This window comes from Glycine soja, chromosome 3 (genome assembly GCF_004193775.1).
Source record: "Glycine soja cultivar W05 chromosome 3, ASM419377v2, whole genome shotgun sequence".
NCBI classification, from domain to species: domain Eukaryota; kingdom Viridiplantae; phylum Streptophyta; class Magnoliopsida; order Fabales; family Fabaceae; genus Glycine; species Glycine soja.
In genome coordinates this window covers 34,298,887-34,370,975 of record NC_041004.1, presented here as the reverse complement: position 1 = coordinate 34,370,975, position 72,089 = coordinate 34,298,887, and the positions used below count along the sequence as shown (strand labels likewise).

General features: G+C 33.2%; 3 protein-coding genes, 2 long non-coding RNA genes and 2 pseudogenes across 6 annotated transcripts; 3 read left to right on the top strand and 4 right to left on the bottom strand.

The window, feature by feature from the left end:
• Positions 1-3,093: 3,093 nt before the first annotated feature.
• On the top strand, positions 3,094-4,956 carry LOC114406548 (hydroquinone glucosyltransferase-like). Its single transcript, XM_028369281.1, has one exon. It carries the CDS (start codon positions 3,150-3,152, stop codon positions 4,758-4,760), a length of 1,611 nt encoding a protein of 536 aa, XP_028225082.1. The 5' UTR covers positions 3,094-3,149; the 3' UTR covers positions 4,761-4,956.
• A 3,218-nt stretch (positions 4,957-8,174) lies between these two features.
• On the top strand, positions 8,175-9,210 carry LOC114405498. Its single transcript, XR_003665247.1, has 3 exons — positions 8,175-8,267; positions 8,359-8,426; positions 8,628-9,210. It is a non-coding gene; the product is annotated as an uncharacterized LOC114405498 (long non-coding RNA).
• Positions 9,211-11,784: 2,574 nt separating this feature from the next.
• On the bottom strand, positions 11,785-12,282 carry LOC114405193 (annotated as a pseudogene).
• A 23,579-nt stretch (positions 12,283-35,861) lies between these two features.
• On the bottom strand, positions 35,862-39,848 carry LOC114405497. The gene is made up of 2 exons (XR_003665246.1): positions 39,579-39,848; positions 35,862-36,166 (listed from the first exon to the last, which is right to left on the bottom strand). It is a non-coding gene; the product is annotated as an uncharacterized LOC114405497 (long non-coding RNA).
• Positions 39,849-44,696: 4,848 nt separating this feature from the next.
• Positions 44,697-47,302, bottom strand: LOC114406546 (hydroquinone glucosyltransferase-like). The gene is made up of 2 exons (XM_028369278.1): positions 46,720-47,302; positions 44,697-45,756 (listed from the first exon to the last, which is right to left on the bottom strand). The coding sequence occupies exons 1-2, from the start codon at positions 47,219-47,221 to the stop codon at positions 44,828-44,830; spliced, it is 1,431 nt and encodes a 476-aa protein (XP_028225079.1). The 5' UTR covers positions 47,222-47,302; the 3' UTR covers positions 44,697-44,827.
• Positions 47,303-65,700: 18,398 nt separating this feature from the next.
• LOC114406547 (F-box/kelch-repeat protein At3g06240-like) lies at positions 65,701-67,595 on the top strand. 2 transcript variants are annotated; one of them, XM_028369280.1, is made up of 2 exons: positions 65,701-66,719; positions 67,394-67,595. In XM_028369280.1, exons 1-2 carry the CDS (start codon positions 65,818-65,820, stop codon positions 67,440-67,442), a joined length of 951 nt encoding a protein of 316 aa, XP_028225081.1. In that variant the 5' UTR covers positions 65,701-65,817; the 3' UTR covers positions 67,443-67,595. The 2 variants fall into 2 exon arrangements, with proteins under 2 accessions (XP_028225081.1, XP_028225080.1); XM_028369279.1 differs by having other exon boundaries at positions 65,701-66,986.
• Positions 67,596-70,988: 3,393 nt separating this feature from the next.
• The window catches only part of LOC114405192, a 1,356-nt pseudogene continuing 255 nt past the window's right edge, over positions 70,989-72,089 (bottom strand).

The following is a 72,089-nucleotide window of genomic DNA, read 5'->3' as shown; positions in this document are numbered from 1 at the left end:
TGGCTTGGCAATGACACTAAATGTTAACTTTTACTAATTAAAGAAGTTCAATGTTTACTTACTCTTTATTTATCTTAGTTGTTAGAAACTGGGAAGCTACCAAGTCGTGGACAATTATATATTGAAACTCATAAAAGGAAAGATGGATCATTTGTAAATGAAGCAGCAAAGACTATAACGGTATGTTTTTCTTTAGTAACATTGTTTTCAAGGATTGTGCTTAATCTTAAAACTTTTATATTTTATTTTATTACATGTTTGCAAGAACAAATTGAAGTAGGATTGACTCAAAGCATATCTGAAGTTTCTCCTCTTGATGCCATTGGTAGAGTGTTAGGGTTAGAGCACTCTGGAGAGTGCGATGCATGGGATTAGGAGTTGTTCCTTCTAATACATTCAGGAACACAAGACTTCGAGCTTTTAGTCTGAGCTCTTCTTCATCTGGTGTTGCCTTTCCATCTTCAAACCAAGGGCAAGAGAAATACAAAAATTTAGAATCAGTTTTTAAGGCCTACATGATAATTAAGGAAGGAAGGATCCCTAAAGAATTAGCTAGTTATTTCACTCCTGATCAAACACATGTAAGTAATTAATATGCATACATCATTATGTATATGTGAGGTATCCTAAAACTTGTTACACAATGTACTCTTAAAACTGTTTTACATATGTCTATAGTTTATTAATTTATTCACGCATATTAATAAGAAAATATATTTTGTAATTGGTACGTGTGTTTATTAAATTAATTAATTTATAGTTTTGTAGGTAGATTTTATAGTTAATCAACAATATTAAGGTAGAATTTTATTCATTTTGGCTAGCTCTTAATACTCTTTATCTCAAGTTAGGTCTTTAAGTAAACATACATGACCAAGGTAATAACCATGCATAAGTTTAGAATATTAAAATAATTGTTTAAAATTAATTATTTTTATTGATGGTCATTATGATTTAGTATGTGTGATACACCCTTGTATATAGTATATATGACTAAGTGTTTTTTCTTTTCTTCGTATATAATTAATTATGCGATAATTTTTATTGACGAAACACTAATAATCTTGCTAATATAACACATGATGATGTCAACAATTTAACCAGATTTAATGACAAAGGATAAACAATATTTGAAACTTATAGGGAGTATTCCAAAAAAAAAGTTTACAAAAATAAAAAAATAAGAAAACACTTATTTGATATTTTTTAATTTATTTCTCTTCTTATCATATAACTTATTATATATTATTACTTATCTATTTTTTGTTTCTTTCTTTATCTCAAAGTGTAAACTAGCATTAATTAATTAGCATTATGTTTTTTTATACTATCTGAATTCCTCTCCAGTAAATTACTGATCCTAATGGGTTAAAAAATATTATTCTAAAATTAACTATCCAGTCTATATGGAGGGGACAAGAAAAAGAAAAACAGATAAATCATACACTTGCATAGTGCATGCAAGTGCGTGTAGCCGGCATGCACCTCCCTTATGCGCATACATTGCTGCCAAATTTGAAATACGTTGAAGATTTTTAATTCATCAACTGAAAAAAATCATACACTTTTTCTAGAAAGGTGATTAAAGTCGAGGTGTATTGTTCTGACCCTCGAATGCACATATACTTAAACATCATTTTTGAACTCTTTGGTCCCCACATTTGATTACTTTCATAATTTAATTGAGCAACAAACGTTCACTGAACGTACCCTCTTTACCTGAAATAAAAAGAAGAAAGAAAAAAGTAAAAGAAGAAAGTGAGATGCATAGTATTGAATTTGAAATAAAACAAATATCTAATAATTATTATTCAGTAAACTCACTCAAGGTTGCCAAGGTTATAATATATATATATATATATATATATATATATATATATATATATATTACACTTCACACTTTTCAATTTTTGTCCTTACAGAAGATTCTTTAATTTCTTAGGATCTGTTAGACAGTCGCCCCTGGTTATTAAAATGCTGGTAAGTGGGGGAGTGACATGTGAATAATACGTGACTTTTAAAGAATTTTTTTCGGCAAAAAGTCCTCTTCTTCGTTAAAACCAGGCAAATTGAGAGAGAAAAAATAAAAAATGAAAGAAATTGCAGTAAAATGAAAATTGACACTGTTAAGCTTGAGTTTGGTTGTAGCTAGCGGCATACTCCGGCGTCAGGGGCAGTGGCTGCACCGGAGAGGACAGTGTACTCCGCCGCAGGAGAGGATGTCGGCGAAGACATTTAGTTAATGATAACATATTTTATTTGATTCCATGAATTTAGGCTGAGCATTGAATAAGATTTTCTTCCACTGATTAAAAAATACACAATGATTTTTTGCTTGATTTGTTGTTATATAGTTAAGGCATGATTTGCATGATCCTTTTCTTAAAGGATTTGCATGATCCTTGTCATATAGATGTATATTAGTAAGATGAATATTAACAACACTCTTTCAAATACTTTTTAAGTAATAGATTAAAATTTATTAAAGATGAAAAGTAAAATTTATCAAAATTGATAAATCATTAAATTTGATAGTATTTATTTTTCAATTAATATTTATTTTTCTTTATTTATATTAAATGAGAAGTAAAGTTTATCAAAATTGATAAATTTTAGTAAATTTTAACTAATTACATAAAGAATATCCGAAAGAGAATATTAAAAAATGTGACTAACATTACTCGTGCTAGTAATTATTAATACAAAAATAACCGGGACGAAATTGAATACAAATCCATGTGCTCGTATTTTATTAGACAAATATTAATCAAATTAAAAGCATAGAAACTAGTAGAGACTAATTTAACGGAAGCCGATTAAAAAAAAAAGCATAGAAACTAGAGACTAATTTAAAGAAAATCAATATCATTTGCTTTGTATATCGTTTTTGTGTTTACCCAAATAAAAAAATCAATATTGCTTTGTTTACATTAAAAAAAATTAACATGTGATCACTAATTACTCTGCACGAGTTCCTACTTTAATTGACCCTTAATAAAAGAAAAAAAAAATCTTGTACGCAGTAAATTAAATAGTAAGACATGACACTTTAGTATCTATAAAAGCATCTTCACAGAATCTAAAACTTGCAAATTAGATTTCTTGTCTCTACAATATTCAGATCCAAGTTGTGTGCTTCAACACCAACCATGGAGAAGAAAACATGCATAGCCATGGTTCCATGCCCTGGCTTAAGCCACTTGATCCCACTAGTTGAATTTGCCAAGACATTAGTTCATCAACACCAACACTTCCATGTCAAATTCATCATTCCCACACTTGGTCCTCCCACACCTTCCACCAAAGCCATCTTAAACTCTCTCCCATCAAACATAAACTTCACCATTCTCCCCCAAGTCAACCTCCAAGACCTCCCTCCCAACATCCACATTGCAACACAAATGAAACTCACGGTCAAACATTCCCTCCCTTTTCTCCACCAAGCCTTAACCTCCCTAAATTCTTGCACACACCTTGTGGCTTTTGTTTGTGACCTTTTCTCAAGCGACGCACTCCAAATAGCCAAGGATTTCAACCTCATGACCTACTTCTTCTCTGCCTCGGGTGCCACTTCACTCTCGTTTTGTCTCACTTTGCCCCAACTTGACAAGAGTATCACCTCCGAGTTCATCATAGACGCCACAAAAAGGGTTAGTTTCCCAGGGTGTGGCGTGCCCTTCCATGTCAAAGATCTTCCTGACCCAGTTGTCCTTTGTGGAAGATCAAGTGAAACATACAAGGCATTTCTTCGCGTGTGTCAAAGACTCTCTTTGGTCGATGGTGTCATCATCAACACCTTCGCGGATTTGGAAGAAGATGCCCTAAGAGCTATGGAAGAGAATGGACGAGAATTGGATCTAACAGAAGAGATTAGTTTTTCACAACATATACATAATGGTTTACAGTCCGAATCTCTGTCAAAAGAAATGTCTATATTTAATACTCCACCGTCCATCAAACAAAATGATCATGAAAAAACGATAGATATTGAAGAAAGGGAGAAAGCACAAGCAAAAGCAAATAGCCCTTGTGTTTACTATTACCCCGTTGGACCAATAATTCAAAGCGAGTCAAGGAGTAAGCAAAATGAATCAAAGTGTATTGCGTGGCTAGAAAATCAGCCTCCAAAGGCGGTCTTGTTTGTCTCTTTCGGAAGTGGTGGGACCCTTTCACTTGACCAACTCAACGAGATAGCCTTTGGCTTGGAGCTAAGTGGCCACAAGTTTTTGTGGGTTGTGAGGGTTCCAAATGACGTTTCTTGCTCCGCTTATTTTGTGAGACAAAAAGATGACCCATTAGGGTACATGCCATGCGGTTTCTTAGAGAGGGTTAAAGCCAAAGGACAAGGGTTGGTGGTTCCTTCTTGGGCCCCACAAGTTGAAGTGCTTAGACACGAATCCACGGGGGGGTTTTTGACACATTGTGGTTGGAGTTCGGTTTTGGAGGGTGTGGTACATGGTGTGCCAATGATTGCGTGGCCTTTATATGCCGAGCAAAGGATGAACGCCACAACCATAAGTGATTTGCTCAAAGTGGCTGTCAGGCCTAAGGTTGATTGTGAAAGTGGCATAGTGAAAAGAGAAGAAGTTGCAAGAGTGATCAAGGTGGTGATGAAAGGGGATGATGAGAGCTTGCAAATGCGCAAAAGAATCGAAGGCTTTAGTGTTGCTGCTGCTAATGCGATTAGTGAACATGGTTCATCTACTATGGCACTCTCTAGTCTAGCATTCAAGTGGCAAAGTTGTAGTAGGAAATCCTAATTATTGTAATTACAAAGTCTTATATCAAGGATTATAAAATGAGAGTTTCTATTAAAATGTAGTATTTAATGCATATTTTAATGTATTTTAGTAATTTTTTAGAAAAAAAAACATTAGTTAGTTATTTTCTTTAGCGAGAGTGTGGTTAATAAGCTTTTGAGAGTTTAGCAAGATTTGACATTATATTTAAGATTTTGATTTTTGTGCATCTACTTTCTTTTCAAGTTTGACTGATAATTGTTTATGGCGTTTATTTTGGGCAGGCTTGAGTTTGACTGCTAAATAATGTGGTACTGCACCCCTTTTAGGCTTTAGCACTATAACTTATTTGTCGATGTTGCATTTTACTTTATCCCGAGAATGAATAGTGCAGCACTATACGTGTATCCAATATCTGCATATGTCATATGTGTATATATTATTATATACTATAACTAGAACAAGAAAATAAGAAGAAAATGAAATTAGATAACATTTATAAATTAATTAATAATTAATTAATGGAGAGTTAATTTTAGTCTGTCAAAAATCTCATTTTATTTTTATCTTATTTTTTTCCCTAAAAGTGTTTATACAGAAACTTACCTAAACAAATCCAAAACATTTTTGGAAGATGCCGAGTTCAAGGCTGTTGTTTCTTGTACTTCTTATTGCTTTCCAGAATGCAAATTGAATTGCATAATGGATTTTTGGAATGCATTGAGAAGTGTTGGAAACCTTAGATAAATTGCATGAAGTACGTGCCCGTGTTCAATCTTCTTTAGGTTTTTATTGCGGCCCAATTTCTATTAGCTAGTCCAAAATAAAAGTTATTAGTTTTTTATTAAAAAACTTAGCGTCATTTTTGTTCCATTATTTTTCATGATTATTTCACTTTGATATATTAAGTTTCAAAAGTTTTACTTTGATACTTTAAGTTTTTAAAATATCTCATTTTGGTCCTTTTGATGAGAAACGTTTAAAAATTAACAAGAGTTGTATGACATGTTCATTAGTTGCTGAATATGATGGTGTAGGCTTTCAAAATGACATCGTTTTGAACAATGCCTTTTTTGTTTCAATTTGGTCCATAATGTTTTAAAATTGTTCCAATTTGATCCATTAATTAAGTTTATTAAAACATGATGAATACTAAATAGTGCTTAGTGCTAGGAATTGGTAATCAAACCATCACAAAATTGTAAATCAAAACATTGCCAAACTATCACTACTACAAAATTTACTTTTCACATCGTTAGAATAACATTGATTTTATAGAAAATCGATGTAACATGGTGGCATAATTGTAAATAACATGATTTCATCAATATCGATTCTCCAAAAAATGGATGTTAACGTGAGTTTATTAACAACGGTTTTCTAGAAACTGATATTAACATGAGTTGGTTAACATCGGTTTTTGAAAAAAATCGACGTTATATTATCCTATTTATAATTTTTTTTTTCATGCTTGTGGCAGTTCACTCATCTCCCTCACGACTAGCTCATCTCCCTCACGAACCCTCATTTGTCAATCTCACTCTCGCGACAGTGAAACCATTATCGCTAACGGTGTCTCGCTCACGGTGTCACTTTCACTCTCACTCTCGTGGTGCTGAAACCACCCTTCGCTCAATGTGAAACCACTGTCGTGTCGCTCATGGTATCATCACTGTCGATCTCACTCTCGCTCACGGTTTCACTCCCACTGATGGTGTAGGTGTCACTCTCACTCTCACGATATGTTTTTCTCTCGAAGCTTTTCTCAACAATGAAATCATGGTTCTGGTTATTTTGATTGTTTTTTACAATGTTTTTGTTGGATTTGATAGTGTTTTCGACATTGTATTGGTTGTTCATGGTTCTGGTTATTTTGGTTGGATTCGACAATGTTTTTGACATTGTGTTGGTTGTTCATGGTTCTTGTTGTTTTGGATAATGTAGGCCTTTTTTGATAGTGAAATCAATGAAATTTTACTTAGGTTAGGTTCTGCTTTGGTTGCATATTAACTCAGATTCTGTTTTGCATGGTTCTAGTTCCTCCTTATTATATTAGTTGCATGGAATAAACTCCTAGATAAGCATGGTGCATAGTCAGTTTGTGCATGCACTACTAAAAAATATACATTTAACATCGAAAATGTAACATCGATTATAAGAAAAATCGATGTTAAATTATATGCGGTGATATTTCTGTAAATAACTAAAGTTTCTTAACATCAATTTTCGAAAAACCAATGTTGTTAGTAATTACTTAACATCGATTTTTTGAAAAATCGATGTTGTTAGTACAATGTTAGTATCGATTTTTAAAAAATCGATGTTATCAAATGAGACATAGGTTTTATTTTAAAAATCAATGTTAGTTCTTTTTTAAACACTTCAATAACCATAGCTCGTGATGGAGAGGACCTGGTAAGCATGCAGGAGAAGGAGAATAAATTACTCGTTCGCTGGGGAGGTGCTGGAGCATCTGTTCTCCTTCATCGAGTGCGACAAGGACCCAGGCTCGATCTCCCTTTTCTGCAAGTCTTGATACATGATCGAGCTCTGATGTCACCGAAGAGTCTTTGTCGAAAATTGCTATGTCGTCTCTTCGGCCACCATAGTCAACTGTTTCCACAAGGTTCTCTTCGGTCGGCAGTGTGTGTGGATATGATGACCTCCTTAATGGCGTTATGGCATGGCCATCGTAGCTCTTAGCGAGGCTCTCTTCGAGCGTGGCCAGATCTGCAACGCCTACTTCGAGCTCTAGTGCCATGAGGAGGACTCTAACTTCAACTGGCGGTGGTGCATCTCCGGTACAACAAGGGCCATCATCGCCACCAATTTTTGCACCCCGAACTGTGGCTTCGACGTGGAGAGCGTGGGTGGACATTGTAACCCTCCCAAGTAGCATTTCATGCTTCCAATTGAAGCATTTGGGAAAATCACAATCTGAAAAATTGCATTGGCAACATGCCCGTGGAGTATCACAGGTTCTCCTTCACGCACTTTATCATTTTCTCCATTTTCTAATTATTGCAATGTTCTTCGTCTTATCATATAGTAGTAGTACTTATTTTAATAATTAAAAGATGAAAACTAGTTTAATAATGTGACTAAAATTATATACTGCAAGTTCATATTCTATTTAAATAAATTGTTTTGAAAAATCTCAAAGAGGCTTTGTCCACGAACAAGAAAGTTAATAGTTTTTATATTGGAATATAGAGGGGGAAAAATCTCACAATGAGAGGATGTGGCTACGTGATAATTCTAGATTGTAATTTATTAACTAATTATTCCTTTAGATCAAATAGATTCTTGTCAAATGTGCTTCATTTTATATTATGCTGTTGCAGTTTGATCAACCATATTGATTTGGTATTTATATGGGATATTGCTTAATGGATTCTTATTGTGTTGAGGTTACTGTATCTTAACCAATTAGGTTTGTGGTAATTGATGAAACTCATACTTACAAGGGAGCATTTGGATGTCACACTACACTTATATAGAGGAGGCTAAAACGACTCTGTTCACATGGTTTGTGGAGCTTCAGGAAACATTTCCATATAAAGTTTTCTATTTAAATTTTAAATGGAAATATGAATCCACAATTTGCTTTTACGTGCAGTATATGGATCTGTTCCTTCTTTTGTTTTTTCTACTGCAACTTCTGCAAATCCTCGACAACATTCTATGGTAAATAATTTTTTGAAGTAGTCACATTTTTCATACACTTGGTATTACATTTTTTTTACCATGTTGTTAGTCACATATGTACCTGACTTTTAATGCAAGCATGCTTTATTTTGCCTTTTGTTAGAATTATAAGGTTATTTGGTATTCTTCTTAAAATCGCTATACTTCCATACTCAGATTAAGCAGTGAATTGTGTCCTAGGAACTTGCAAATTTATCTATTCTGGAGCTATTTCAGAATGATGGAAGTCCATCTACAAGGAAACTTTTTGTCCTTTGGAATCCGGTTGTGCATCCAAAAGCTCTCGGTTGAAATTTTATTGTATTTGTGAAGTTATATAGCTTTTATTTTCGTAACTAAAGATATTTTTACAAGCTAAATTCTCTTGCTACATAACCACAGATCATTGCAACTATTGGTTTTGATTCATGGATTCTTATGTTAAGTTACCTGCATGCTTTAATCACTGGAATGTAGTTTCAGCTTGAATAATGTGTGGTACTGATCAATTCCTCCAAAGGCTTAAGTTATTATATGGATACCCGAGAATGATTTTATTCCTTTTATATTCTACCTTATGCAAGAGCCATTTTGGCTTAAAGCATGGTCCATACATATGGTTCATTTGACCTTGGGCTGATATTCATTTCAATTACGAAAATTGAATAATGAGGCAGCATGGCTTTGTCTTCTAACCACTTTATCTTAAATTCCAGTACCATGTTAAACATCAATTTTCCTAAAAACTTAAGTTGTTATATGAAAGCATAGGAATTGTTTTATATCTAACTAGAAAAAGAAACATGGGCTAGGCATGGAAGAGATAGCAATTATTTGCTAGTAGAATTTGTTTTTTTTTTATGAACTCGACACTTGTCCATACCCTAAAGTTTAATATTTTCATACACATTGTAAAAAAGGAATCAATGTTTTTCTAACTATTAACTTTCATGTTAGTGGACAAAGCCTCTTTGATTTTTTCAAAACAATTTATTTAGATTTAAAGTGAACTAGAATATTATTTTGTACTACTGCAAGTTCATATTCTATTTGGTAATGAAACTTGTTGAATTAGTCATTTTCTTCACTCTTCTAAACACCTTGTACCATGTTGTGCTGTCGGGATTCGATTTCCCACGTGCCGTCGAAGAGCACTAGTTCGGCGACCTCCAGGGAATGCTTTTTATGTTCTTTGTAAGTCATTTTCTTCACTCTTTTAAACACTTTATATTATTATGCAGAAAGAATATTAAAGTATCAATAACCTAATGTTATATTCTGAATTACATAGAAGATATGATAATGCTTTTCTTATATTTAGCGAGAACTTTGCATAATTAGTGTAGGATTTACCAATTTATATCATGAAAGAGTTAATATTGTTACCTTCAGTGAATTAGGAACTCCAATTTTAGTTGATGTAGCTAGACATTTAATTTAATATTACTGTAGTATATTTTATGTTTTATTTTTTTTATAAAAATGTCTCCTTTAAATTAAAATAAGTAACTAAATATTTAATATTTTTACAGTTAATATACTCTAAAAAAAATTTGTTAGTAAATCTTTAAACTTGTCTTGCCATAACACGTGATTTCCGATTGAATCACAAATGCAATTATTTCTTAAGAGTGCCTTTACACCTGCCAACTATTGAACTGTTCGGCTAAAAGATTTGCCCAACATCCTATGTATTTGTCGATTAAAATTGGTATACTTAACCATTATGATGACTTTTTATGATTAGGCAAACGAGATACTATCATCCTTTAATGCTAGCCTACAACAATATGCAACAAAGCACTTTACAAAGGTAAACCTTTTGAGTTTTGATCATCACTACTAGAAAATAAACTTTTAATATTAGTTTTTTTTTTTACTTTCAACATTTGTTTTTAATCAGTGTTGAAATCACCGACGTTAACATTATCAATGTTAACGTCGGTTTTTTAAAAACCGATGTTAACATACATTACACAACATCAGTTATTTATGAAAATCGATGTTGTGAAATAAGAAATATACAAAAAAAGAAAAAACTACAAAAATAACATCGATTTTTGGTTAAAACCAATGTTGTAAGGTACACAACAACATTGGTTCTAAAAAAAACCGATGTTGAATTATGTATTCTAGAGTGTTTTCTACATCGGTTTTTTTGAGAGCAGATGTAGAAAGTGCCTTTAAAGCACACTTTCTACATCGGTTTTAGACCAACCGATGTTGTTTTTTACAAAAAGAAAATTAATATTTTATTTGTTTTTACAATAAACCAACCAGAACCTTCCATGATTTTCTCCAAAGTGAACCCTTTATATATGTATAACAGACTTAAACAAAAGAATAAAAACATAGTTTTTGGATGTGCTATCTTTTAATTGAACTTTTTAAAATTGCATCATTATATAATAGAAGGGAGAAAAGCAGCAAGAAAGATAACATTGAAATTCTAGCCAAAAACCATATTTTTAGGCAGTTAATCATTTACAAAAAAAAAAACTTATTTTAGTTGAGTACAAAGAAATGCCTAAAGTGAATCTCATTAGTACATTCAACTAATGGAGTAATATGTTACCTTAAACCTCTTACCAGAGACATGTTACTAATGTGCTAATGGAGTAATATATTTGTACATGTATAAAAGGCCACATTTATACAAGTATAAAAGGTCATCCTAGAAGACACCAGACCATATCTAAGTTAACATTAAGTGTACCAGATTTGATTGCACCACATATAAGGCTAGTGCTTAGTTCTATTTTATTGCCAGGTATGATATTTAAATATTTATTTTGATTGCACCACATATAATCAATGTTTATTTTAAGATAAGAGAAGAGAGTAAACAAAAAAAATCAAAATTCACATGTGGTTTATGGAAAGAGTACTTGAGGCTGTGGTTGTGGTTGAAGGAAGTGGTGTTGAACTGTGTGTGGCGTACACTTACTGAATCATCAAATCAAAGAAATGAAAAAAAAGAAGATGAATTAAAATATTATGAATTGTAAAATATAAGAAAGTAGATTGATTTGGAAAGATGTAGTTTCTTGACATGAAAATGAGGCATAATATTATGACTGATGTTGTCGAGAGGCAAATGAAAAGAATAAAAAATAACAAACCAACCTTGTTGAAGATTCGAAAAAGGTATGAGCGAAAGAGGAGGCACGCGGTTTTCCTTTGAGCCCTTCATCTGTACGTGCATAAATCAGAAAACTTGGGAAAAGAAAAGACCAAGATCTAACAAAAATCAAGATAGAAGAGAAGAGGACCCTTACGCTAATCTGAAGAAAAAGAAAGAAAAAATGAATTGAATCAATTTAAAACAAGTTTTCCAAATTTCATTTATATTATTATGTCAATAGAGCAATGAAATTAAAGCATTTACATTAGTTCTGGCTTGAAGAAGCTTCTCCACACAGGCGATGTTCTCATGCATTGCTGCCAACATAAGCAGAGTCTGAAGCATTCACAATAGAATGAAGGGTAAGCAAAATATACCATTTAAAAAAATGGGGAAAACTTAGGTAGAGTTAGTAACCTGTTTGTGGCGATTTAAAACATCTGGGTTCGAGATCCATCTAAGAGCCTAGACAAAATCTAGAAGAAAGAAAAAGAGAAATGTAAAAAGAAGAAGTGAATTTGCGTGAATAGAACGTGTGAGAGAAGAAAAAGAAGGGACCTCGATTTGGCCATTGGCTATAGCAATATGAAGAGGAGAGTGACGATCGTAGAGAGTTGTTAAGAGAGAAGGGTCAAAGTCTAAGAGAGTTGTGACAATTTAAAGGTCGTTGTGCAGCATGACGGTGAAGAGGCCGTGGCCATGGTTGCCACTGCAACTCAAGCTCTGACCCATTATTACTCAACGTGTGACTTTGGTTAACACCCGAGCAAAAGAGATGCTTTTAGAATTCCAACATCAACATCGGTTATTTAAAAAAATCAATGTTAATCAATTTTCGTGTTAATGTTAACATCGGTTTTTTAAAAAACCAATGTTAATCAATTTTTGTTAACATCGGTGTTTTAAAAATTAATATTATTATCGTAACGTTAACATTGGTTTTTAAATAACCGATGTTAACATTATCATGTTAACATCGGTTTTTGAAATCGGTTTTTGAAAAAACCGATGTTAACAAAATCAGCTTATTTACAAAAAATGTCACCGCTTTTTTGTTAACATCGGTTTTATAAAAAACCGATGTTGAAAGTATTTTTTCTAGTATTGCATATATTTTAATCTGTCTAGATTAGCAACAATGTTTAACCTTGCCACATGTGAGGTTGTAGGGATGAGGAAGACATTGGTGTTCTAGAGTAACAGGGCTCCAAATGCTATCAAAACAGGTTGGATCATGCATGAGTTTCGCTTGGAGACGCCATGTTTGCCCCCTAAGGTTGATTTTCACTTCTACTATATTGTTTGCCTCAATTTTAAAATGTGAAATGAATGTTAATTAATATTATCTTTCAATTTTCACGCATTTCCAATAGCGTAAATGATGACTGAATTAAAAATGAAAGTCTTTGCTTAATATAAGTGAATGAGATTAGAGCATAGTGGGGCAGGTGCAAGTTTCCCACGTAAGAAATACAAAGCTCATGATTGTAGTTTCATTTATCAGTTGAAACACTTAGATATTTTTTGAGTAAATTGGATATCTCCACTGTCTCCACCTAGAGTAAAGAACTATTTTTTTCTCAAAATTTAATACAATACGAGAGTTGATGATAATTTGGGGCACGAACCTGGTATGCTTCCATATGTGTGTTATATTAATTTATGATGGACGGGTTCTTCTTTTCAATTATCCAATTCACTCGTTGTTATACAATTATTAAATTTTATAAATGTAACTTATTTCTTATAACAAGTCATGTCTAATACTTTCTATTTTCTATTAATCATGTGGTAACTAATATACCTGTCATTGTTTGAGTTTTATGATTTCTTGAGATTTTTTTTATAATATATATGTATATATATATATATATATATATATATATATATATATATATATATATATATATTCTTTTTTAGATATGTGATCATCAACTATACTGAGCTAAGTATGCAAATTTCTTTTTTGGAAGTAATATAAGGTTAGGGCCAGAAGTTTTTTTTCTTAATTAAAGGGAATATGGTATTTCCCACCATTATGGGGTTGGGTTCATGACTTTTCCGGCCACTGAAGCCAACCAATTTACTTTTTACTAACTACCCTAATAAATGGCAGCCATAAAAGACAAAAGGAAGGGATTGTGGTGAAAGCCTTAACATGTTCAAGCAACTTTGTGCTTGCATCTTCACCTAGGATTCAGTCTCTTTGGTAGTATACAATGACTTTGCTTGATCCATGTAGCATTGTAGGAGAAAGGATTTTGTTGTTGATTTTTATAAAATAAAAGTAAAGTATATATGGAAAGATTTATAGAATTTGACATGACTTTGAATCTAGGACTTGTATATAATTACTATACTAAATCTAAATTACCAAAGCTGAAATCTAAATGATCTTAGAATGACTAAGAAAGTCAAATTGGTAGCCATGTTTGTGAGAATAATAATTTTTGGGATAAAATAAATAAATATCATCTAGAAGTTGGTGTTATTCTCATTTTTTTTGGCTTAATTCTTAGTGTTATGTACTCATTTTGGTACAGAAGCATTCTGTCAGCCATAGATGTCGTGGGTGACCATGCAGTGATTGGAGTAAGTATGCTTGTCCTGAACTATTTATTAATCCCACATGCTCTTTAATTGTCATTTGTCACACGATCCATGTGACCATTTCAAGCAAAACCTCATCCAATGAAAAATAATGAATAAGTATTTTATCTATAGGAAAGACGTTGAAATTAATATTTGGGATCTTGACAACTTCACTAAGATTTGGAATTCCAAATTTATAAGTCTTTATTTCAAAACCTCTTACATTTATTCCTTACAATTTGATACCATAAATTTGTTTTTATATTAATATTATGAAATTATAAGTAATGTGATATTATAATGAAAATAATATTTTTAAATATTTTAATTTAAAACTAAAATATTTTTACAAATTGATTCTAGTTGATTCATTGTAAAAACAAACAAAATATTAAATTTTTTTACAGAAAACATCGGTTGGTCTAAAATCGATGTAGAAAATGTCCTTATAGCATCGGTTTTGGTAAGACGAATGTTGTAAAGACACTTCCTATATCGGTTTTGACCAAAACCAATGTTGTAAAGATACTTTCTACATCGGTTTTTTCAAAACTGATGTAGAAAGTGTTTCAGAATACATAATTCAACATCAGTTTTTTTAGAACCAATGTAGTTATTCACCTTACAACATCGGTTTTAACCAAAACCGATGTTGTTTTTGTAGTTTTGTTATATATATATATATATATATATATATATATATATATATATATATATATTTCTTACTATAAAACATCGGTTCTCTTAAAAATCAATGTCGTATAGTGTATGTTAACATCAGTTTTCGGAAAATCGATGTTAACATCGGTGTTTTCAACATCGGTTAAAAACCGATATTGAAAGTCGAAAACAACCAATTTTAAAAGTTTATTTTCTAGTAGTGATGGATTAGTTAGTGGATTTATATGGTTTGACAAAATCTTCTTAATGTCATGTTTATATTGTAAATGGAGTTTAGAAACGATGGATGAACATCAACAAAATTGGAAGGAAATGACTAACATAATGATTAAGATTAACAAAAAAGCAGACGAAATGTTCAAGACTGTTCATGTTATTGATTAGGTTAGAAATTTCAAGACTATTCTAAAATAAACATGACTTGATATAACATATTTGCTTATATAACATTGCTTGTTAAATGTAACCTTACGGTGAAGTCAGTAGGTCATTTACTGTAAGATTGAAGGATGAACTAGAGCTTACTTGGCATTTGCTACACTCTAGTGACAACATGCACACTGTCATATATAACAAAGATCTGGTAAGCCCAACTCTACTTGCTGGATGGATAGAACTCAGAGTGTTCTATGGGCTCACTGAAAATTATTAAGTGACCTTGACCCACTATGGACATAGTGTTTTCTTCCTCACCATCTTCAAAAGCACATCTAAACCAAAAGTTTATCCTAAATGGCATTCCTTGTACCACTAAGTTCCTAACTCAATCACTTTTAAAGTCCTACTGACTGAGTACAAAGTGACTTGCAACAGTTTGGAGAGTAATTAAACACTCATTTATATGTCAAATTTTAAAATCATATATATATCTAATATGAATTTCATGATGTGCTGAGTACCATGTACTCATTTATGAAAGCTGTAAGATTGACGAATCTGAACTTGGAAGGGACTATGAAGTGTAGGATAGTTTATAATCATCATAGGAATACTGCAAAAATTGGAAATGGATGGAGGAATTTTACACAATCACAAAATTTGCTTACTATAATTCAAATTATATTTGAGTTTTCAAATTTAATTTCTAACTTTGTTTTATTTTGGTTTTGTTTGTAATTAAAGTTCATTACTACTCTACTATTATCAATTTGTAAATTTTTGTATATAAGTTATTTTGTAAGAAATATTTGAACATGTTAAACACATTTATGGTAGATGCAACTTCTAACTTTGTTTCATTTTGACTTTGTTTGTAATTAAAGTACATTACTACTCTACTATTATCAATTTGTAAATTTTTGTTTATAAGTTATTTTGTGAGAAATATTGGAACATGTTGAACACATTTATGGTATATTTTGTTTTATAAATGTTTATAACTATTCTTGATACATGATATATTGATATACTTTGTTTATAACTTTTAGTGCATGACTAATTTTATGTGTTTTTTTTATAACTATGAATGATAAGTTGTGATATGAATTAATTACAGATTGGTAATTAAAAAAACAAATAGGATATTAAAAAAAACAACAAAAATTGATGTTGCCTGTAAATAACATCGATTTTTGGAAAAATAGATGTTTTAGCAAAAAACAACATCGATTTTTAGGAAAACTGATGTTGTAATTTACTGACGACACCGGTTTTAAAAACCGATGTTGGTGAGAAGAAAACAACAAAAACCGAGGTTGGTTTTTGCTAAAACAACATCATTTTTTTTCCAAAAACTGATGTTGTTGTTTACTGACAATATTGATTAATAACTGATGTTAAAAGTCCTTAATAACTGATGTTAAAAACTTATTTTTTAGTGGTGTATAAATTATCTACCGTAACTTGAAGCTACAACACAAACTCGCAACATTTTCATAGAAGATTGTGTGATTCCATGACTGAAACTTGAAAACAACCTTGGATCCCTTAAAAAATTGAACCAATTTCACCCCAAATCCAAATGACCCTCGTTACAAAATCGTAAATCAAAGAATGTGGGCACAAGATCCAATTAGTTGCAACAACTTGAAGTTACAAGACAAACCCTAAATTCCAATTTCAGGCTAAAGAAATGACCCTTTAATTTGAAGAGGAAGAGGAAGAATTCATTGGAAGAAAAGAATAACCAAAAACCATTTGAAGAAGGAGATACCATTTGTAGAAGAAGACCCCAACTGTAAAAAAAACAACCATTCCAATCTTATTAAAAATTTAATTATATTTATTTTCACATTAGAAAAACAAGTGTACATGGTGCACAGACCAACGAGACAACTTAACGGACACGTAAGCATTTGCTAACATGCCTTAACATGAAACCATCAAAAGAACTAAAATGAGGCATTTTAGAAACTTAAATAGCTAGAGTAAAAAAAATTAAATTTAATGTACTAGAATGAAACACTTGTGAAATATAATAGACTAAAAGTGATATTAAGCCTCATTTAAAGTAGGAAACAATAACCTAAAAAAAAAAAAGAAACAATAATTGGAAATAGGTTCTAGAGTTAAGTTTGTTAAGATTCTACTTAATTAGGGTGCATGAAATGCACATTACAAAAATCAGTCGCAAGCTTGCATTATGCAGCTATATATATGCATGTATTGCTCTATGTAAAACATTTTAATTAGTGCCAACTTAAAAGCGTCATTGTGGAGACTCAAGACTAGTGGAAAGACCCATGCAGTAAATATTATATTTTAATTAGTGCCAGCTAAGCGTCTTTGTGGGTATCCTTAAATCCTCCATTAGACTCTTTAAGATTTGCATTTTCACTACCACAAATAAAGCTTTTTAATTCGGTTCTGTAGGCCACTTTACGACGGTTTTGAACCGTCATAGCACACAGTGTCGTAAAATGTACCAACCTCTACAACGACGGTTTTGGAACCGTCTTTAAAGACTGGTGTTTCTAAGACGGTTCTAGAAATAACGATCTTAAAATGTATTATTTATTCAAGCCGGTTATCAACTATTAATTGTTATAATAGACCAACTTTCTACGACGGTTATGGCTAAAACCGTCTTAGAAAGTGAGACATACTAAAACGGTTTTGCCTGTAACCGTCTTAGTATGTCTCACTTATTAAGACGATTTATGTTATAACAGTTTTGGTATGTCCTTTGTTTTGAAGGTTTTATAAGACGGTTTTTGCTAAAACCGTCTTAGAAAGTAAGACATACTAAGACAGTTTTCTAACAACCGTCTTAGTATGTCATTTGTTTGTGAGACTTTTTAAGGTTGTTGTTTCTAAAATCGTCTTAGAAAGTGAGACATACTAAGACGGTTTAGGTTGGAACAGCCTTAGTATGTCCTTTGTTTGTAACACTTTCTAAGGCGGTTATTCATAAAACTGTCTTAGAAAGTGAGACATACTAAGACGGTTTTCAAACAACCGTCTTAGAATAGTTTTTTTTTTTTAATTTTTTTGGTGCGGCTCTAGTTTTTTAGGTGGTGTTTTAATTATTCTATACATTGATTTGAAGCAAAAGAATTTATATAATTAATGAAAGAATTTACATCATTTTGAAGAATTGTAAAATTGTTTAATCACATAATAAAAGAATTTACATAATTAATGATAGTATACAATTTTGCAAGAATTTAAAATTATTATGGAATATCTAACATTGTTAACTTCAGTTGTAAGTTGTCCACAAATTACAACCTTTGACAGCACAACTTTCATAAAGAAGTGCTGAAACCTCCCTCACCATGTAATGAGTCCATAATTAAGGACAGATGCAATAAATCCTTGAACAAACAAGGACATTGATTAAGAGTTGATATAAGGATCACCGAGTGTTTATCAGATAAAAATAAAATAAAGATCACTTAGTTGTAAAATGCTAGAACAAACAATTTTATATTCTTCTCAACACTAGCAAGAACAAATTAGTTACATAAAATGTTTAAAAATCAAAATACATTTAAAAAAATACTTAAGCATAACTACATGATACTTTGAGAGATTTCACTGAATGGTAACAGAAATTCATAAAACTATTTTCACCCCTCACACTTCATTTGCAAGCAGTTCATTACGCAGGTATATGCAGTTCATTTGCATAAATACATGATACTTTGACTAGCAAATAAAATTAGGTACTAGATAATGTCAATAGAAAGGTGAGTCCATATCCTAGTCAACATGCATAATCAGTGAATGTCTAAACCCAGGCAAAACACAGAGAAAGAGAGACCTTTTCCTGATTTTGTGGCTTTAATAAAATAGGCTCAGGAAGAACTGCATTGTCTATATCTTGAATGTATGGCTTCACCTTTGCCTCCAACATCTCATTCAACTGTAGGTGAAATCAAGCATCAGTCACTTGCACAAAAGATTGATGGACAATGACATTTCAAAGCGTGCAAGGAAGAATAATATAATATTTGACAAATAGAATATATATTAAAAGGCATGTGATAATTCTGAAAGTAGTTTGCAGTTTGAGTACAACCCAGTAAACCACAGATAGCTTTGCATCCTGAATTTTGAAGCAAGAACCAAGAATACCAAGAACATTGTGAACTAACAAAGCATAGGGTATGATCTTGAGACAATTTGCAAATGCTGTTTAACATAATTTCATTACATGAAATGCCTGATTAGGACATATGTCGGTTCTGATTAGTTGATCCTTTCACCATGAACAAACAAAGTGGCAAACAGGAGATGGAAAGACAAAAACCACCAACCTTGTCCTGATGCCATTTAGTTTCCCACTGTGCATCCAAGATCTTATCAGATATTTCTCTTTGGGCATTAAGAAGAACAGTCATTTCATAGAACTTATATGGATCTTTGAGATCCTCCTCACTCCAAGATGATGCATTCAATGGAAGGTCAAGCTCCTTCCAATTTTCTGCAGTTAGTTAAGTCTTATCATGTTTGGTATAAGCTATATTTGTTTCTATATTCTGTTACCCATTATCATGTCAGCTGTTTAAACTACCTGGTTGTTTTTGAGATACTTTTGCCATTTTAATTCTCATCGTTTGTTTTTAATTCAAATTATTGGGCACCAAAATGAATCATCAATTAATTTGAACCAAATGGATTCAACCTTCCTTTTGCTATAAAGTTGTCATGAACTGACAATCCCCAAGACTTAAGTTATAAGCTGAAGACATGTGAATGAGTTTATATTTATACTACATCTCTAATATGCTCCCTCATGCAAGAACCCTTTGGGCTTGATGCGTGGATAATGCACAAGCCGGTCTACCTTTTATGTTAAAACTGAGAACATTGCTCAACAAGAGCCATGGTCTAATCACAGAATGCACTTCACAAGGGTCATCCTTGTACAGTGTTCACATGAAGCTTAAAAAAAAATTAAACCAAGTTAGACTATCCCAGTTTCGTCACCAACGTTTGACCCATTCACTGCAAAAGCCATAAAGAGGTTTGTAGTTTTTTTAGTTATACCGACCATGCCAATCAAGTCCATACAACTGATTATATATGCCCATAATAGCCAGTGGAAGAGAAAGAATTCAGCAAGTGCAATCATCAAAAGCACATTATAAATTGAAAGAAAATTGTGCACATTATTTAAGCATAGACAAATCTGGACTATCATAATAACTAAAAAGGAATAACTAGCAAGCGTAACATGAAGATAGTGAATGCGTACACCCCAATTTGGCGGTCTTGGTGGAGGATCAATCTTCATAACCTCTATCTCTAGAGCCTTCTTAGCCTTATAGTAAGGGACATTTTTCACTATGACAGGATCATCCCTTGCACGTGCAGGATCAATAGATATCAAGGCCTGTGATAACCGAACAATCCAAAATAAAACTGCAAAATCTACTCCAGAGGAAACTATATAAAAATTAAGATGTCATAGTTTCAACCACACAAATAACACTATATCAAGCATCCAAGTAATAAAAAAACTACCAAAAATTATCAAAAAAATAGTACAAGAATAAACAATTTTTTGATGATGGGGTTTCTTGTTGTCAAATAACATTTGCAGAGAGGAAGAGGATTGTGAAGATGCCAAACTAAAACCCAATGATAGAAGTTTCAGGACCTACTTAAGCAATGGAGACATAGACGCAAACTCTAAAATTGATTCTTCTGAAGTAAGGTTTCACTCATTGGGGCTAGGAGCCTTGGAATCACTTTGGCTTGTTTATGTATCCTGGTCTACAAAATAGAAAATAACTTTTCTTTTCTGTCTGAGCATTCTTTCTTTGAAGATTGATAGGGGGAGGGAGGGATTGGTATCTCTATATTTTACAATCATGTTTCATAATTGAAAATTTCCTCAATATATAAACTCAAAAGTCATGTCCTTTGTAAGTGCAAAGGTTATCTACTTTCTTTCCTTCTGTGAAAATTATTAAACTTCCTCTTTCTATGTTTCACAGGATGTGTCTGCCAAAGCAAACACCAATGGAGCTGCACTGAGTGCTGATTATAGAACATGTAGTGGTTCTGACATTACATTGTCAAGTTCTGATGTCAGTTCCGGACTTGATATTGCTTTCTACATTTAGAACAGTGGAAAGAAATGAGCTGGTGAGTGAAATTGGTTTATTGAAGAAGGAGGCAGAAAGGTCACTTGATGAGCTAACTAGGATGAAGAATCTCAAGTATGAAAAAGAGATGGCGGGTACAATGTTGTAGTCAGAATTAGAAGCACTTTGATGATTTCATCTAAATTCATAAATTATTTTCTCTATTGTTTGTCGAAACAAAGGAAAATAGAAATTCTTAAAATAACTTATTATGCCATCATTTTCTACCATGTTCTTCTATGTCATTTCTACGATACTAAAAAAATTGATAACTATCTCACTAAACCACTTGTTATCTGTTGTAAAGTTTATATATATAATGTCTTTGATATCCCTCCACAACACTTACTTGAGGAAGTACTTCCTAAAGTTATTATGCAAGTGTCTAAGACAAAATCTTTGTGATAATTTTGATAGAATGTCATCAATTACATTCACTAGACTCTTTGACACCATATGTGAAGTTTTTAGGACCAAAACCTCCACAATATTCGCATAGGGAAGTGCTTCCTAAAGTTATCATATAGGTGTCTAAGACAAAATCTCCACAATATTTGCATAGGGAAGTGCTTCCTAAAGTTATCATATAGGTGTCTAAGACAAAATCTTTGACAATTTTGATAGAATGTCATCAATTAGATTCACTAGACCTTGGCTCATATGTAATTGCTAGTACAAAAAATGTACCATTTTCCAAACTTGATGGACAAAAATAAAACCTTTTAAAAAACTTAAATTAAGTACCAAAACGGAATTGTTTATAGAGAATCAACATGGAATCAATTAAAATGACATTGTTTCAATTAATATGTTAAATTATTATCCTAATAAGCGTTAACAAACACATCACACTTTTCTATTAACATATTTAATGTTTTAGTAAAAAAAAAAGATCAAAATGTGACTTTTAAAATTTAATGTACCAAAATAAAATAAAAATATCATAACATAAAGAACGTACTAAAAGTAATAGATAGCCTTTGTTTTATGAAAGTTTTTATTGGATGCATATTGTATAAACTATGTAATATTGTTAGAAATGCATTATATTTTGTTTTACATAAACCCTACTTTTATAATTCTTTTGGATTAAATAATTTTTAACTAACTTTATTAGAATGTGATTTTATACCTAACTTAATCTTATAATCTAATATTTAAGATAAAGATTGTTTATCACTTGTATATTTCTAAGTTGGCAGTATCTTTAATCAATCACGGTGAGATGAGTTTTTCTAAATATACTCCTCATATCCAAGGATTTTGGGCTTGGTGCATGTATAATATGGTGAGTGACTTGTTTAATGGATCTAAGATATGTTCCGATATCATTTTAAAATGTGCATTTAAGTCTAACTCAATTTTACAAAACTGACTTGTAAGGTAAGGGTTGTTAGTTCCTCACTTATATACTTCTAACTTGACACTATTTCTATCTGATATGAAACTTGAGATTTTCCCAACAAACCTTTTCAAAATACGAAAAAAATCTTTTTTCTCCCTCAATTTTAAAATGTAATTTTTTATTTCCCAATTTTAAAAATAGACCAATTCCAATTTTTTTAGATTAATCTCCTTGCTTTGAATATCGATGTCCCTTAACCAAGTGATCAAGGGTTTGAATTTTGATTTTGAGTATGAAATAAATCATGTTCGAAGGAGAACACCAACCAAGCTCATGGTCTTTGACAAAAAAAATGCTGATGTAATTAATATATTAACATCCTATAGCCAGCCACAATTAATGTTATGGAACAAATATTAGTTTCTTAGTTTTGTTAGAAATGTTTGTGGGAGAAATTCAAACCTATCATTTCTTTCTCATTCTTCCTTCTCGATCTCTTGTCTCTTCACTCTTAAGTTTTCTCTTTTCAATCATTAAATCAATCTTCTTTTAAAGCACATGGTGACAGGAGTGTAAATAAATGATGTCTAATCGTCTTTGGTTGATCTCTTATGTAAGTTAGGTATGTTTTGTAGTCCAATCACAAGATTGACTCCTTTTAGGAAGGGATTTTCTCCACTGAAATTTTAAAATGAGAGAAAGTGAATTTACCCCATTTTTCTATAAATTTTAAACACAAGTTTATAATATTTTTTATAAAATAATTAAATATTTTTAATAATTAAGATCACGTGTCATTAAAATGTTAGTGGAGAAGATATGAACCTGACTGATTCTCTCGGCCTCTCCCTTGAATATGTAAAACCCACGTCTCTAATCAAGTTCAAATAATGGTCTTGGCTTTGCTGTTTTTGACAAGTGAAAATGAGTTGCAATTCGCATTCTGATGCCCATTCACCTTGTATGGAAAGTTAACATTCCAAAATGCAAAATACCTGTGACAATATTTGATTTAGGATTAATTAAGTTTTTAGTTGTTAAATTTTTTGAAATTCAATTTTTAATTTTTAAATAAAATTTTGATTGATTAAAGTTTTTCAACTTTCTTTTATTAAATTTTAGTTCCTAAGCTTTGGTTTGATTGGTTAACAGATCCTAAACTTTAAAAAAATTTGTTTTAGTTTTTAAACAAAGGTTTGAATCGATTATTTTAGTTTTAAAATTTTAGACTTTAAGGACTAAAAAATATTTTTAAAAAAATTTAAGGATTAAAAACCTTAAAAAATAATTGAGGGACCTTGACCAGTCAAATTCTTATTTAGGAATAAAATCAAATTTCAAAAAAGTTTAGAAATGTTGACCAAACAAACTTTTGTTTAAGGATTAAAAATCAAATTTTAAAAAAATTCAGGACTAAAAACTTATTAAACACTTTGATTTATTAGTGGATAGTAAATTCCTATCTAATATTTTAAAATAGAATAACAAAATAAATAATTTTTTAAATAAAATCATATAATGCATTAAAAATACAGATTTTTAATATTTATATATTTCAAATAATTAGAATATTTGATCAAATAATTATGATGCTTTCCCTATTTGTAAGTTATTGATGCTATATGCATATATGTAACTAATGTAAGGACATACAACTCAAGATAAATGAATATTATTATTATTATTGATCACTAGTGTTCTTTTGCCAACCACTTTTTCTTTCGTCTACTACCCACGTTTTTCATATCTATTTAGGAGATTTTATTATTATTATTATTTTCGCAACGTGGGTCACGACAAGACGGTGAAATAAAATATTCAGAAAAATAAGTAAATTTCCAAAAAAACAAAAAAAATTGGAGAGTCACCACCAACGTTCATTTAAGGAAAACTTCGGAAAAACCAAAAAGGATAAGGAATGATCTACGATTAGAGAAAAATGATTTGAGAGTCGTTTACGCACGAGGAAGGTGTTAGCACTCCACACGTCTGTCATGAAGACGATAACCTTTAATTGAGTGTGCTAAAAATAAAGTGACTTTTAATTATTTATCTTCCCCTTGAAAACATGAATTATATTTTGTTATATTATTTTTTTATTTAGAAAAGAAAATCAAATTTTTATTTTTATATTTATTTTTTAGAAAAATAATTTTATTTTTTAGTTTTTTTGGGTCGACAAGGGATTTGCCCTCGCTCCTACGTATCCCCAAGTGCAATGAGAAAGTCATGCTTACATACTTCTTTGTAGAAAAAAAATGTATTTGTGTGTTGAGTTGATTTTATTTTATTTTTTAAATATTTTGGGTTTTGTAGTAAATTTTGTGAAGTCAAGCAAGTCGGAGACCCAGCATGAAGTGCGTGTAACATGAAAAAGGAGAATTGAGTGATAATTTATTTGAGAATGTTACCTTTTTGGAAAAAACTTTAGTTATGTGGTAGATTTTGTGAACTCAAGTAAGTCGGAGATCCAGCATGTTATTCACAAAATTTACTCACACATTATTGAAACACCACCAAACAAGTCAGAGACTCAGCATGAAGTGCACATAGTGTAAGAGTGTACTAAAGAATGCTAATGCTAATTTGCAAAAATAAATAAATAATTGACATGAGACTTTGAAATCAGATAAATAGAATGAGAATAGAAAGAGATAGAATAGAAGTGGGGAGTACACTTAGTAATTAAGGATGCGAGATTAAAACATAGGGCAAAATAAAATGAATAGCGAGATATTTACAATACATTATTAATTAAACTAACTAGCTAGACAATGATTAAAAAAACACATTGAAGAATAAAATAAACGATAGAGACCATAAAGAAATAAAATAAAAAAAGAGATATTCATTAATATTTATAATTATTCTTTTTTCTTTTTTCTTTTTTTTTTTAAAGTCAAAGGGTTGACTTAGACTGATGCAATCTTACCCCCCAAGGACATTGGATAGAAGACTCCAAGAAGATTGGATCAAAGATGCAAGAGAAGACCCTAGGATTCTCATGAGCCTTAGGGTAGATTTCAGGTCCATGAGCTAAGTATGAGCCCACTTATATTTGTATATATTAGATTAAGGTTTCATTAATTTTGGGCCTTGTATTTAGGGCTCCATAATGGAGGTAGGGTACCCTAGAAATATATGCTTTTTTCAGTCCTTGTATTTTAGGGCACCTAGACTAGTTTTTGTATTAGGGGTAGTTTTGTAATTTCACATGCACTAAGTGAATATTTGATGTGTGTGTTGGGAAATAAAATTTAATTGAATTGGTAGAAGCCCAATCCAATTAAATTTTAGAGGGGGAGGTGAGCATTTGTTTACTACACCTCATTGCCACATCATATAGTCACATTTTGTGCATGTCTTTCATGCTTTACATGCCTCATGACACCTAAGCACACTTAGTGGAGAATCTTGGAATTGATCTTGGATTAGTGGGCTGAACCATAACTAAAATTCACTAATCATAATTAGTGAAATTTTTGCTCCACAAATTCAATTTCAATTTCAAGTGAAATTTGAATTGAAATTCAAATTTCCCTCCAATTTTGTGTGACACTTAGGCTATAAATAGAGGTCATGTGTGTGCATTTTTTTGAACTTTGATCATTTGAATATTAAACTTTAAATTTCAGAGCTCTTTTAGAGCACAAAATTTCGTGCTCTTCTCTCCCTCTCCCTTCATTCATCTCCTTCTTCCTCTAAGCTCTTATTCATGGCCTCCTATGGTAGTGAGCTTCTTCTAGACTCATCTTCTCCTTGAAGTGGCGTCTCCTCTCTCTCTTCCTTCTCCATTCTGTTGCCATTCATCTTCCAAGAAGCAAAGGAATCCATTGATGGAGAAGATCCTAGGCCTACAAGCTCCAATGGAACTTACATCATGGACTTAGTCAACACTGACAAAGTGCTGACATGGTGGGCCTAGTCACCATCTAAATGACAGGGCTGCACATATAAAGAAAGGAGTGTAACCATCAATTTTATTTTATTTAGGATTTCACAAAAAAAACTGGATAGGTCCAAAATGAAAAAGGTGCATGTGTTAAGAAAAGGGGTGTAAATATTGTGTTCATTTTATTTCAGATTTCACAAAAATGTGCTAGGCCCAAAACAAAAAAAGTGCACGTATGAATAAACATGGTGTGAATAACGTTTCTTTCTTATTACATACTTTGCAAAAATGGGCTAGGCCCAAACCAAAAAAGTGCATGCATGAAAAGCGTGGTGTGAATAGCATTTCCATCTTATTATGGACTTTGCGAAAATAGGCTAGGCCCAAAACAAAAAAGTGCATGTACTACAAAGGTGGTGTAAACAACAATTATTGTTGTTGAGTTTTTTTGTACGTTTTTATTTTTTTTATTTTTTATAGGGTTGGGTTGGAACCGGGTTAGGGTGACCTGACCCAACCCGTGATTATGCAACAAGATTGGAAAACTCTAGTTGCCTCACACAGAAAACAACACGATCAAAGGGGAAACCACCACGGAGGGTGGCATGTTGCCCCCGGCACCTTTAATGCATGGCCTAACAATACGAGACCGCCACAAGGGTGATGGAGGCGTGACGAAAGCGGAGGTTTCACGGTGGTGCAAACAAAAAAAGAGAAATGAAATGAAAAAAAAAACAAAAGTGATAGGGCCCTTAACGACACCGACGAAGGACCCACAGGTGCGAAGCTATCACGGGATAGCGGAAAATGGTGGCGGCGAAATGAAAAGAGACATTGCGGTCTCACCGGAGTTGGCAAAAGAAAAAAAAAACATAAATGCATCAAAGGAGAACCACTTGAACAACCAAACAAAATAAAGGAATAAGAAGAAAAAAAAAACAAGATCATATTATGTCGCCGACGGCCATGGTGGAGTCATCATGGAGGGTGGCACGGTGATATGAAAAAAAAGAAAGAAAAAAAGAAGAAGGAGAACAAACAAAAAGAATCAGAGAAGAAGAAGATGAAAAGGGAGAGTGAAGGAAAAAAAGAAACCAAAATGGGGAAAAGAGACAGTGAAGGGAATGAGGGATACCTGGAGATCTCTCTCCCTTCTCTGACAAAATTTCCAAATGACGCTACCGGATTGACTTGTTTTCTGCCCTCGGGACCTGTGCCTCCTCTGTGCATTGATTTTTAGATACCTTCCTCTTTTTTGGCTTTTATCTTGTGCTCTTTTCTTACCTAATGAGTTCTCTTTGAGAGCCCAATAAGCCACAAAATGCATTATTATTTTTTCTTTTTTTTTTCTTTTTTTCTCTTTTCTTTCTTTCTTTTTTTGGTTACTGCACGTTTTGTTTATTTTTTCCTTCTTTTTTTTTTCTTTTTCATTTTTTATACATTTTCTTTTTTTTCTTTTTTTTTTGGACCCGGACAAAAATAGGATCTAACAGCTGCCTCTTTACTTATCTTTTATTGAAAGTAAAAGATAAATAAACACAAAGACACTAATTCTGTTCAGATGATTCTTCGAAAGATCACAACATGAGAATGAAGAAACTTTGAAAAAAAGAAATTGGTGTACCAACAAAATAAAAAACTTTGAGTTCAACGACAAGGAAAGGAAACGAGTCTCATGAAACAAAAAGCATAGGGCTTTGAGTTATATGAAACACAAAGCAGAGGACGTTGAGTCCTATGAAACATATAGACAAAGGACGTTGAGTCCTACGAAACATAAAGATAGAGGACGTTGTGTCCTATGAAAACATAAAGACAGAGGACATTGAGTCCTACGAAACATAAAGATAGAGGATGTTGAGTCCTATGAAAACACAAAGACAGAGGATGTTGAGTCCTATGAAAACACAAAGACAGAGGATGTTGAGTCCTACGAAACGTAAAGATCGAGGATGTAGATTCCTATGAAAACACAAAGACAAAGGATGTTGAGTCCTATGAAAACATAAAGGCGAGGACGTTGAGTCCTATGAAAGCATAAAGGCAAGGACGTTGAGTCTTGTGAAACATAAAGGCGAGGACGTTAAGTTATATGAAAACATAAAGCAAAGGTCGTTGAGTCCTACGAAACATGCCAATAAGTACTAGTACCCAAGGGCTCAACCTTATAATAAAGCAAGAGGTTGACTCTTTAAGAGGGCTACTCAAAAGATAGGACATTGGATTCTAAAAACTGGCATATAAAGAGAAATCTATGCACTTATAGCCTGATATGAAGCATGAGTTTTGGGATGTAGAGGCATGCAAACTTTGTCTTGAAATATAGTAAATGTAGGCTTTGTATCTAAGAATTCAATGCAAAAGGTTTTGAATCATGAAAACTGTGCAATGCTCATGACAATTTTCCCCTCTTTTTGTGAAAAACACAGATTGATTGTCTCTTTTTGAAAGACGTGATAATTCATGCAATCTCATACTATCTTTTGCAAATCTCTTTGGGGACTCCCTCAGATTGTATGTTTTGATTTAATCACTTGACAATTTTTGGGTGATGGAAGTGGAGCCATTTGACATTTAATCAATCAACTGAAATATTGATCCTTGGGTTCCTCCCTTTCTGTTTGTTTAAAAACTTCCATTATTCTGCACAGCAAGGCAATATAAGGCTTTGGGACCGATCGGGTGCACCATTGAAGGATGAAAATGGATTGTTATACTTTGGTATATGACCAAGTGAAACTTTCCTGATTTAAGATCATGAAGTGATGCCATAGGTCTATCGATCCTGCTGAAACTTGATGACATGGGCTGATCCCGAAAGAATTTATATAACAAAGACTACCCTTGGATTCGAAAGGAACCCTAGGGAGCCTGCGTAAGTGACTAATGTCAGATGTATCCTACTATCACAATTGTTTTTGGGCGTCTTCCACGAGCTATTGGTCGAAAGAGTTTTCTTCTTAAATGCGCAAGTGCAAACCTCGAGGCTACTTTTTTATTTTTTTTATTTTTTTTTTTAACAATCACAAGCATCTGCGGTTTCCATTCTAGAATCCAAACTCAAAAGTAAATTAGTCACTCCTTGATCCACATGGACTTTATTGGGTTTGTAACGTGGTTAGGGGGTAAGAGGGCTATGAAAGAAGGGATCGGAGAGGCTCAAATAGTGTTTAAGGTTTATATTGAGTAAGAACCTTGAGAGCCTTACTTGTACTTTTATTCATTTTAGCTTTTTGGGTTGAACTCTACTCCATTTGTCTTATACATTAATCCTTATTGCACTTTTGTGCCTTCCTTGTAAAATTTGGAGGACTTTTGTCGTTTTTTTTCTTCACTCGCCTTTGGCAGATTTGCTTTCTGGTTTTTTTTTTAACATCATTATTGCCCAACCTATTGCTTAGTAAACCTCATGCATGTGTTGTTTGTATGGCTCTTCCCGCCAGTTTAGTGGTGGTTCCTACTCAGGATTTTTGTTTTGTTTTTTGTTATTTTTTTAAGAAAACAAAATATGCTTTGGCTTGGAGGGGGTAGCAAGGGATAAATTAGTGTTTGGGATGAAAAAACATGACCATGTTTCATTTCAAATCTTGACTAGACACTCTTACAGTTTGGATTTGGGGACAAAACCTCTGATAACACGCTCCTGACTGTTTTTATTTTTTATTATTTTTTTAATATTATTACCCTAACTTTTGCCTAGGTCGTCCTTTTGGGTTTTCAACCTACCGGGTGAGAGCTTCTTATTTGCCCCCGAGTTCGCTTGAAGCTCATGCATGGTGTTTTCATTGCCCTAGTGTAGGGTTCGGAGGTATCTGTTGTTGTCGTTTGTCATATCCTATTAGCAAGAAGAAATAAAAGAAACTGTGCAGGTTCTCGAAAGAGAATTTACAAGGACAAGAAATATTTAAAGGATTTTCAATTGACAGATTAAGCCAAATGACTCATGCTCTTCTCAAATTTTTTTAAGAAAGACAACTTTTAAGAAAGATAAGATGAGGTCTCATGAATGTCTGTACTTATTATTTATTGATTTGAAGCATAATCAATCAAATGTGTAACATCCCATTTTACGTAAAATAAATTAAAAATGATTTTTTTTATTTAAAAATAAAGAGTTTTAGAAAAATCATGGTTTCAAGGAAAATAAAAAGATATTTTATTGATTCATTTAATAGAAAATAAAATAGAGTTCTTGTTTATAAAATAATAAAAATAAAGAAAAATTGAGTAAATAATAGACTGGAAGTACCTTAGCTATAAATAGAGACACGTTAGGTCAATTTTCAGACTGATAATACGTCTACGCTTCCTCTTCCTCTCAAATCCGTTTTCTCTTCTTCCTTTCCCAAAACCTTTTTTTTTCCCGCATATACTCGAACATGTGTTAGTAAAATGATGATCCCGGACTCGTTAACTGTTGCATTGTCGTGAAATTTGGAAACATGGTTCAAAACTTATTTTTGCACACAAAAAGCGCTGGGATTTTTAAGCTAATGTCTATGCTGGAAGAAATGTCTCTCGCACTGAGCTTTCTCTTTTCCCGTAGACACCCAAAACCTATCCCAATAAAACTACGATCCCGAACTCATCAACCTTTGGATAGCCGTGAAATTTGAGAATCAGGTGCTATACTCATCCTCGAACATTCTCACCATTGGAATTTGAGAAAAAAATGTCTAAGGTGAGAGAAATGCCCTTCGCATCTTAGCTTTCTTTTTCCCGCATTTAACTAAATTTGTTCCAGTATAACTACGATCCTAAACTCGTTAATCATTGGATCTTTGTGAAATTTGGACACCAGGTTCACAATTCATTTATGCAGATCTTCATCATTGGGATTTTTAAATTAATGTCTAAGGAGGGAGAAAAACTCATGACACGCAGATAGTGGAATGAAGGCTTCAATCTCTCTTCCTTCTCTCTAACGCTTGAAAACCGTAGTAGAGCAACCAGAGGAAAAACTTGAGGAGTCTCAAGAAACCGCTAGAGATACCGTTATTGCTAACAGAATACACACGTGAGCCTGCTTAGAAGTAAGGGATGAGTTAATCGCAATTGGGTTAGAATGAACATGTGTAGGGATCCTTAGAGGATTAAATTTTGGTTTATTTTGGGATGTTTATTGAATTATAATTTTCCTTTATGATTATAAATACAATATTGTTGTGTTTGACAGACCAATTGATGTCCTGATGCGAATTGGTTGATAAAATTGAGTGCTCTTGTTGTTTTCATGTTTTTCACCTATGATTTTAATTCATTGATTTTAATATGATTGTGTGAAATTGTTTGAGGGGTTTTACTCTCCATGTTGTGAGAAATTTTTTTGTATAAATTGTTATATTAAGATTATGAAATGGTGATTCAAATTGTGAGTAAGTGACAAATTGAACCTGTGATGAATGATGAAATACATGTGTATTGAGATGTTGTATGTGTTGAGTTGTGAGCTATAAATTGTGCAATCACATAATTGTAAGACCCTTTAAGGGTGACAAGTTTTTGCACGATGAATATTTTGATTGGATCCACTGTGGGAACTCGACGAGTTGAATCAATTTGAGGCACGACGAATTAAAATGATTTTGAAAATAATTGAGTAGTTGTGTGTATTGCATAGTTCATAGGTAAAGTATATGATTCATGAGGTGTGATAATTTTCTACTTTGGGATTATACCATTGTGATTGAGACTGAGTGTATGTAATAAATTGAGTATGTATTGACTTGTAATATATATGTGCATTGAGATGTTGTCTGTATTAAGTTGTAAGCTATGAATCGTACAATCACACAACTATAAGACCCTTTAAGGGCGACGATTATTGTGATGGGAACCATTATGGGGACCCGACAAGTTTAATCATAAGCGCGATGAGATAAAATTATTTTGAGAACAATTGAGGAGTCATGTGTTTTGTACAGTTCATAGATAGAGTCTGTGTGCTAAAATGTTTTCTGGGTTGGACCTGAATCAAGAGGGAGAAGCCCTGATGAACTCTTTAGAGTATAGGCCTTGGGGGTAAATACACCATGTTTGAGTGCTCCATTAAGCCTGTGCCGATCCCACATGGCTGGAGCATTCTCGCAAAACAGCATGGCCATGACTGGTCTCCCTATAATTTTACCTAGTGAGAGTGACCTGACTTACTAGTGTGTGGATTGTCTTGTCATGTACTCCTAGGTGCCCAACGAGGTTTTTCACTGACATGGTACCATATTGCATATAGGATTGAGTCTTAGTGTATCTGTTGCATAACGCTTGTGTATTGATCAATATTGATTGATTTAGTGATATTGTGTTTTGATCCTTGAGTACGTGAATGATGTGAAAATGAATGAGACGTGTTTTGTTGTGATGTGATATTCTGCGACAAAGTGGTGGAATGACGTGAGCTATGTTTAATTAAGTTGTGTCTCATTTTTCCTCTATTAGCTAGAAATGTGATAACTCACTCCCCGTGTGCTATTTGTGTTTGGATCCTATGATGATCTTGAACTTTGTGTTCGTGGGAGCAGATGGTAGGTGGATGGATGGCTATGAAGAACCTCATGTTAGAGGACGCGGGAACACAATGCTTTGATGGGATGTGACATTGGGGTATAGGTTTCTATATTAATTGCATGAAGTCTTGGGCGACCTTGTTTTGAGCCGAGATGATTTTATTATTTATTTGGACAAGTTTTATTATGATATTAGAAAAGTGAATGTGAGCCTTTTACCCTTTTGAAATGTTTATATTTAAATATGTTTTAAAAACGTTTAATTAATTCTAATTTCTTATTCATTTTATTATTAGTACATATATGTGTGGGGTAAAGAGTATCAAAAAATGTTTATTCAACATTAGTCATTGCTTACAACACCCCACCAAACATGTAGAACACGTCATTTCTGATTGGGCAGACTTCGAGATCAACTCCAGAGCGTAGGTCACATGAGCAAAAAAACCAACAACGTACATTCATATTCTAGTGAAAGTTAAATAAATATGCAAAGATATAATTGTGAGAGAATGAGAGACAACGACATCAAATTCATCCATATTATTAGCATTGTGACTGTTGTTTACAGTAATAGCATAAACCTAAAAATCCTAATGAGTCCTTGGAGACATCCAACAATAACCTTCAAATTGCCCTAAGCATCATGCATAGTATCGCTTGACGATGTCAGAATTCACAAATGATTGTCCTCCTCAAATCTTAGTCAGTATGCATCAATCAGACTTTGCACTTTATGTTTCAGGGTCATACAGTGCTCTATGGAATGCACCAAAACTCCCCCATGATAAACACATGTCACATTCGAGTTGTATCCTTGGGGAAATGGAGGTTGAGGGATCTTTGCTAGGCTTATGGCTACCATTGCATCATTGAGAAAATACGAGAGTAAGTCAGAATATGACATCGGGATTGGGGTGAATTCTTCAAGCTTCTTTTTTGGGAAATTCCTTCCCCTATTGGTGTTTTGGTTGGTATTAAGGGTGGTGTTTGGTCTTGGATGTGCAACGAGTTGATTTTGTGGCCGATTTAGGGGCGATCTTTGTGGCTGATTGGGTGTTCTTGGTTGGTAGGGTGGTGGGTAATGGGAAAGACTGATATTGACTGAGTAGTGATATTGTTAAGGATTGCAGCCACAACATGAGGTTCTCCTTCCTTATTCCTCTAGTTGGTAGGGTGGAGGATATTGCTACATGGGATTATAAGGGGCTAGTGGAAAGTTTGGCCACGCCGGCATTGCAGCCACAACATGAGTTTCTCCTTCCTTATTCCTCTCATCACTCCTTCCGAGTCCCCCATTACCAGGATTCACAGAAACAACATAATTAAATTTCCCTTTCCTTAGACCTGCTTCAATTCTCTCGTCGATAGTCACTAGATCTGTAAAACTTGAAGGCATGTAACCTACCATCTTCTCATAGTAGAACATCAACAGTGTGTTCATTATCATTGTTATCATCTCTCTCTCCGTCATCGGGGAAACTACTTGATTTGCCAAATCTCTTCACCTTTGAGCGTATTCTTTGAAAGATTTGTTGTCTCTCTTGCATATATTTTGTAGCTACATTCTATCTGGAGCCATATCAGAGTTATATTGATATTGCCTAATGAAGGCATCCATTAGGTCCTTCCAGGAGTGGATCCGAGAAGGTTCCAGGTTAGTATACTAGGTAATAGCTGCCCCAGCGAGACTCTCTTGGAAGAAATGCATCAGCAGCTTTTCATCTTTCGCATATGCTCACATCTTCTTGTAGTACATTTTCAAGTGATTCTTTGGGCAAGTGGTTCCTTTGTACTTATCAAAATCTGGCACCTTGAACTTCGAAGGAATAACCACGTTAGGTACCAAGCATAATTCTGACATGTCCACAAAGCGATAATTTCCTACTCTTTCAATGGCCCTCAGCCTCTCCTCTATGTGATCAATTTTTTTCTTTTCAACTATAGCAAGAGGTCATCCTTCCATCACAAAATGTAAGGGTTATGATGGTGGTCGATACTGAGGGCCCATCACAGCATTTGGCATGAGGACGCTAGAAAATACAAGCCCTTTAGTGGTATATCCCGGATAAACCCTGAAATCGGTCAAAGTGTGGTCTTGGGGAGCTTCATGTGTGTCCTCCAAAGGTTGAGAGACATGGGCATGAGTATGATCGGGCTGGGGTTGTTGATTCACAATGAATATGGATGCGGAATTACCGATATTCTCACCATGAGTTTATACAATAATAGGTGGCGTATAATTGGGAGGCAAACCGTATGGTGGAAAAGAAGACTTACTCTAGACCTGGACATAATGAGGCCCATTTGATTTGCCACTGTCTCGCCTCCTTGACCTACTACATCTATGATTGGATGACTATCTTGATTGAACCCGGATGGGTGAATCAAGTCCCTTTCAGTAGCAGTACTAGCAACAACAGTTGTAGCAGTGTTGACCTCCATCATCTTCCTCATGCTCATCATTGCTTCCATCATTTTTGTCATCTACTCCTTCATGGCCTCCATATTGGCCTTTATTTGCTCCTGTACTTGCTTTATGTCACTCATTCTCCTTGCCTTGGCACGTGTTTGGTAAGGGTGTTGTAAAGCGCAGTCTTTCTTTCTTAGCACAATGATTACTTTTTTTTTTCTGATTTCAAGGAAAGAATGTAATAAGCAATGCATACCAATGTGGAAAAACAAATAAGCATGAATTCATGTGATTGATAAGTTTTTGAAGTATTGCGAATTTTACATAGAACACTCAACAGAACATAAGGTTGAATCAACTTTAATTTTCACTAAAACAACATTGTTTATTACATCCTGTCAGAGTCAAAGTGCAACTAGAAATAAAACATGGGCACATCAGCGGTTCCTAATTTTTTAAGTCATTAGCTCAATCATATGTTGGTAGTAGTCAAAGAGGCTATGTAAACCCAATCCATCTTCTGCCCCAACTTTCTCAAGTTGGCTACTTCCACACTTATACCTTGACTTGATAAAAAGCTTTCGTAAAAGACTATGCTTGGTTCGACCCCATGTTCCAAGGAATAGAAATTTTGATTGTCAATAATTCAGCAACCTATCATAGAGATGAATGATCAAGACATACTTTTGTTATGCAAGACAAATGTATTTATGAGATCGCCCGAAAGACCACCATTTCTTACTAACATTGCAATCATTCTCAGGAGAAAGGACTTTTTTGGTGATGCAGAGGAAAATGAAAGGCATGAACAACTATATGTCAAGATCATGCATGAGTGAACATAACATGCGAATAATGACAATAAAATGTATGTAATTGTCTGAACAAAAAACCTGCTAAATGAATATGTTTGGAAATGCAATGACTTATACAAATGCGGTGCATGAATATGATAAATGATGAATGCAGGAATGATATATCCATCATAATGCTATGAAGAGATGCATGATGCGATCAAGGAAACAAGACAAGGTGAGTCTGCTCTATGTCCCTAATTCAGGAACCAAACAGAATGGGTCTAAAAGTTCACTATCCAGTGAAAACTTCCAAGGGTAGTTTAATGTAACCTCACTAGCCTCTAGAGATATCATCCTCTTAGGAAACAACATTATGGCGATAGGGACTACCAACACTAATGTATCACCAAAAGAGAAAAACTCTAGATGAGGCTTCACTATCATCTAGTGAGTCAGAGACTCAGCATGACCACAAATCGACCTTCACTCCCTATGGCTCACACATACTCGGGTATATGACCCAATATCTTAAAGTGTGTGCAAAAGTGTAGGTGTTATTTGTGAAAGGAGCAACCTAAGAATTACCCAAACCCACTTGCAAAACAACCAGAAAATTCACAGGCAGATACAACAACTATAGCACATGTCGTCTACCCTAGGATTCAATGCCACAATTCATTTCTAACTATGAAGGTAATAGATACAAGGATACACACCAAGAAGTAACAACGTAGCAAAGGTTATATACAAGCATGAGCGAAACAAAGAATAAAGGAAATGAGATCGAAGCAAAACCGCAAAAGAACGATAGCGAAATGAAACTTTAACGAACAGAAGCACAACGCAGGGATAAAAGAGAGGGAAAATAAATAAAGAAAAAGTCATGATAAAATTGCACACTCAATCAAATGACTTAACTCTCTAATGAGTCCCCAATGGAGTCGCCATCTATCGCAGCATGGGCCACGATGGGATGACGAAATAAAATATTCAGATAAATAAATAATTTTTTTTTAAAAAAGAAACTTGAGGAGTCGCCACCAACGTTTATTTAAGAAAAATGTTGGGAAAACCTAAAAAGGATAAGGAATGGTCTACGGTTTGAGAAAAAGGATTCGGGAGTCGTTTACGCATGGGAATATGTTAGCACCTCACACGTCCATCATGAAGACAACAACCTTTAATTGAGTGTGCTTAAAATAAAGTGACTTTTAATTATTTATCTTCCCCTTGAAAACATGAATTATATTTTATTATATTATTATTTTTTTATTTAGAAAAGAAAATAAAATTTTTATTTTTATATTTAATTTTTAAAAAAGGATTTTATTTTTTTAGTTTTTTTGGGTCGACAAAGGATTTTCCCTCGCTCTTACGTATCCCCAAGTGCAATGAGGAAATCAGACTTAAGTAGTTCTTCGTAGAAAAAAAACGTTTGTGTGTTGAGTTGATTTTATTTTATTTTATTTTCTTTTGAAAGTTTTGGGTTTTGTGGTAAACTTTGTGAAGCCAAGCAAGTCGGAGACTCAGTATGGGATTCACAAAATTTACTCAAACTTTATTGAAACACTGCCAATCAAGTCGGAGACCCAGCATGGAATGTGTGTAACATGAAAAAGGAGAATTGAGAGATCATTTATTTGAGAATGTTACCTTTTTGGAAAAGACTTTAGTTATATGGTAAACTTTGTGAACTCAAACAAGTTGAAGACCCATCATATCATTCACAAAATTTACTCACACGTCATTGAAACACCACCAAGCAAGTCGGAAACCCAGCATGGAGTGCACATAGTGTAAGCGTGTGCTAAAGAATGCTAATGCGGATTTGTAAAAATAAATAAATAATTGACATAGTGCTATGAAATCAGATAAAAAGAATGGGAATAGAAAGGGATAGAATAGAAGTGAGGAGTACACTTAGTAATTAAGGATGTGAGATTAAAACATAAAGGAAACTAAAATGATTAATGAGATATTTGCAATGCATTATGAATTAAACTAACTAGCTAGACAATGATTAAAAAAACACATTGAAGAATAAAATAAACGATAGAAACCATAAAGAAATAAAATAAAAAAGAGTTATCCACTAATATTTATAATTATCTTTTTTTTCTTCTTTTTTTTTAAAGTCAAAGGGTTGACTTGGACTTTGTTAACATTGATGGAGTGCTGACGTGGAGGGCCTAGTCACCATCCTAAGTGGTAGGTGTGCACATATAAAGAAAGGAGTGTAATCATCAATTTTATTTTATTTCAGACTTCACAAAAGAATGGGTTGGACACAAAATGAAAAAGGTGCATGTGTTAAGAAAATGGGTGTAAATGGTTATGTTCATTTTATTTCAGACTTTACAAAAATGGGCAAGGCCCAAAACAAAAAAAGTGCACATATGAAAACGTGATGTGAATAGCGTTTTCATCTCATTACAGACTTTGCAAAAATAGGCTAGGCCCAAACCAGAAAAGTACATGTATGAACAAACGTGGTGTGAATAGCATTTTCATCTTATTACAGACTTTGCAAAAATGGACTAGGCCCAAAACGAAAAAAAGTGCATGTATTAAAAAGGCGGTGTAAACAGAAATTGTTGTTGTTGAGTTCTTTTTTTGTATGTTTTTGTTTTTTTTATGGTTGGGTTGGAATCAGGCCAGGGTGACTCGACCCAACCTGTGATTATGCAATCGGGTTGGAAAACCCTAGTTGCCTCACACAGAGAATGGCGCGACCAAAGGGGAAACCACCACAGAGGGTGGTGCGCCGCCCTCGCTACTGCTAGTGTAGGGCCTGGCAATACGAGACCGCCACAGGGGCGGCGGGGGGCTGATGACAACAGAGGTTTTGCGGTGGTGCAAACAAAAAACGAGAAAAAAATGAAAATAACCAAGGTGATGGGGCCTTTAACTACACCGGCGAAGGACGCACAGGTGCGAAGCTACCACGGGATAGGGACAAATGGTGGCAGTGGCATGAACAGGGACACCACAGCCTCACTAGAGTTGGCAAAAGAAAAGGAAAAAAAAACAAAAACGCATCAAAGGAGAAGCACTTGAACAACCAAACAAAATAAAGGAATAAGAAGGAAAAAAATTAGACTCTGTCGCCAGCGGCCATAGTGGAGTCACCACAGAGGGTGGTGCGGTGATATGAAGAAAAAAAGGAGAAGAAACAAAAAGAAACAGAGAGGAAGAAGATGAAAAATGAGATTGAAGGGAAAGAAGAAACCAAAACGTGGAAAAGAGACCGTGAAGGGAATGAGGAATACCTGGGGACCCTTCTTCCTTCTCTGAAAGAATTGCCAAATGGCGTCGTCGGTTGAACCGTTTTCTACCCTCGAGACCCATGCCTCCTCTGTGCATTGATTTTTCAGAGAACTTCCTTTTTTTGGCTTTTATCTTGTGCTCTTTTTTTACCTAATGGATTCTCTTTGAGGGTCCAATAAACCACAAAATGCATTATTTTTTTTCTCCTTTCTTTCTTTCTTTCTTTTTGTTACTGCATGTTTTCTTTCTTTTTTATTCTTATTCTTTTTTTCTTTTGCATGTTTTCTTTCTTTCTTTTGCTTTCTCTATTTTTTTTTGTTTTTGGATCCGAACAAAATTACGGTCTAACAACAACAACAGCAATAATAATTATTATTAGACATTATTCAGGGGATATTATTTCGCTACAATAAAGCAAGAGGAATATACCTTAAAAAGATTATGTAGATGCTAATATATATATTGGGGAATCATTTTGTAGTAGCAATCATGATGGTCATGACATCGATTATGGTAGTAGTGGTGATAACAACAACGATAACAACAATCACATTGGTTGTTATTTTAAATGTTGTTTGTAATTTTTATTGGAATCACATTGGTTGATAACAACAATGATCACAACAATCACATTGGTTGATAACAACAATCACATTGGAATCATTTTGTAGTAGCAATCATGATGGTCATGACATCATAATTTTTTATTTTAAATGTTGTTTGTAATTTTTTTATGTGTGTTCTAATTTAAAATTCATATAGTTAATGGTATTTTCATTGTTGATTAAACTTAATTTGTTGTGTGATATATCTATATTATTTGTTTTAGATTCTTCTCATTTTGCAACATTTATAAGATAGTGAAAAAGTTGGTTCATTATTTTATATTTATATATGTATTGTCTGGGGTCCACAAATTAATGTGGCAAGTGACCTGACAGTGAAATATACACGTAAGTCATGGAATAGGAGCATGATAATGTTATTATCATCTTTTCAAATTACAACCACTCCACTTATCTAGTGGATACAATTTATTCATAAGGATTATTATTCTACTATAACAACCCTGACAATCAAGAAATCTAGGCTCTTATCCAATACTATAAAAATCAGGATATATCTATCCTTTTGATTCATTCTTAACTTCCTCACGTACTTATCATACTTGAGCGTCAAAATTATCTTTTGTTTTTTGCATATCCTCCTTCAAGTTCCCCGTTAGAGAACACCTATAAGTCTGATAATGTGGGAGATCGAGGAGTCCATATTGTTTATGACGACCCTCATGTTGTAAGTACAATATAATTAATGCAATTATTTAATATCATTAATTAGTTAAAGATAATTTGCAAATAAAATTTTAAATTGGTAGCATTCTGAATAATCAGTTGAAAATAAATGATTGTTACTCAACTTATAATCATACGTTACTATTTCATAAAATGTATTAAAGACATGTATGAATGTTATCTAATGAAACGGAACAAAAAACATAAATTTTTTAAAACAATTATTAAATAATAATCAAGAAAATTTAATCATGTAATTTTTATTAATAATGTTTTCGTAACCGTTAAATTTTTTTATTAACAATGATTAAATTAATTTTTTCAGCCGTTACAACTTTTTTCTCATATAAATAAGATCCTACAAGATGATTTATTTATTTTTAATCTTCTCTATTATTTTCTACTTTCAGCATTGTTGCTACTAGGTATGCAAGGTTTTTATAATATTTTTTTTTGTATTTTTCATATTTTCTTTGTATTTACTATCAACTATGTGTGCGTTTATGTTTGTAGGATAACGTTTTGTTCGAGACAAAATTCACTGATTGATTTAAAAGTTTTACAACAAAATTAAAAATGTATATTTATAACTTTTTAGAATTGGGATTACATTAAATTTTAATATTTTTATACTAAAATGTTTCATTCTTAAATTTGGATTTGGTATGAAAAAATGAAAATTCTGACTACTTTTTAGCACTTTTTCTTTCATTCAGACTATAAAAAAATTGTAAAAGAAAAAAAAAATGAAAGTATATTGAAAATAAACCCATTACACTCGAATAGTATATGTAGTTAGTCATTACAAGTTGTGACAAGAAACATGATTTTGATTGTGTTACAAAAGATTGAAAATTTTCTATGAGTATTAGAATCCGTCACTTATTATTTTTTTTTTTGAAAGAACTTCAACTCCATTGCGCGGGTAAAAGAAACTAGTATATATATATGGAGAGAAATTATTAGCATAGTGCATAGTTATATTAATAAGATTTGGGAAAACATGGTTTTAGTTATTATATTGTCGGTCAATGTGATGAAAGTTCCTGTATTTTTATATAAAAGAATTTGTTCCTTAAATCTTAAACACACATGTGAATTTTGTCTCTTCTCTATAAGAATTTACTTTTTAAAGTTTGAAGATGGAATTTGTAGATATGAACCAGTTTTACATTTATATATATATCCTCTTCGATTAGAAAATATCTCAAACCAATAACATTTTATTATATGAGTGTTATGTCAAACTAATAGCTTAATTGGAATCCATGTGTGACATTATCATTTAATTTAGATATTTGATGGTAGAGCTAAACATAATGACAAACATATTTAAGTGATTATGATTGGTTAAAAAAATATTAATTAAAGAATTAGAAGTGAATTTCATGAAAAGATGGAAGACTAAAATTGAATAATGTTGAGAGACTTAAAGTGAATTTTACGAAAAAAAATGATAGACTAAAAATCTAATTTACCAAATTTACACGTGAATATTATGTTATCACTTAATGATTAGATCCTCCTTCGTTAATGTGACTTTTATGTCATCACTTAACGATGATACTTGATGATAAAGATAAGAAAATTTTAATGGAAAAAGTATAAGGGCTAAAATCAGTCAATATATATTATTTAGGGAATAAAAGTGAAATTCAAAAAAAGTCAAGGGATAAAAAAATATGAACCCGATAAAATTAATGTTGACTTGATAGTACTACCATTTTTTTAGTGGTATCCTAATTATTTGAAATTTGATGATATTTGTTGTTTGTATAGAAATGTCGAGTTAAGTTGGAACAACTCTTACTAGTTGATCTATGTGTTTGGTGGTAAATTTTAAGACTACTAGCATAGTTTAGCACACAAAAAGAAGAAGAAAAAATTAGTTTAATGGAATTGAAATGTAATTAATAGGAGGGAAAAGGGCAACATTTTGTGTTATCTTTAAGATCATTCTTTTTCCCTTTCATTTGTCATTATGAAAGAGAACACATTCTTCTCATCATAGTGCTCTCAACCTTTGGGATGGCTTATAGACAGTATAGTTTTGGTGCTCTACGAGGACTTTCATTTCCTTGACTAGAGGGACATTTTTTTTTAATTTAAGTCCCTTTTGGATTCTATTGGGCTATAATATCTTAATTTTTTTCATCGATAAATGTTAATTGATAGTAGTGTTAATTTTTGTTAGCTAAGAAATTGAACCCGTAACATTTCATTTTTCCCTTCTTCTTTAACCATCCAACCCCCACCTTATACCTATCTTAATGTACATCTTGCTTTTTTTTATTATTAACTCTTCTCTCTATTAATACAAGGGCTTAATTGTAAATTTTATTACTCAACTTTCATTATTTTATAAATTTTAGGGTACGTTTGGTTTGCATTTTTATTGTTTGTTTTCATTTCTTGTTTTCATTTTCTGAAAATTGTTTTTATTTTCAAAAGATTAGAATTCTGAAAACATGTTTGATTTGAATTCTTGTTTTCTGCTTTCAAAAAATAAAAACATTGGAAATGCGTTTTCAAAAGAAAATGTATTTTCAGATTTGTTTAAAATTATATTCATTGTCACTGCATTTTCATTTTACCCAAAATGAGATTCCTGGTTTTAACTAAAAACGAGATTTTATTGTTTCCAATTTTTGGTTCGTTTGGGAAAATATTTTAACTGAAAATGAAAACAGAAATCCAACCAAACACATTTCCATCACCATTTTCTATTTTCAGTGAAAATGAAAACAGAAAACAACCAAATCAAATACCCCCTTAGTATCCAAGTTTTATTTTTGCGAATTTTACTATCTAAGTTATCAATTTTTGCGTGTTTTACTATTGCTGATGGATTTTTTTTAATACCAAATTTGGTGATTTTGTAAAATTATATATCGAACTAGGTGGTTTCGAAAACTATTTACCAAAAATAGATGATTTTGATGTTTGACATCGATTGTAATTATATTAAATGTAGAAAAATAACTTTTTGCATTGGTTATAACTATAATCAATGTAGAAAGTCACTTTTTTATATTGATTATAACCATAACCGATGTACAAAAATTTAGAAAATGACTTTTTACATCGTTTTGTTACTAACATAATAATAAAATATGCAAAAATAAATAATTTGGATGATAAAATTTGTAAAATATTAAAAATTAGATGATAAAATTCGTTGAAAAAAATTTAAGTGGTAAAATTCATAAAAATTATAAAAGTTGAGTGATAATATTTGTAAAAAATAAGACATGAGTAGTAAAATTTATAAAATATTAAAAGTTTGATTGTAAAATTTGTAATTAAGCCTAATACAAATTCATATTTGCCTTCCAAAACAAAAAAAAAATCATTTAAGTCTTGAAGTATCATGAATAGTGTAAAAAATCATTTAAGTCTTGAAGTATCTTGAATAGTGTACTTTTTTTCTTGAATTCTTAATTTATTTTTTGAAATCCTATCATGTTACATTAAATGTAAGAATTTTAGTATTTTTTTCTTTTAATTAAGATCGTCTCTTTTGCTTTATCTTTGATGAGTTCTTATTCCATGGGAATGGTTCTTATTTTTCCTTTGCAGGAGTTCTTTAATGAAGCAATCACAGTATGTAGAACCACTCTTAAGACAAACCAATTCTTGTGAATATTCTTTTTCCACACTTTTATTAAAGGAATTTAGTTTAATTGATTGAATATGATAGGTGAGTGTTATAAATCCTTTAATATTGTCTTCGATTTTTACAAGAAAAAAAAAAAAAAAAACCATTTCCTAACTTCCTAACTGGAAGACCGGGCTGGAGGAGGAGTGAGTGAAGTATGGGAAGGGGTGTATTGCATTCGTCCAATTTATTTTCGTGACAAATAGGATTTCTCTTCAATTATTTATGCGGAAGTTACAATTAGCAAAGAACAACGTAAAGAAAAACAACAGTCATATTTGCAGAAATATCATGAAATATTTTACTTGCAGCCTCCCATATTCTTCCATTTTGTGGCCAATTGAGACAATGTTGTTGTGGAAAATCCATTATTTTTAATTGCACTAGCACCAGCATCTTGCATCACTTCCATTCTATTACGAATTCTCATTCCTTCATTACCAACCAATAAGCTCTTCACCACTTTGGCAACTTCACACCTTTCCACAATGCCACTCTCATTAGCCTTTGGCCTTATAGCCACTTTGAGGTCATCAACTAGAATTGTTGCAATCATTCTCTGCTCAGCAAAGAGTGGCCAAACTATTATTGGCACCCCATTCACCACAGACTCAAGGGTAGAAAACCAACCACATTGAGTAAGGAATGCACCAATAGCTTTGTGACCAAGGATCTCAACTTGGGGTGCCCAAAATGGAATCACCAAACCTTGGCCTTTGGTCCTCTCCATAAACTCATTTGGTAGAAAACTCAAAGGGTCTTGTCCTAATGAGGAACCTCCAAAATAATTAGCACTAGGTAAGTCATTTGGTTCTCTCACAACCCACACAAACTTTTGGGAACTTTGTTCCAATCCCAATGCTAGCTCATTCATTTGGTGTTGAGAGATTGTGCCCCCACTACCAAATGAGACAAACACCACAGAGTTAGGTGTTTGCTCATCTAACCATGCTAAACAATGTGACCCATTGATATTATTATTAGTATTATTATTGTGAGTGGTGTCACAAACATTTTTTACAATAGGTCCTACCATGTACACTGAAGGGTTACTCTTGCTTTCTTCCATCATGGCTTTGAATGCCCTAGCTTCCAATTCCACAAAGCTATTGACCAAGATACCATCAGCAAGACGTAGTGCTTTGGACCGTAGAAGAAAATGCTTGTAATTTTCGCTTGACCTATCCTGAAGTGAGGTTGGTAGATCCCTACCGTGAATTGGTATACAACCTAGCCGGAAAAGATCCAGAAAAAAAGATACAAGAGAATAAAAATTACAAACTTATTAAAAAATATTAACATAAATGGTTACATTAATAAAATATTATTTATGCGACTGTATATTTTTATAATGAAAGTTAAAGTTTATAAATAATTTATCTTAAAAATTTAGCGGGTCAAGGCAGGCTTACCTATGAATTTGTCTAATGTGATGTAGAGAAATTATTGGACCGATTATATGAGTAAGTTGCAATTGATCTAAGCCAAGGTTCTTCTTTGATGAGCAATGGATTAAGATTTTTGTTCTAACCAAGAAAGAATCTTAATTGATATAAATCAATTGCAACTTGATATTTATCAAAGCATAAGAACGTGAGTAAAAATAAGGAGTGTATAATAATAATAATAATAATAATAATAATAATAATAATAATAATAATAATAATAATAATAATAATGTTTGGTAACCGCCAACTTTGATATAATATTCAGAGTAAAGAAAATCTTAGATCCATAAACGTAAACGTCTTGCAACAAGGAACCTAAGTTATAAAAGGATTGAACCCCACAAGTTGGACTAATCTTGATAAGTTCATGGTTATATATTAAAGAATTAGAGAAAATTTAACTCACATAATGTTTTTTCTTTAAGAAAATTATTATTTCAATCTTTTTGAAAAGTAGGTAGGTTTAGTCTTATTTATATACATGATTTATAATATCTAAGTAATAAAGAAATTAAAATTTGAAGCAAATAATGTCATCGACCCGATCATTTTTTCAGACCTGTATTGCATCATTGTCCCAAAACTTAGGAAAATATTTTCAATCCTCAATAGATATGTCTTCATTCCAAAAAAATCTTATTCCTAATGAATAGTAGTTATGACTCAAATGTAATTTTTTTTTTATAAAAAAAAAAAAACAAACTGTCAGAAGTTTCAAAAGAGTACTCTAAAAATTTGCTCGTACCTGGGATCTTGATTGGTTCTTGCAGCTCTTTGTATTCACAAGAAATTGTTTCATGCAGCGTTGATGAATGTAAACAAAGTGAAATTATTGTTGCCGCTGTAGGAAAAAATACGTATGATAAAATCTTAAGTTCCTTAGCAAATGGGAGCAGTTCATAGGCAAAATAATCTGCAACTATAGCAACAACGTGTGAAGTTGACGTGATTGACTTCAATGCATCGTGGATAGAAGGCAGAGAAAGAGACATTGCAAGTGGAAGTTTGAGAGCTGGAACAGTGATCTCTTGTGGCAAGTTCACTGGAGGAAGAGTAATGGTTTCTATGTCTAGGGCTGAAAGAGAAACAATGATGGATTTGGAGGCATTTGGAAGAGACTCTAGCACTGGAATGATGAAGGTGATTCTAATGGTGGGATGGAGCTGAAGGAGTCTCTTGCAGAATTCAGAAATTGCTATTTGATGGCTAATAACAGGAACAGAAACTACTACTAAGTGAGTTCTCATTTCCTTAGATCTTGGATTTTACTTGGCTTGGTGCTTTAATTTCAATGGTGTTTGTTTATGAAAGATTGATGGGTTAATGTATATGAAAAGATCAATAAACAGCTAATTGTCTAGTTCTTCGGAAAGCTGTAATGTTTTTTTTTTTTTTTTATCGATAAGAATAAAAAATAAATATAAAAATATTTATAATATTTAAATATTTTGTTCAATTAATTGAGATAAACTCTCTGTTTTAGAAAGCTGTAATAATTAATATAACTAAATTATTCCAACTTGGTTTTTTTATAGTCTTAATTATATTATTCTGTCCTTTACCGTTAGTTATAGTATATTTTGATTTTAATTCCTATTCTCGTTGAGTACCATTCTATATTTATCCTATGCACACTAGTCCACTGGGCACATGAAATTTGCATATTATATACTTCGAACATCAAGGTAATTGCCGACTAAATTTAGCCTTCTTTTATTAGTCACCTATTATTAAACTGCAAAGAATCAAACATTGTCAACTTCTACGTTGAACAGTGTGTAAATATTGTAAATCTTCTATCTATGTTTGACTCTTGCAGATAAAGCAAGATACACATCATGTCCAGATTGATTAGTAAACTTTTCACTTGATCCAAAAAATAATGGTTTAGTATTTCGTAAGAATTAAGTGGCTATATGCCCCCCCCCCCCCCCCCCCCCCAAAAAAAAAAAAATGGATATATATATATATATATATATATATATATATATATATATATATAACGTTTAAGTGCAGCTAGAACAACGATGCAACTTTCAGGAAACAAATAAATAAACAAATTAAGAATTAACAAAAAAAATATCATATGAATAAAAACAAAACTTTTAGAAATTATTAAAAAATTATTTATTTAGTCCTATATACTTAATTTTAGTCCATATAACTAAAAAATTGCTCGTATATTTTCTACATGTACTTTTTAATTGTTTTAGCCTGTTGTCCAAAATTGCAAGGGCTAAAATGGATTAAGAGTATATGTATAAGACTTACATGAGTTAAAAAGTGTATGTGTAGGAAGTTTTTTTTTTTCATCTTGACTCAGAGATTAATTTTGCTCATGATATGTGTTTGTCGTTGGTCCAAAAAAATTTTACATACAAGAGAATCGAGCATGAACTCTTTTGTTAAATAGATCATTCGTGAAGATATGAACGTCGTGAGACCTTAGAGCACTACATCAATCCTATAAGTTGTATAGAAAGTAGCTAAAATTAATAGTTTTTAAATGTACGGACTAAAACTTAAAAAATGTCTAGATATATAGACCAAATGAGTAATTAATTATTTTTTTATTATAAAATTAGTCCCTATGACCTAGATCTGATTTGGAAGATCAACTAATAAGAGTGAGAGTAAGTATTAAGTACCAATGTACAATTTAACATAATACAGCGAGTGAGAGTAAGTATTAAGTACCAATGTACAATTTAACATAATACAGCATTGGCTTATGAGTTAAAGTTGCTATCTGTATGAGTATGAGGTTGGATACAAATATTTTTTTAACCATGGGTATTGAAATAAATAAAAGTTGATTTCGACCTCCTTTATTGTCACCAAGGTGTTTAATCATTGGTGTTTGAGTATAGACTTCCCTATTATGATTATTCAATTTCAAAATCATTCAAAGGAAGTTGATGTCGATTTATTAAAGCCATCAACTTTGATTTCGACTTCCATTGTGGTGATCATTATTAATGGACGTGTTATTGTCAAATGTGGTTCTAATGTTATTTTTGAAGATTTCTATGTTATTTTGTGTTTGTTTAGCATTAGTTTTGGTTGTAAATTTTATATTTGGGTGGTTTTTTTTTGTTTGCCAAATGTATTGAAAGATGTTCTTTTAGATTTTTCATGTTATAGAAGCCCACCTCTCTCGATTTCCATTTTCATCGTGCCTCTCAGTTTCCTAATTATATTCAAGGACTTTTCTATGAAGTTGAGACTGAAATCTGGTACCTTCACTACTACAAAAGTGATTTTAACGACATTAAATTCAAGACAGTATTTTCAAAATTGTCATCGTCCAAAACTTGGTAGTATTTTTTGTAAATTATTGAATCATTTTAATGACAATTTTATAAAAATCATCTTAAAAATCAAGTGTTTCATGACGATGTTATAAAAACTATCTTAGAAACAAGTGTTCTAAGGCTTTTTAAAACCCATCTTTGAAATTAAAAAAAAAACAAAAAATGTTTTCTCCCAACTCTTCTTCTCCAATTCATCTCTCCCTCTTCTTTGACCCTAACTCATCTTTCTAGCCATACCGACGACCCTTTCTTTGACAAAGTAGACTCCTTCTTGCTCCCCCCTCGGAGGCCCTGTTATGGTTCAAGCTCGGCACGAGCATGATCCTCCTATGACTAGGCGATGTTGTGATCCTTCTGCATGTGCATCCCAAGAGCATCCTCTACGGCTCGGATTGGGGTTTCGTGGATTGAGCGTGGCAGAGGACATTGGAGATGAGAAGTCACGGTAAAAGCTAAAGGATGACTTCGACAACTTCATGGCGATGAAGGTGAGCGACTTGGCGCAGGCCCTGGTGAAGGCCTATGATAGACGACTCTGTTAGCAATTTTGGGTCATACATATATACATATATATATCACATAATTGAATGAGTTAGGGCCATTATATAATTAGCCAAAATATTAAAGTGGTCTAATCAATATAAAAGTATGGCTAAGGGCATATATGTTATGAAAGGCTAATTGTGTAGATACCATCAGTGATATTATAATTTGATTAGGGGCCAAATTATAATTATCAAATTTGGACTAACTGATGGTAGTTACCAATATAAAGGGTTATGGTCCCCATTTGTAGAGAGCAACGCCTATAATTTCTCTTTATCCCGTTAGAAGAAAAAATTCAGAGAAAGAAAAGAAAAGGGCTCTCTACATTTGGAAGATCATAAAACCAATCTTTTCATCAACCTTTCATCATCATTCCATTAAAATTCACAAGTAGTAAATGATACTTGGTAACAAGAAATCAATGTAACACATGTAGAGTAACACTGCAAAACAGTGTAGGCATAGCCGTTTGATGTGTTAATAGGTTATGCATTTTATGAGTACCATGTACATATTTCATGTGGAATAATAGGTGTAAATTTAAATGCATCATTTATGTGTTTGTTCTTACTTTTAGAGGCCTCTGCAGTATATTAAAATAATAATCATAGGCTTCTAAAATTTAAAATAAATAAAGTTAAAATAATTTACTCAAGAAACATTTTAATTTTGGATTTGGTGCATCAATGTTTAAAATTCGGTTATGGTATGTCATTTTAATTATTTAGCATTTAAATGAGCTAATTGAATCAAGATATCACCAAAGTTACCTCTCTTGTGTAGATTGTTCATGAGAAATGTTAAATATTAACGTGTGTGATTATTTATATGAATGGTGATTGCCCCAAAGGAAACTTACCATCCAACTAAGTTACATACACATTTGTGATGTTAAACGTGTGATAATTATGAGGTTTTACATGTGAATGATAAGTCACATCAAAAGATTGGGTTTGTTATTTGATATGCTTTTATTATCAATGTTTGAACATTACAACAAGGATATCACTAGCAATTAATGCCACTGTCCAAAGACTTGATATTAACGGTGCTCTAGATATCTTGAGATGAGATATATCACTATTTTAAATGCATTGATGAGTGTTATGTGAGCTTATTGTATTATTTGTTTTGATCTTTTCAGTTGTTGCTTCTATGTCTGCTAATCTGAATTCAGTTCCGGATTTTAAGGACTGGAAAGAGAACATGCAAATTGTTCTTGGCTGCATGGATCTAGACCTTGCATTAAGGATTGAGAAATATTCTTCTCATGAGAAGTAGGATCACTCAAATCGCACGAGTCTTATGATCATTAAGTGTGGCATTCTTGAGGTCTTTTGGGGTACTGTTTCAGATGATATAACTAGTGCCAAAGAATTCCTTGCTGAAATTGAAAAGCACTTTGAAAAAGGCAATAAGGCAGAAACAAGTACTCTCATTCAGAACTTGATTTCCATGAAGTATCAAGGTAAAGGAAATGTCAGGGAATACATTATGAAATTATGGGAATGTCAAATATTGCTTCAAAATTAAGAGCACTAAAGCTTGAGCTATCTTATTCATTTAGAGCTAATTTCTCTACCTTCACAGTTTAGTCAGGTTAAAATATCTTATAACTGTCAGAAGGAGAAATGGTCTCTTAATGAGCTCATTTCATATTGTGTGCAAGAAGAGGAAATGTTGAAGCAAGAAAGGACTGAAAGTGCTCATGTTATGAGTACCTTTAAAGACAAGGGCAAAAGAAAAAGAATTGAGGAGCCCAAGAATGAAGCTGCTAAGGGTCCAACACAAAAGAAACAAAATCAAGGTGACAACTGTTTCTTTTGTAGTAAGCCAGGACATGTAAAGAAGAAATGAACCAAATATCATCTTGGGCGTGCAAAGAAGGGTATGTTTCTTACTTTGGTCTGTTCTGAGGTCAATTTAGCTTCAGTACCTAGAAACACTTGGTGGTCAGATTCTGGTGTCACTACTAACATCAATGTTTCAATAAAGGGTTGCCTAAGCTACCGAAAGCCAATTGATTATGAACGATGGATCTATGTTGGAGATGGTAAATCGGTAGAGCTGGAAGCTATAGGGCATTTTAGATTATTATTATGTACTGGTTTTTACTTGGATTTGAAAGACACTTTTGTTGTATCTTCATTTAGACGGAATTTGTTTTCAGTTTCTTATTTGGAAAAATTGGGTTATTTGTGTTCATTTGGAAATAATGTGTTTAGGTTGTCTTTTAATTAAGATATTATTGGAACTGGTTCACTCTTGGTTAATGATAATCTATATTTACTTGATACTGTAGCTTCCTATGGTTAATCCTTTAATGCAGAATTGTGTGGTAGTAAGCGTAGAATTGATAATACAAACTTAGGAGCATTATGACATAAGCGCTTAGGTCACATTTCTAAGAACAGAATTGAACGACTTATGTCAAACAAAATCTTGGATTCCATTGATTTCACAAGCTTTGATGTTTATGTTGAATGCATTAAAGGTAAACAGACCAAAAACAAGAAATTAAGTGCATATAGGGTTACAGACGTCTTGGAATTGATACATACATACATTTGTGGGTCATTTCATATACCTTCATGGAATGGTCAACAATATTTTATATCATTCATAGACGATTACTCTAGATATACATACTTGTTTCTTATACATGAAAAGTCACAATCTTTGGATATGTTCAAAACATTTAAAGTTGAAGTTGAAAATCAACTCAACAAAAGAATAAAGTGTGTCAAATCTGACCGTGGTGGTGAATATTATGGCAGATATTGTTGGACAAGTGGCCTCAGAACGGGGGGTTGAATTAAGATTTTGTTGACTATTCCTAATTGAAATTTTCCCTTTCTTAATTATTCCCTAGATTCAATTATTTCTTTGTTAACAAGTTACTGAAATAATAAAAGAAGGAAAATAACTTAAGGAAATGTAAAGACAACAGAAAGTAAAAGAGACAAGGGAAGAGAGAATGCAAAACCGGATTTATACTGGTTTGGCCACAACCTGTGCCTACGTCCAGTCCCCAAGCAACTCGCTTTAGATTTCCACTATCCTTGTAAAATCCTTTACAAGCAATGAACCACAAAGGAATCCCCTCCTTTGTGTTCAGTGATTACAACCAAGAATTTATTCCCACTTCTTGCAATGAACCCTAAGGAACGTTGGTCCCATGTGTCCAGTGATAACAACCAAGAAGTTATACCCACTTCTTGCAATGAACCCAAAAGATGTTGGTCTTTTATGTCCAGTGATCAACCAAGAAGTAAATCCTGCTTCTTGCAATGAACCCAAGGAATGTTGGTCCCTTGTGTTCAGTGTTTGCAACGAAGAAGACCTTCTCTTGAAAACAGTCACCAATAGTAGGTCTCTTGAAAAGCTTTTTGTAAGAATGGAGGAGAGGAAGAAAATAGAATAGCACAAGTTTTTGCCCAATGAACTTTTCTTGACAAAGCAAGTGTTTGAACAAAAACTCTTAGAAAGATGTTGAGAATGATTCTGTAATCTATGTTGAAATTCGTGTCATGGTCACATATTTATAGCCATTTGATGGCTCTTGAAAAACCATGTTAAAAGTTGTGACTCTTGGCAATTTCTTCAAAACTAGTCACTTTAAAAGTTGTGACTCTCTTCAAAACTAGTCACTTTAAAAATTGTGACTCTTTTCAAAACTAGTCACTTTAAAAGTTGTGACTTTTGGCAAATTCTTCAAAACCAGTCACTGGTAATCGATTACCATTATAGTGTAATCGATTACACATCAACAGTTGTGACTCTTCATGTTTAGATTTGAAAACCAACATCTAGAAATATTAGTAATCGATTACAAATGTTGTGTAATCGATTACACAAGTTTGAAAATGTTTTATCACAAGTTGTGACTCTTGAAATTTGAAATTCAATGTTCAAAAATATTGGTAATCGATTACATGCCCATGGTAATCGATTACTACTTTGTAAATCAGTTATAAAATTGTTTTGGGCTTCTGGTAATCGATTACGACCTTATGGTAATCGATTACCAGAGAGTAAAAACTCTGGTAAAAGATTTTTCTTTGAAAAATTCTTTTGGACAAATTGTGCTATTCAATCTTTTCTTTGAAAAATTCTTTTTACACTCATCTTGATGCTTTTCTTGAGGTTCTTGCATATCTTGAGTCTTCTCTTGAATCTTCACTTGAATCTTATTGATTTCTTTAATCTTGTTTGAAAAATCTTTGGCATCATCAAAATAATCTTGGAAGCTTTGCTTCTACAGATATGACGGTTTAGGTGAACAACATTCGGGGCCTTTTGCCAGGTACCTAGAGGAATGTGGAATCATCCCACAGTACACCATGTCAGGGTCACCTAGCATGAATAGTGTGACTGAAAGACGAAACAAAACTCTTAAGGATATGGTAAGAAACATGATTTGTCATTCTAACTTACCAGAGTCACTCTGGGGAGAGGCACTAAAGACTGCAGCTTACATTCTAAATAGAGTGCCTAGTCTGAAACATTTTCATGTATGGGGATGTTCAACTGAGGCAAGGCCTTATAAGCCAAATGAAAGGAAATTGGACTCCCGAATAGTGAGCAACTACTTTATTGGTTATTTTGAAAGATCCAGGGGCTATAAATTTTTTGATCCCAAATTAAAGACAATTTTTGACACGGGAACCACCACATTTTTTGAGGATATTGAGTTTGGGGGGGAAGAATAAGGTTAGAGACTTTGTCTTAGAGGAAGAATTAGTAACAATTCCAGAACCGATTCATACAGTTGCTTTTGATAAAGCAAATTCGAAACCTCTACAATATATTGTTATTGAATCTCCCATTCAAGATAATTTGGTCGTTTATGAAGAATAAACTTAAGATCCTCAAGAACCTATGCTTCATGAGCTAATACCTTTGCGGAGATCTACAAGAGAAAGGAGGAGTGCTATTCCAAATGATTATGTGGTATTTCTCCAGGAACATGAGGAAAATAAAGGGATGATGGAAGATGACCCAGTCAACTTCCATCAAGCCATGCAAGATTCCAACTCAGAAAAGTGGATTGAAGCAATGAATGAGGAGTATAAGTCCATGCAAGACAACAAGGTTTGGGAACCTGTCCCATTACCAGAAGGTGTGAAACCCATTGGTTACAAATGGATATTTAAGACCAAGCAGGATTCCAAAGGTAATGTGGAGAGGTATAAGGCTCGTCTTGTGGTGAAGGGCTATACCCAAAAAGAAGGGATTGACTTTAAAGAGACTTTCTCTCCAGTTTCATCGAAAGACTCTTTTAGGACAATCATGGCTCTTGTTGCACACTATGATTTGGAGCTTCATCAAATGGATGTCAAGATGACATTTCTCAATAGAAACATTGATGAGAAAATTTATATGGTGCAACCAGAAAACTTTGTGTCAGGAGACCTAAAGAATATGGTTTGCAAACTGAAAAAATCCATTTATGGGCTAAAACAGGCATCTCGTCAATGGTACCACAAATTTCATCAAGTAATTCTCTTATTTGGTTTTGAGATGAATCTTGTTGGTGATTGTGTGTATCACAAATTCAGTGGGAGCAAGTATATTTTCTTGGTCTTGTATGTTGATGACATACTGCTTGCCACTAATGATATAGGCATGTTGAACGAAACCAAGAGATTTCTATCAAGAAACTTCGAAATGAAAGATCTTGGTGACGCCTCCTTTGTATTAGGAATTCAGATACAACGAAATTGATCTCGGGGTATTCTAAGATTATCGCAAAGGAGCTATATCAAAAAGGTACTTAAAAGGTTTAGCATGCAGGAATGTAAATCCAGGGATACTCCAGTTGCTAAGGGAGACAAGTTCAGTCTCAAATAGTGCCCAAAAGGAAATTTCAAAATTCAGGAAATGCAGAAGACTCCCTATGCATCAGCTGTAGGGAGTTTGATGTATACCCAAGTATGTACGCTTCCGGATATAGCATACATAATTGGGGTATTAGGCAAATATTTAAGCAATCCAGGAATGGATCATTGGAAAGTAGCCAAAAGAGTTATGAGGTATTTGAAGAGAAAAAAGTATTATATGCTCACATACAAGAGGTCAGATCAATTGGAGATCACTGGGTATTCTGACTCAGATTTTGCAGGATGTCCAGATAGTTTGAGATCCACTTCAGGTTACATTTTCATGTTAACTGGTGTTGCGGTTTCTTGGTGCAGTGCCAAGCAAACCCTTACTACTTCATCCACTATGGCAGCAGAATTTGTGGCATGCTATGAGGCATCAAATCATGGAATATGGCTAAAAAATTTTGTCACAGGGCTGCAAATTGTGGAAGGAATTGAAAGACCACTTAAGTTATATTGTGACAATAAATCAGCTGTATTTTATTCTAACAACAATAGGAGCTCGACCAAGTCGAAACATATTGACATCAAGTTCCTCGTTGTTAAGGAAAGGGTACAGAGTGGATAAATTTCCATAGAATACTTAGGGACAAACTCCATGATAGCAGATTCTCTTACTAAGGGACTTCCACCCAAGGTATTTCATGAGCATGTTGCTCACATGGGTGTTTTACAGTTCGAGGAATCTTTGGTTTAGTGGGAGTTAGTCACTTTTATGTATTTTATGTTCTATGTTAGATTTTATGTATGCATACATTGACTTTTGGATATATTTGGTTATATACATATGGTTTATTATTTAGTTATTACACTTTGTACATTAAGGTTATTAAATGATCTCATTGAGGTAAAGTAGGACTAGTTGAAAATAGACGTGTACATACCACCTTCACGTAATTTTCATGCTACATATTTCATTACGAGTCTATGTCATTTGATTCTGTCAGCATTAGTGATCATTGATGGGTTTAGTTGTGATTGATACAATGAAAATTGTTTTGGTTCTACATGCGAATGTAATCAATGGACAAGATTTTTGGAATATGCTCAAGGCATGTAATGGCAAATTTTGAGCTCATAAAGTCTAACACATTTATAAGGATTGTAAGGATATATATACTTGTGACCAGTGGGAGATATTAGCAATTTTTGGGTCATACATATATATATATATATATATATATCACATAATTGAATGAGTTAGGACCATTATATAATTAGCCAAAATATTAAAGTGGTCTAATCAATATAAAAGTATGGTTAAGGGCATATATGTCATGAAAGACTAATTATGTAGATACCATCATGAGGGGGCAAATTATAATTATCAAATTTTGGGGTAACTGATGGTAGTTACCCATATAAGGGGTTATGGTCCTCCCATTTGTAGAGAGCAATGCGTACAATTTCTTTTTATCCCCGTCAGAAGAGAAAAATTCAGAGAAAGAAAAGAAAAAGGCTATCTACATTTGGAAGATCATAAAACCAATCTTCTCATCAACCTTTCATCATCATTCCATTATGGCTAATCCAGGTACGCTCCCGCATTTAGTTTTTATCATGATTTTGAGTATGAGAGCACAATGGGATTCTATTCATCTTTATGTTGTTATTTCTCTCTACATGAATAGAAAGCATGTGATTAGGATTGATGATTGTCTGTTAGAATCAAATTAGGTTGATTGATTGAATCCCAACATTTGGAATTGAATCCCAACAGTGAAAGTGAAAGGTGTGGAACCTAGGAATTTTAGAAGCTTTAGGTCATGCAAGGTTTTAGCTTAAACTTCATCCACTTTTTGCATTATAACTTATTTTGATATCGGATTTTGAATTTTCACTTCTTCGAAGCTTGGGTTTCCATTTTTATCTATTACTGATTGACTGTTTTTTTATTTGTTTTCATCTAAATCAGTTAGTTCCAAAAATGCAATCGTTTTCGGTAGAACACGACATAGTTATTATTTATAATGTTGTTTGTTTCAGCTATTCTCTTTAGAAATGAAGTGTTGTAAATTGTGGTTGTTGATGGACGATTGATCTATAGAAAGTAATGGGCGGAGGAGCACGATGACAGGAACACAGGCCGCCGCAGCAATGCCATTGTCTAAGATACAAAAAAAATCCGTCAAGTACCCTAGGTGGCAAAAATGTTTGGGAGAAGAAAATTCGAGTCATGGTTCAAACTAGGCCACTTAATAGAAAGGAACAAGCTATGCATGATCTAATTGTTTGGGATTGTTTGGATGAGCACACTATTGTGTTCAAGAATCCAAACCAAGAGAAGCCTGCAACACCTTTGGTATGTTTCTTTTTTTTTTTTTTGCAAGAGGAATTTATTGTTTAAATGTTGTTCAAGTGGACTTGTATTCGTTAAGTTTCTATTTCCATTTATATATTACTTAGTTTTTATTTGTTACTTTTTTTTTATTATTTGTTGTGTTCCAGATAAAGTTTTTGCACCTACACGCTTAACTCAAGAGGTTTATGAAGAAGGGGCTAAAGATGTTGCCTTGTCAACACTTTCTGGAATCGGTGGTAACTTGTTCTCAACCAATTGTTATTGTATTAGAATTTCTCTCTCTTTTAGATTATGGGCTTTTATAGATTCATTCAACAATTTCATGTTTTTCTCTCTCTTTTATTAAAGATGTTGTAATTTTTATAAAGTTGACAACGAAGGTTATTGGAATAACCACCTTTAATAAGCAAGGAGGCTGGCATAACAATGGGTGTATTAAGACAGTCGTAAAGATATGGTGATACAAAGATGGTCTTTTTATAATGACTGTCTTTGAATAATTTTATAAAATACTTTGCATCCGTTCCTCTTTCACAAATTTCACGTCCGTGTTCCTCTTCTTCTTGCTCGCTCAAGTCTTTCTTCTTCTCTCATCTTCCCTTTTCCCAATCCAATCCGAAGCAGCAGAAAGTTCAGCATTAGTGTGATGTAAAATCAAAACCTTATAAGACTCCTCTTCCAAACTATCCTTGTTAGCCTCGACCCATTCCTTATATTGCTTGAGAAACACCCTATACCTATCCAAGCCCACGCCATCAGTGTCAATCCTCACTCCGCTCTCCACCTCCTCTAGCATCACCCTCCTCGCCTGCACCTTATGTGCCTCGCGGATGAATGTGAGCTCCTCCTGGTCGACACACCACCCACGAGGCGGCCAGTCGTGTGGTGGCACGAGGCGCACCACCAGTGGTCCCGCCCACGTCGTCATGAGAGGCTCCGGAATGTCGCCCTTGATCTCGAACTGCTTTGTGTAGAACTCTTCCTTGGTGAGTCCCATTTCCTCCCTTTTCTTCTTGCGGTAGTTAAGGCTTAGCATTTTGAACGCTTCGATGGCTTCCGGGGAGCGGAGGGGAACCTCCTCACCTTCGTTGAGGCTCTTGCACGCGAAATCGGCCTTCAGAGTGAGGATTTCCTCACATGGGGCCCACCCGCGCTCGATTCAATTGCGGCAGCAGGCTTCATCCTCGGTTTCTTTGTCCTCGATTTCTTTATACCTTTATTTCTTGGAAAATAAATGCTAAGGAGTGCCTTAAGGATGCTTGGTTAAGGAAAAACAGTGGAAAGTTTTTATTGGAATGTATGGCTTTTATTGTTACTGATGCACTCCCACCATGGTTACCAATAAAAGCTTTGTATTTATTGATTTTTTAAGCCGTGGACTTAAGGAACTTGTTAACAGAATCTTAGTTTCTTTCTTTTTTCTTTTATTTGTTTCAATGCGATATCTTCTCTTTGTTCAAGCGTTATTTATCTTATACTTGGTTTAATTCAAATGTTTGTTCTGGGATTTTGTTGCTTTTCCCTTTAACTAAACATGTTCAGATGTTCTCACTTCTGATATTTTTATAAATATTGTTGGGTACTTTTTTAAATTCCAAAATGCATGAACCATGACCTTGGTCCTCTAAGGCCATGGCCACATTTCTTTTAATCTTTCCCGTAACCTTGTTAAAGAAATTGCAAAATACATGAATCTTGGAAACTTCATTGTGACCTGAAATCTTTCGTGGTAAGTGCATTGGACAATGCTCTATTGTCTATTCTTTTTCTTTATGGTACTAAGACTAAACTCTTCTGATTGGTATTATCTTGAAGTTTTTGGATAAAAGACTAAGTGATGAATTTGACAGGCCAAATGAATCAAGAAACTAGCCATTTCTTTTCAATTTTCAATAATGTCCAGTCCACTCTCAATATAGCATAGTTTTCCTTGATGTATACTATGATTAAAACGGGTTTCTTTCTACTAAAGAATTTTTATGGAATGTTATACGAAAAGCCGGAATCCTGCCTAGGGTAGCTTTGCTATTCTTAGCCGGTCCCAAGCCCGGATAAAAGGAGAGGGTTGTGTTAGGCTTTCGACAGCCAACGTTAAACTTTGTCGAATCTCTATGACATGGATCAATTACGTAATAATGTGAATGCTAGGTCGTTGCCCGGAAGCAACGCGCTGTATGGCTCGAGTACAGTGTTAAAAGAGCAAGGGTCGCTGCATCGCCGCCCGGATGTAGTGAAAAGTAAGCAAGGGTTCCCACATTTTCGTGAACGGGTGTGGGTAAAGAAGCTAGTTCATGACAGGAGGATTCGCTTTGGTACATGGAATATAGGCACACTTACTGGAAAATCTATGGAAATAGTGGATGTTATGGTGAGGAGGAAGATCAATTTTATGTGTCTACAAGAAACTAAGTGGACAGGTGAAAAAGCGAAAGAATTAGACAACTCGGGATTTAAGCTGTGGTATACGGGAAAAATCAGATCAAGAAATGGGGTAGGGATTATTGTGGACAAGGAGTGGAAGAAGGATGTCGTGGATGTAAGAAGAGTAGGAGATCGTATCATAGTCTTAAAATTGGTAGTGGGACAGGACACCTTTAATGTTACTAGTGGGTACGCACCTCAGGTTGGGTTAGCAGAACACTTTAAGGTAAAATTTTGGGAGGATCTAGAAGGGGTACTTCAGGATATACCCCAAGGAGAGAAAGTTTTCCTAGGAGGGGATCTCAATGGACATGTAGGTAGCGTGGCTAGAGGTTTTGAGGGGGTGCATGGGGGTTTTGGCCTAGGGGAGATGAATGGGGAGGGTAAATCCATCTTGGAGTTTTCGGAGGCTTTGGATCTTTCTATAGCCAATACATGGTTTAAGAAAAGAGAGGAACATCTTATCACTTACAAAAGTGGAGGGACATGTTCTCAGATAGATTTCTTCCTTATCAGGAAGTCTGATAGGAAGTATTGCTTGAACTGTAAAGTTATCCCGGGAGAGAGCTTGACTACCCAACATAGAGTTTTGGTTATGGATGTAAGAATTAGAGATAGGGCAAAGAGAAGAAGTCCTCTGGTAGCACCAAGGATCAAATGGTGGCACTTGAAGGGTGAGAAACAAGGAATCTTCCAACAAAAGATATGGGAGGGTTGGTGTGGACAATCACAAGGAAGTGCAAATGATATGTGGAACAAGATGTCCCAAGAGATTATTAAAGTGGCTAAAGAGACGTTGGGTGAATCTAGAGGTTTTGGACCTAGGGGTAAAGAATCGTGGTGGTGGAATGAAAATGTTCAGAGCAAAATTAGAGTAAAAAAGGAGTGTTTCAAGGAGTGGTCTAGGTGTAGAAATTCTGAAACTTGGGATAAGTATAAGATAGCTAGAAATGAAACCAAAAAGGCGGTGAGTGAGGCAAGAACCCAAGCTTTTGACGGACTATACCAAGCTCTAGGAACCAGGGACGGAGAAAGATCTATATATAGGCTTGCTAAGGGTAGAGAGAGGAAGACTAGAGATTTGGATCAAGTAAAGTGTGTTAAGGATGAAGAAGGCAAAGTCTTAGTGCATGAAAAAGATATCAAGGAAAGGTGGAAGGCGTATTTCCACAACTTATTTAATGATGGATATGGATATGACTCTAGCAGTCTAGACACAAGAGAAGAGGACCGGAACTATAAGTACTATCGTCGGATTCAGAAACAGGAAGTAAAGGAAGCGTTGAAAAGAATGAGTAATGGTAAGGCGGTGGGGCCAGACAACATACCTATTGAAGTGTGGAAAACTCTTGGAGATAGAGGTCTTGAGTGGCTCACCGAACTCTTTAACGAAATTATGAGGTCAAAACGCATGTCGGAGGAATGGAGGAGAAGCACGTTAGTGCCAATCTATAAGAACAAGGGGGATATACAAAATTGTGCAAATTATAGGGGAATCAAGCTCATGAGTCATACCATGAAATTATGGGAAAGAGTGATCGAACGGAGATTAAGAAAGGAGACTCAAGTTACTGAGAATCAATTTGGTTTCATGCCGGGAAGGTCGACCATGGAAGCGATTTATTTATTACGGCGGGTGATGGAGCAATATCGCATGGCCCAACAAGACTTGCACTTGATTTTTATTGACTTGGAGAAAGCGTATGATAGAGTGCCTAGAGAGATTTTGTGGAAAGCTCTAGAGAAGAAAGGGGTTAGGGTTGCATATATTCGAGCTATCCAAGATATGTATGATAGGGTATCGACTAGTGTTAGGACACAGGGTGGAGAGTCAGACGATTTTCCCGTCACAATTGGTTTACATCAAGGGTCAACCCTTAGCCCCTACCTTTTTACCTTAATTCTGGATGTCCTCACGGAACAAATCCAAGAGATAGCGCCGAGATGCATGCTTTTCGCAGATGACATAGTCCTCCTTGGAGAGTCGAGGGAGGAGTTGAATGAGAGGTTGGAAACTTGGAGACGAGCTCTAGAAACACATGGCTTTCGCCTAAGCAGAAGCAAATCGGAGTATATGGAATGTAAGTTCAACAAAAGAAGGAGGGTTTCTAACTCAGAGGTGAAAATAGGAGACCATATTATCCCTCAAGTCACACGGTTTAAATATCTTGGGTCTGTAATACAGGATGATGGGGAAATTGAAGGGGATGTGAATCATCGCATTCAAGCAGGATGGATGAAATGGAGAAAAGCATCGGGGGTGTTATGTGATGCAAAGGTACCGATCAAGCTAAAGGGAAAGTTTTATCGGACTGCGGTAAGACCGGCGATTTTGTACGGAACAGAATGTTGGGCGGTCAAGAGCCAACATGAGAATAAAGTAGGTGTAGCGGAGATGAGGATGTTGCGGTGGATGTGTGGTAAGACTCGACAGGATAAAATTAGAAACGAAACTATTAGAGAGAGGGTTGGAGTAGCGCCTATTGTAGAGAAGATGGTGGAAAATAGACTTAGGTGGTTTGGGCATGTAGAGAGAAGACCGGTAGACTCTGTAGTAAGGAGAGTAGACCAGATGGAGAGAAGACAAACAATTCGAGGCAGAGGAAGACCCAAAAAGACTATAAGAGAGGTTATCAAAAAGGATCTCGAAATTAATGGTTTGGATAGAAGTATGGTACTTGATAGAACATTATGGCGGAAGTTGATCCATGTAGCCGACCCCACCTAGTGGGATAAGGCGTTGTTGTTGTTGTTGTTGTTGTATACGAAAAGCCAGGGTTGTCCAATTTTTCTTTTCAAATGTTTATGCCAATTAAGTAATACTTTTCCATCTACTTTTCAATCACAAAAGGATTAATTTGAACAAACCATTTTATTAGGAGAAATGATACTTATACAACAACTTGTATAATAAATCTAACACTAGAGAGAGAAAGGGAAAAAAAGTAAGAAAAGAGAAAATTCTGAAATGTAAAAAATAATATGATAAAAAGAGAATTTTATGTTTGTGGCACTTGAGATCTTCATTACAATGCATAACTTTTTTGCAGACTTTCATTCTAGTTGCAATAATTTTTTCCCCTGGAAGTTATCATGTATATAATTTTACCCATATATTTTTTGAAAAAGCTTTGTGCTGAAAAAAAATGTTAATTAAATATGACATGTAGTTAGTGTTAATTAGTGTCTATATGACATGTAGTTAATTAGTGTCTATATGACATCTAGTAATTCTAAATCACACGATATTTCTTCTTCTTCTTGCTTGAAATTAATTATATTGTATGAAATTATCATGTGCCTATAGTGTTAATTAGTGTCTATATGACATGTAGTTAGTTTTATTAACTTTTTCTCGTAAATTAATGAGGGTCATAATCATGGACTACTTCACTTATTTGCAGTCCCTGAACCTGAAAAAAAAACCGAGAAGGATCGAGAGACAGCTTTGTAATCTGCTTTTTTGGACTGATAATTGCTTCCACATTTTTTTTTATCGAACTCTTAATTTATATAAAATCCATTCCTTTTTTAATCTTTATCAATCAATAGAAGTGATCTGCTAGGAATATTAGTGCGGGATATATTTATGTTTTTATTGGGTTCAAAGTCATCACTACTCTACTTATGGTTTTGGCTATATATTTATGTCTTTAAACGCTTACCCAATATTATTTATTTATATCCATGCATATAAGTTTTACATTACCCAATATTATTTATTTATATCCATGCATATAAGTTCATTTCCTTCATATATTGTTCCTGAGATTTTTGCAAAGCTTACCTAAATACAAAAAATAATATATTTTAAGATGGTTGTCTCCACGACCGTCTTAGAATGTGTTACATACTAAGACGGTCGTCGCAAGGCTGTCTTAGTATGTAACACATTCTAAGGCGGTCGCGTGTATATAGGACCGATGTAGAATGTATTATATTCTAAGACGATCGTGGAGACAACCATTTTAGAATGTTCGCACATTCTAAGACGGTTGTTAAAAATCGTCGTCATAGACGCGTTCTTTTCTACTACATCGATGATCAACATCAACAATTATATGGCCACGAAAAGAAATAGTAAGATCAAGGGAGATAAGAAAACATAAAAAACATAAAGAAAGTAAAGGGCTCGATTCTTTTTGTGTAATCCATCTAAGATGAATTTTGAATATTTCCACTCCACCCCTGAACTCTACTAGAGTAGAGTAGACTTTTAGGTCAATAACTGACGTAGTATGTAGAAAAGAACCGATTAAAATGTGATTTTTGCAGTAATGTTTGTATGTATATCTATCTAATCAAGCAATTATAATACTTGAATTGTTGTGATTGAGTTAATATTTACACGATTGACTCAAGAAAATATTTACTTTATTGTTTTAAAATTTCGTAATATTTCAAGAATTCGTTAACAAATTCATTTATATGTTTTTTAATTTTTTTTTCAATGATACATAAGAACAATATTAGTGGATTACAAAAATTTTAATTAATTGTGTACAATTATAAGATTTTCATTTTTTTTCACTTCATTTTAACATAAGAATTCTGATTTGAGTTAATTAAGTTGTGATTGATTCATATTTCCTAGTGCTAAAAAATCTAATGATATATTAATTGTTAATAGTTTCAATTTTGCACGATTGTCTCAAACAAATGTTTACTTTATTTTTTTAGGATTTTCTTAATATTTATGAGATGATATTATTTTTTGCTGAATTTTGTGAGAAAGATATTAGCACATCAGTTTCTATTTTTATTAATATTTTGAGTAATAAAAAAATACATATGGTAGTTACCGCGGGATCCTGCTTCAATCTCTCTTGTTACTCCTAAAAGTTGAGTAGAGGAAGATGTACTCAGCATAAAGACTCTTTTTTTGTCAAGTTGTACCTATTGTTCAATTAAAATTTCAAATTTATTTTAGATTTGAGGTGTCTATTTTTAAAATTCTTAAAGTTTAAAATTTCGTCTTTTGGTTTTTGAATTTTAATAAATTATTTTAATTTTTTTTTTACATAATAAATTAATAATTTATGATAATTTTTAACTATTATAAATTAATTTTTATTTTTACTCATTTGAATTTACATGTTAAAACTGAAAACTGATATCAAATACTAAAAAATCATTATACATTATCATTTATTAAAAAAATTAATTTATCAAAATTTAAAATTAAAATTACAATTTTAAATTTTAGAAACTAAAAAAAGAATATTAAATAGCTGAGAGACACTCTCACCCATGGGGTATGGAACATTTGTACCCGTCTGGAATTTATTTTTTTGCATCGTACACGACGACTATATGACTGGTGCACGCTAGAAGGCGTCATTCCATTGCTAACCCTTACCAGTTGGCAAAGAAAGATGATTAGGAATGCCACTCTTGCCGCCGCCATCTTTCCCGGCGAGTTGATCGGAGCAATTCTGTTATGGTTACCGGTGAGATCTGTGTTACGTTTCAAATGTGTGTGCAAGTCTTGGCTCTCTGTTATTTCTGATCCCCATTTTGCCAAATCCCATTTTGAGCTAGCAATTGCACCCACCCACCGAGTCCTGAAATTGCTCAACAATTTCCAAGTCAATTCCATAGACGTAGACAATGATGATGATTCCGCCGACATACTCTTCAATACCCCACTACTTCCACCACCACACGCTGCTCCCAAATACGTATACATTGCGGGTTCTTGCAGAGGATTTATACTCTTGGAACTCGTTTCGGACTTAAATTCCATTCATCTCGTCGTATGGAATCCGTCGACGGGTCTCGTGAAACGAATTCACCATGTTAATCATTTGAATTTGTTTGATATCGATTCACATCTATGTGGCATTGGGTATGACTCGTCAACCGATGATTATGTGGTGGTAACAATGGCATGTCAACGACCCGGTAGGGTGGTGAATTGTTTATCTTTGAGAACCAATTCATGGAGCTTCACCGAGAAGAAACAACTAACTGCTGCTTATGATGATAATGAAGTCGGACATGTTACGAGGGAGTTCTTGAACGGGGCCTTCCATTGGCTCGAATACTGTAAAGGTCTTGGCTGCCAAATTATTGTTGCATTTGACGTGAGGGAAAAAGAATTATCAGAGGTTCCGCGGCCACGCGATTTACCCGTTGAATCTGAAGATAATTTTATTTATGATTTGATCTCAATGGGAGAATGTCTTTGTTTATGTTTTGTGCGCTGCCAGAACAGGACTAGAGTGTATGAAATGTGGACCATGAAGGAATACAAAGTTCAGGCATCTTGGACCAGGTCATTTGTTTTTTCTACTAGTTATTATTCTTATCTGTGTTCCATTTCCCCACTATGCTTCACCAAAAATGAAGAAATTCTGGGATTGAAAGAAAACAAATTGGTGAGAATTAATGGCAAAGGCGAGGTGTTTGAGCATCGCCCACGCGACAATTTTGCTGGGCGGCCTCGTTTACATGTTATATATACAGGGAGTTTGTTATCACTCCCTAGGACGACTTTGAAAAATTAAGCAAGTGAAGATGAACTTCAATCATAGACAATAATGTAATACTCTTCAATCCTTTTCACCAATTTATTACTATTCAAAAAGCATGCCATGCATAATGGATTGAAACTAATAAAGTTGTGATTGAATTTGTCTTGCATGCTGTTGGTTTAATTTGTTCCTTATACTGATACTGATATTGATCATGTTCATATGCCTTCTGTCACGTGTAATTTCATGATATCTCTGAACGTACCTGCATGTGCAATGAATGAATGATTATATATAGCTTCTAACTTTTTCATTCAAATGTTCTCTTCCTATGTCCAAATTTTGTTTAGCTGCATAAGCTATGAGCATGAGACAGGAAACTAACATAGTTATATAGGGGCTTCTAGGGTTAACATGTTGCATTTTATTCCTACTCTGCACTTTGGTTAACATGTTATATGTACTTTTACCACAGGGCTGTATGGTGGATAAGTGGTGGACGGACAGTGCTCGAACTGAACTGAATTGGTGGTGAACCAAACTGCACTGGACAAACCAAACTGTTTTTTGATAAAAACTCAACTGTACTAACTGGTTGTTTGATTTGTCAATTTCTATCAGAAGTATATTATACGGAACTGGTTGATGAAAATAAAAATGGCCATCTTTGGACCTATTTCAACTCTTCTTTGTGTCGGCTATTTTTTTTCTGTGCAACATGTTCTGTTTCCTTTACATTCAACAATCCATTGCTCCTTAATCTTGATTTCTGTTCTGTCTAAATGAAGACCACTCTCTGATTATTATATGGCTGAAACCCATTTGAAAAAGTCTTAACTTCCTCCTGTTAACGGATATATATCACCATCAACTTTTGAAATTTGAATACCAAAGCCAATATATGTGACTTAATTGGAGCTGTTATTGTAAACCAACGTATAAACTTCATTGCAGTGCTCTTGAATATTTCTATTTACGTTTGGCAGCAGTAATTGTGTGAAGTATTGTCTGTTTATTTTTAAAACAATCTGATATTTAAGTATGGAGAAGTAAGCCTTACTGATTATGATTGTGCTGAAAATTTGAAGGATTGTGTTAGGGCCTAAGATTTTGCAAGTAAATGTAGTATTAAAGTTAAAGGGGTGGGAAGGGAAACGATCAAAATTAGGGATCTGTCACGTGTGTAAGATGTATAGGGAGGTAGAAGTTGGAATATGTAATGAAGATTGTAGCATTCTGTTATATAAGATGCATAGAACTGATAGAAGTGCTTTGCTTTCTGAGATCCATTCCATTGTTTATAATTATTATTCTTCCCAATGCCATACCTATCCGTTATTGTACATCCTTATTATTTTTTCCCCTTAATATTTGTTATTGCTTCACACTTCATCCTTTTTCTTTTCCAGCACTTGTTGCCTTCTTCACGCTTAACTTTCTTCACCATTGTGTAAACATTGGTCCCTTGCAAATTCTGATTTGGAATATCATTGCAAGGTTAAGTTTCTTCAAAAGAAATTCCTTTGAACGTTGGATGTGCCAATTTGTGGGCTTTGGCACCTTCTTTTGCGTAGTAAATAAAAAGAATTGTTTTTGGAAAAAAATTATGTTTCGTTCCTTCTACTTTTAATTAAATTGGATTTGATTCAGATTGTTTTAAATTTGAGTCTTATATTTTACAAAATGGGTGGATATAGTCCAATGCGCCAACAAAGTTTACCTAAATAGGGACTAAATATACCTATTTTTTAAATTATATGAATCATTTTGATTCATTTGAAACTACAAAACTAAATTAAATTTCATTGAAATTACATGGATTAAAAATATGTCTTAAATATGTTTTTATTCTCTTAAATTTGAGTAATTTTATTTTTAGTCTTTTAAATTTTAATTTATTTTTTTTAATCTTTGAAATCCGCAAAATGTTTTTTAGTTCTTTTATAGAATGTGAGACAAACAAGAAATAAGAGATTTATAATTTGTGACAATTTTTTAGCACTAAAATATAATTTTCTATTTTATATTTGAAAGAATTATTTTATGAGAGTTTAAAGTTTTCAAAATTAAGTCTGTGAACAAATAAAGTAAAGTGATATTTAAAACGGTTAATGCGTTCTTTTCTAATTTTCTACTGACTTCATATTGATAGTTTTTAACTACCAAAAAATTACACTTTAAAATATAAATAGAAAATCAAAATTTGGTAGTAAAAAATTTTCACATTTCTTTATTTGACTTACATGGTACACAAGAACTAAAAAGAATATTTTATATATTTCAGGGACTAAAATGAACAACTTTAAATTTAGAAGACTGAATAAAAATAACTTTAATTTGAAAAATAAAAAATATATTTTAACCTGTTTCCATAAGGAGGGACAGAGGCACATCGGAGGGTGTGGGGAGCCAAGCTTTTTTAATTTTTTTATACAGGATTTATATATTAATATTTGAGTAACTATATATTTTCTATTTTGGAATAATATTTAGGAGTTATTTTTTCTTCTTTTTTGTAAAATATTTTATCCTCATTTTCTAATATTCATTGTGAAGATAATTATTTTCTCTTTTTAGATAAAGTATTTGACAGTCATTTATTTTTTTCAACAGTATTTTTCTTCTGTCATATATTTGAAAGGTTATAAGTTATTACATTTACAAGTCTTTATTAGCCATCCGTTGATATCGATTTGTTTATAACTGATTTGAAAATTAAAAGTAATTGATTAACATTTATTAATGGATCAAATAATTAAGTTGAATTACGAACAGTTAATAAGGGATTGGAAGTGGGAGGATTGAGACAAATTAACAAGAGAAAAAGGGACAAAATATTTTTTGAAAAATAATTATCTCTTAAGCCATTTAATGTGAGGGGCAATTTTAAAATAAAATTAAAATTTATGATAAATTTAATTATTTTTATTGATCTTTGATGAATTATATATTTATTTCTTATATATAAGATTGATTAAGCTTTTTTATCCGTAAGATTTGAGTATGGTACCTGGAGTTTACTAAATCGCCTTGGTATTAACTAAGCTTTTTAATTGGCGTTATATAATATTTCTTATATTTAGGGTCTCGAGATAATTTTAATTTTTATTATATATTTGTCATGAAATTTCGTTGTGACATGTAAAACTAATGACTAACAATTATAATCTTGGGTCTTAATTTGTTTTCTGTTTAAATATATCTTTTATTAATATTTTGATAAACTAAAACTGCTAATATAATTATATATCTTTAAGGAAATAAATGCGTTCACATGTCATCACTCTTATAGTCTAGAATGGGTAGAGAAATAAATGCTGACATTTTGGGTCCACATTGGTGTAAATTCTAGTATCATTATCTTTGTTTATTATTTCATTTTTATTATAGGCCCAATTAAGTTAAATGGGTTGAATTCTTCTTTATATATAACATTTAATTTGTTTTTAGACAAAAAGTTTATATATAAAGAATAATAAAATGAACTTTGACATATAATAAATATGTAACAAATTTAAAATGAAATTTGTTAACTGACTCTTTGTAAAACATGTAGAAAATAGTTTAGGACTACAAGAGCATAAATGCCCATAACTTATGTATTTGTTTATAAATCTACTGTTTCACTTATGATATTTGGCCACCATTTTCAGTTTTTTATCCTTTAATTGTTATTCTAACTATTTGTTTCAATTCTTAACCCCACACATAATTGACTAATAACAAAAAATTCCAAATTAATTATATAAGCATCAATTTCAATGGCTTATAATATAAAAAAAATATGAAGAAACAAATATGCATGCAAATGCTTGTCTTTCGGCTAGTATAATATAATTGAAGTTTTCTAACTTATCCAAGAAAAAAAATGAAATTAAACAATCCTATAAAAATATAGATGCAATTAATTAATCATGTATTTTAAGATGATTAAAATAATTTTCTTAATTGCACCAATCATCTTCTGTGAAGTTGTTTAGCCCCATTTCTAATCGAGTAAAATAGAAAGCCCCAACCTAAGTTGTATCAATTGTGCAAAAGTTTTAGTTAACATTATGCAAACCCCAAGCTTAAACTTTTCCATTTAGTGCCAATTGTGTTAAGGCCGTTGTTGAGGATCCTTCATCCTTCAATGCATGCATCAGCAGCAACACCTTTCAACTTTTTCATTCTCTGGCGAATTCCCTCACCTTCTTCCCCCACCATTTGTTTCTTTATGACCCTACCTATCTCTTCCCTTTCCACAATCCCATTCTCATTTACATTAGCCCTAAGAGCACTTTCAGACCTTCAGTTAGCAAAACAGCATTCATCTTTTGCCCAGCGAAGAGTTGCCATGCTATTAGTGGAATCCCTTGCACAACACCTTCAATTGTGGAGTTCCAACCACCGTGGCATATGAACCCACCAATTGCACCATGAGCAAGGATTTGAATCTGATATGCCCAATAAGGAACCACCCAACCACGCCCTTGTGTTGTCTTCAAAAACCCATTTGGTAAAAATTCAAAAGGGTCCTCATTTTTAGCACCAAAATGTCAGCAATAATGCCAAACTTGTTTGGAGGTCTTGACACCCACAAGAATCTTTGACCACTCAATTCCAAACCCCAAGCAAGCTCGTTTATTTGCTCTTGAGAAAGTGTGCCACCACTTCCAAAGGACACATACAAGACAGAATTATGTTGTTGCTCGTCCAACCATCTCAAACATTTTGTGTCACTTCCTTGATCATTGCATGACTCATTTTGCACAAAGGGTCCTATTGCATCAACAGAAGAGATTCATCTTCCCTCTTCTTATTGCAAGGCCCTTATGGTCTCTTCTTCCATCTCAAAAAAGTTGTTAACCAATATACCATCAGCTAAATAGAATCTTTCACTACCTTAAAAAAAGTTATTAACCAATGTATCATTAGCTAAATATATTTAGAATTAGTCTCTCGTAGCCGTCCCAAAGATTGAAACTCCTATAAATATCTTCAAAGTCTCACCATGATGAAATTATTACATGAAACTATCATGACCCAATTAATCTATGCATGATACATAAAATAGTGTTATTGATTATTTTTTGTAAATTGAAAAGCTTGACTGTGTGTCATGTAGAAATTGATTAGAACCATAGGCATGTAAATGTCCAAAATTATGTAATAATTTCTTTTTATCTGAA

Excerpts from the sequence above, each read along its gene's own strand:
- LOC114406548 (XM_028369281.1), top strand. The coding sequence starts at position 3,150 with ATGGAGAAGAAAACATGCATAGCCATGGTTCCATGCCCTGGCTTAAGC.
- LOC114406546 (XM_028369278.1), bottom strand. The coding sequence starts at position 47,221 with ATGAGAACTCACTTAGTAGTAGTTTCTGTTCCTGTTATTAGCCATCAA. Across the intron at positions 45,757-46,719 it reads AGAACCAATCAAGATCCCAG|GTTGTATACCAATTCACGGT; the intron begins GTACGAGCAAAT and ends TTTTCCGGCTAG.
- LOC114406547 (XM_028369279.1), top strand. The coding sequence starts at position 65,818 with ATGATTAGGAATGCCACTCTTGCCGCCGCCATCTTTCCCGGCGAGTTG.